At 36.3% G+C, this 60,948-nt stretch overlaps 4 protein-coding genes and 1 non-coding gene across 8 annotated transcripts; 4 read left to right on the top strand and 1 right to left on the bottom strand.

Annotated features, from left to right (window-relative positions):
* The first annotated feature begins 20,066 nt into the window (after nucleotides 1–20,066).
* Nucleotides 20,067–26,463, top strand: LOC113739415 (uncharacterized). Its single transcript, XR_003460239.2, has 7 exons — nucleotides 20,067–20,297; nucleotides 20,379–20,486; nucleotides 20,601–20,707; nucleotides 20,807–20,884; nucleotides 20,982–21,571; nucleotides 21,665–25,504; nucleotides 25,673–26,463. It is a non-coding gene; the product is annotated as an uncharacterized protein (transcript).
* Nucleotides 26,464–32,841: 6,378 nt separating this feature from the next.
* LOC113739411 (uncharacterized) lies at nucleotides 32,842–41,067 on the top strand. Of its 4 annotated transcripts, XR_011813119.1 has the most exons (4): nucleotides 32,844–35,681; nucleotides 35,850–35,927; nucleotides 40,491–40,671; nucleotides 40,756–41,067. XR_011813119.1 is itself a non-coding variant. In XM_072046140.1 (3 exons), the coding sequence occupies exons 1-3, from the start codon at nucleotides 32,996–32,998 to the stop codon at nucleotides 40,324–40,326; spliced, it is 3,354 nt and encodes a 1,117-aa protein (XP_071902241.1). In that variant the 5' UTR covers nucleotides 32,842–32,995; the 3' UTR covers nucleotides 40,327–40,470. The 4 variants fall into 4 exon arrangements, 3 of the variants coding, with proteins under 3 accessions (XP_071902241.1, XP_071902242.1, XP_027122423.1); XM_072046140.1 differs by lacking the exons at nucleotides 40,491–40,671; nucleotides 40,756–41,067 and adding an exon at nucleotides 39,737–40,470 and having other exon boundaries at nucleotides 32,842–35,681; XM_072046141.1 differs by having other exon boundaries at nucleotides 40,491–41,067.
* A 1,543-nt stretch (nucleotides 41,068–42,610) lies between these two features.
* On the top strand, nucleotides 42,611–46,399 carry LOC113739474 (receptor kinase-like protein Xa21). Its single transcript, XM_027266694.2, has 2 exons — nucleotides 42,611–45,439; nucleotides 45,608–46,399. The coding sequence occupies exons 1-2, from the start codon at nucleotides 42,754–42,756 to the stop codon at nucleotides 46,057–46,059; spliced, it is 3,138 nt and encodes a 1,045-aa protein (XP_027122495.1). The 5' UTR covers nucleotides 42,611–42,753; the 3' UTR covers nucleotides 46,060–46,399.
* A 1,442-nt stretch (nucleotides 46,400–47,841) lies between these two features.
* Nucleotides 47,842–48,486, bottom strand: LOC140004710 (uncharacterized). Its single transcript, XM_072044851.1, has one exon. The coding sequence runs from the start codon at nucleotides 48,484–48,486 to the stop codon at nucleotides 47,842–47,844; it is 645 nt and encodes a 214-aa protein (XP_071900952.1).
* A 3,633-nt stretch (nucleotides 48,487–52,119) lies between these two features.
* Nucleotides 52,120–53,831, top strand: LOC140005314 (uncharacterized). Its single transcript, XM_072046142.1, has 3 exons — nucleotides 52,120–53,118; nucleotides 53,196–53,312; nucleotides 53,411–53,831. The coding sequence occupies exons 1-3, from the start codon at nucleotides 52,516–52,518 to the stop codon at nucleotides 53,546–53,548; spliced, it is 858 nt and encodes a 285-aa protein (XP_071902243.1). The 5' UTR covers nucleotides 52,120–52,515; the 3' UTR covers nucleotides 53,549–53,831.
* The last annotated feature ends 7,117 nt before the right edge of the window (nucleotides 53,832–60,948 follow it).

Here is a 60,948-nt window from a genome sequence, read left to right on the forward strand (position 1 = left end):
TCATGAACTTCGATCCAATAACCGTAGCTTGAAATTTGATCAAAACGGTTTTAGGTGCCAAATCTGCCATTTCCGTTGCCGGCCGTCTACGTTTTCGTTTGCCGTTTCCACACTTGCATGTGCCAATTTTGCCGTTTTGCTTGTTTTAGGCATGTTAGTAGCTGTTTGTGATATGATGTGATGCAATCTTCGATTTCAAACAGTGGTGAGTTAGGCGGAGTTGGTGGAGCCTACTACTAGCTAATCTTCGCGACGCGATTTTCGTACTTTTGCTATCTTGGTTCTTTGAGTAAGTATTCGGACCGTTTTGTATATAACTTGCTTATGTATTTAAGGTGAATGAAAAGGAATACTTAGGCGAGGGTGTATTTCATCGCACTCGACCTAAACCCTAATTTACATGCATATTTATATATGACATGTCTAAATAAATTATTTTGGGTTTGAACCCCTTGAGCTTGTAGCTCGGGGTGACGTTTGTGAGTTGGGGTCGATCTTCTAACTTAGATGGACTATTCGAGCCAGCCGGGGCTTGGTCGAAACCAGTCCAACCTGGTTTGATGTCACCAAGTTTGTAGGTTCACGTTATGAACCAAGTTTGTGAACCGAACTTGTGAACCAAGCTCAATTTCGTTCGCTCGAACAAGTTTGTGAGGTGACTGGCCAGTGAGAGTGATAAGGTGTTAGGTGGGTGTACAAGTGGAGTTCTATGGACCTTATTTGTGATCGACGGAGTGTCGGCAGGAGGTCACGCATGGCAAATGACTTGGCTTTGAAGCCCACCTGTATCCTTCCTTTGTATTGTTACTTTTGCACTTGACTTGGCATTTTTGTGAAATAGTTGTTTATTTAAATGTGAAATTTACGCTTTTATCCCGTTTACTTCTAAGTATATAGTTTACCCCGTTTCCTTTATTTTCCTTAGCAGGGGACGACGCGGGGAACTCCTTGGCATATTCACTAGTATAGCTAGGTTTGCTTGTAATAGTTGGACAATTAAGATGGTTATTTTTTTGTTTTGGTGATTTATGTAAGGACCCTCCTTGGGGTCTATTTTCTACTGGTTATTATCATAATGTAATATAGTGGTTTGACTAGCTTCTTTTGAAGATGTAATTAGAACTCTTTTGGGATTATACATACTGTATATAGTACTCTTTTGGTTTATCTAGTTTTTATTGCTTTAAATTTTTGAGTCTTGGCGCGAGTTAGGCAGGCGACCCGCCGATACCCTTGGATTCGCCCTTGGGAGAAGTGAGGTCGTCACACAAGTTAAGTCCACCTTAACATGAGTTAACCAACTAACAAGTTGTTGGAAATAACCAGACTAACGATACTAATAACTAAATAACAATTATAACCTAAATAAACCGGCTAAAACCAAGGAAAGGACGGATCTGTAGAGTTTCAATGGATCAATCACTCTTTTATCTTGAACTATCTTTAGAACTTGACACCATTGACTCCATGTTCATATCAACTGAACACTGATTTCAAGTTCCAGATCATGATTGTATTCCATTACAAATTTCGTCATAACATACTTGCTTCTACCTTCGTCACATTTCACCCTGAAGTATGCTTTGTAGCCACACCTGGTCTCGCCTTTGTGTTGTCTCATCGAAATTTATGCTATTTCTTCCAAATGTATAATTATATTTTCTGATGCTAAATCCCATTGCCTTTGCATAACCATTGTAGAATTATTCTGTGTCGTCTAAACTCCCAAATAACATGCTTATGATTTGAGTCCTTAACTCTAAATCTCCATCATTGTACTTCCCACTGTTACAACTGGTTTGCTTAGTACATTCCTCTTCATGATCATCGTTGTCACACCCTTTATATCTATCAAGTTCTTCTTTATCCTATATGTAGTCATCATTAAGGTCAATGTCAATACCCTTCGCTTACTCCTCCACTCTTCACCTGTCATAGATCCACGCTTGTTCAACAGATTTAAAAACCTTATTAAAACCTTTACATTTCTTGATATTTTTTCCTTGTTCATCCATTGTTTTATCAATGGTTAGTTCTCACCACCATTTTTCTTAGATTCTTACATTCATACTTTGCTTATATCTTATCATTTATCATTGTTTACCTATAGATTTACAAATCGAAACGGATTTTCTATCCCGCTCCCTATGCCACTTTTTATTTAACTTTTTTGTTGTATTACTATTTCTCCTTTATAAATATTATATTTTAATTCTTTTTGCTTTCTTAAAATTCAACAACTATTAATTGAGTAATGCACAAAATTTTATAAACTCAAAAAATCAAAATACACGTAAAATGAGATTTTTATGAATTTTCTGCTATTTTTAATTTTCCATTATATATTATTTTTTTGAAACTATTGTATTTATTTTTTACTCAATTAATAGCTATTGGATTTTAAAAAAACAAAAAAGAATTTTAAAAACGATGTTTATGAAAAAAATAGTAATATAATAAAAAGTGAGTTAGAAAGTGGCATAGGGAGTAGGACAAAAGATCTGTTGCATTTAAAAATCTCATTAAAATCCTCACGCTCCTATTTTTTTTTTTTTTTTCATTTTTCATCCATTATTTTATCATTTTTTAGTTCTTATCATTTTACTTACATTATTACATTCCTACATTATTTTAATCTTACCATTTATCCTTGTTGACCCATGAATTTAAAAAACTCACTAAAATTCTAACATTCCTACATTTGTAAACCCCTCTCCACCCTTCGGCATGTGTTGTACTACAATGAACAGGTATTCAATGGCTTTTTTGCTTACAAATTTTTACCAAAAAACAAAAAACACATTTCATTATTGAAAAATAAACACTCACTTCTTTCTCTTATAACTGCATCTCAAGTTCTCTAATGTATTTCCTTCCTTTAGTTGTTCTTTTCTCATTCAAATGCAATTGGCTTAACTTATGTGCATATGCCTATTTTAGGATTTCTTCCTTCTAACATGTTTTGCCTTTCACTACATATATTCCTTCAATGATGATAATAGAGATTTCAGTACTAGGTTTCCCATCTTACACATTCATCAGCATGCCATGTGACGCTCCCACTTCTTCCAAGGGCGAACCCAAGAATATCCGTGAGACGCCTGCCCAACTCTCGCTAGGACTCAAGACAATTCAATTCAAATATAACGGCATGCCAAATAATATAAGTCTAAAATGAAGAAAAGTCACTTCCTTAATTTAACGGTACATGCCAAATCTTACATCATGTTCTCAAAAGATACATCAAGTCCCAAAATATAACCATTAAAAGTCGACTAAACATTTACAAACAAGATTCCAATCAGAAGTATAATCTAGTCGGCTTTTTCAAAATCTTTCAATCCACCTGTTAAAGAAAACAAACTAATGGGATGTGCTAATACTCAGTGAGGCCAAGAAACACACATGCAAGCACGTAATCCAAATAGCAATCACAATTTAGCAAGTAAAACAGTAATATTCAAGTAATTAACAATTCGAGTGAGAAAAAAAAACAGAAACAATTCAAAAATATGAGAGCTCTCAAGAGTTAATTTCCACTTGCTTTACCAACTTCGATCGATTATCTCCCTCCGATGACACTCCGTCAATTGGGTCGATATTTAGTCCGTAGAAATTTCACTTACTCATTCTCCGTCCACCATACATACCCCCATCAGGGTCGAACTGCTATAAAAGCACTACTATACGAGTAGGCCAAGCATGATCTCTCCAATAGATCAAGTTTTTAGTTTTTTTTTTCTCAGGACTCACCAAACTTCCAGACCAAGCCCTTGCTGGCTCGAGTTGCAAGGTTAGCCGATGAGTTTGGGCGTCCCCAGTTTAGTTGTGTATCGAGTAGATTCACTCCAATGATATGTATACAGTTCAATTAAAGGACGAGGAGATTCACTCCAACGACATATGCAGCCATAGCATATAATTTAGTTCATTTCAGTTCAGGTAACTCAATTCAATTCAGACAATTAAATTTCGATTCAATTAAATGAGAACGAGTGCGATAAAGTACACACTCGATTCAGCAGTTATAAATTTTCAGTCCATAAGGAGCAATTCACATGATTGCTACAAAACATGCACTTGACACTCACCTAATCAAAATAAGAAAGTGGTGTACAATCATGTGTTTAAGCATCCGCTGTGAGATTCTCTTGAAGGTCCTCTTGAGTGCCGGGCAAAAATAATTGGCTATTACGTGTTACCACTTAAAAACCCCTAGCTATTGGAGAAGATTGTACCCTTGTACAATACTTAAGAAAATATCGTGAAAGAACCCTAATTATTCGTAAATCGAGACTCTAAAGTGGGGTTTAATATTACAAGGAAAAACTGTTTTCCTTCAAAAAATCAAGTCTAAAACGGTCATTCAATATCGAAGGGTAGTGAAGAGTTTCTAAAACTCAATTCACTTCAAGTTCCAAAAATTCCAATTTTTAGGAGCAATTTTTGAAAAATCATATCTTACACTTTGTAGGTCCAAAATTGGAAAACTTGGTACCGTTGGAAACTAGTTTCAAAGTACTAAAAGTTCCTAGAAGACACTTTTCAAAGATTTTAAATGGAAAATATTCAAATTTCAGCTTAAATTGGTTGACTTGTATCTCCAAGACAGTTTCAGTCTTGGTTTTTAGCAAATTTTGGAAATTCGGTAAAATTCACAAAAAGTGAACTAGCCTCTGAAATTTGTAACTCAATTAGAATTCCAACCAAGGTTTAAAACACAATAAACGGAACTGAAATCGGAGTTTTGAGCATTGAGATATAGTAGCTCAAAGTTGGTCGCATTTTATAAACCGTTCGGTCATTTTCCAGATTTAAAAGGCTATCTTTGAAGTATAATTTGGCCATCGAAATGACATTGAAAATACACCAAATTCGGTACACTAAATCTTCCATATATGAACTATATCTTTACCAAATTTAACACAAAAACTCATGTGGAAAGATAGTTAACAAAACAACTGAAATTTACGAAATTTTCAAAACAAATCTGCCTTCTCACGTTTCCTTCACTTTTAAAAGCTTTGTTCCACACAATCAACCTCAATTAATTAAAATATTGAAACCAATGTTCCATAAACATCCAATATGCAATTTAGAAGTAATTGACATCAAGGTTTTCGAAATATAACTTTTCAAATTAGATTTGACCATTCGGCCAAGAGAAAAGAAAAAGTTTTCCAGATTCGAAAAGAAACTTTGGGACATCATTTGTATATCAAAATGGTTTTAGATTGACACCAAAATTGGTACAATTTAACTTCCATATGAGGACTATTTCTCTACCAAATTTCATTTGAAAATTCACATGGGAAGGTAGTGAACCAAACTACCAAATTCAAGAAATTCCAAGACCAATCTGTCTTTTGCTTTCTTCTTTCTTTTCAAACATTTTGCCCAATGAAAACGATTCAAATCTGGCTCATTTATGAAACAAAAGTTTGAGAAACATCTAATATACATTTGGTAGATGATTAACACCAAAATTTTCAAAACAACAAGTCCCAAGTCAAGCTAGGCCATTCGGCTAGCCAAAATTAAGGTTTTCCAGATTTGGTATAGTTTGGGAATTAGGCTATATCTCACTCAATTCAACTTGGAATTGGACATGATTGGTAGCGTTGGAAATTACATTCAAAAGGCTACATTTCATCAGAAGGAGTCATTTTGAAATTCAGTTTGTAAATAAGAGAAAATGGAGCCAGAAGTTGCAGCTTCTACAATTTTCTTGGTTGCACTGGCAAAATAGAGCAGTCGACTTTGATTAGACACTACAGATGACTCACTTCGAATTAAAAGGTGCATGATACACCATTAGAAAACTATGGATGTCTAGTTTCAAATTCCGCAAACAACACTTGATTTCGACATTTGAATAAAGAGTTATGATCATTTAAAGATTACTACCAGAGGGCCCCTGTTATACGATTTTCTAGTTTTGTTCTTGCCAAAAACTCAACTTTTTCTCAACCAAATCAAGTAATTTATGGTGAAAACTTTCTACACATCCTATATAACATATTTACATCAGATTCAAGGTCATTTGATCACAAAAAATTTGAATCAAAGGCTCGACAAAAACAGGGCAGAATTGGTCAGCTACCAACCGAAATTTTCCTCAACTTTCCTTTCAATTTTCCAACTAATCTCACCTTGTTTACCATTTAATTAACACAAACCATAATTATAATCACCATATCAGTCTAATACATCCATTGTGGGATTTCATAAAACCCACTCTAACCATTTACAACCAAATAACAACACCCACAATAAAGCTACAAGCTTCATGGACAATATCAAACCCACTAAAGTTAGAGATGAAAGTTTGGATGGTTGGGATGATTACCTCTTTGCTTTGGAAAAAATCAGAAATTTTGCACTTCTAAAAGCTCCAAGAAACCGTGAGAAAGATGCTTCCTTCCTAGTCCAAGTGAATCTCCAAGTGAAGTGAAAGTTATGTGGTAAATTTGGAGTGAAGTGGTGCAATAATGGAGTGAAATGGAAAGAGCTCTTGCTCTTCTTCTTCCCTAAGGAATTTCGGCCAGACTTGAGTGAGGAGAGAGAGAGAGAGAGAAAAATCTGATGAATGAAGCTTCTCTTGGAAGCTTTGGTGTTTTTTGGTTAAAAGTTGAGCAAAAGTCAACTTTGAATAGTGTTTCCCGTGCTCGCGTTTCGTGTCCGTTTTCTCTCGGGTTTGTTTCATGTGTGCACTAAATCTCTAATGTACTTCCTTTAATATTATAATTATTTATTCTTAGTAGTCTAGAATAAATTTCTTAAATCTCCAATTAACCATTCCGGCTCGATATACGCGAACTTCCAATTCGCGCACGATAAGGTGAAACTTAAAAGAAATTCTTGTAACGATAATATAAGTAACTAATAGTAGGATAATTAATCTTAAAATAGTTATTTTAGAAGTAAAAACATGAGTTCTAGTATTAATTCCTCAAGTCTCCAATTTGTCGCGTGGTATGACTTTCGAGAAATTATCAACGTACGCGTAATAAAAACTTTATTTAACTTAATCACATCTAATCTCTCAATTAACTTCACGTCTCTAACCTTCATATACTTTGAGTTCATTAATTTCGCATGCACTTTACCCTACTCATTTACATATATACTGGCCCTTATTCGTCACTACTTCTATCATATATGGACAACCTTTATCCTTTTCTACATGATTTGTTCATCTATAAAAAATTGTTTTATCTATCTTACACAATTTCTTGATCGGCATATTATGTTCACATTTATTGCCATTTGTATCATTTTACATACTTTTTATATTTTCCCTCATCTTTTTAATCGATCTTACTTATTTGTCATACTATTATTACAGTCCAAATACATACTCTACCAATTTTACCGATTATGTTGGACATTTCTATTTGGATTCACACTTGTATTTTAAATTCTTTCAATAGAAGTGATTTGTGCATCCTATCCTCCTTAAGTTTGGTACTTCTTTTTCTATGAACTCCAATCCCAATACCTGTTTTAAATTATTAGGTGTGATCAACCTAATTTTCTTTTATTTATTCAATCACTTATTTCCAATATTCTATTAAGTGCTTATCCCACAAATCCAGAAACCACTCCAAATCAGTGGTATTCACATGTAAACTGGCTACTTCAAATCATGTGGACCATATTCTATTCCTTCATATTTATTTGGATCTACACGTGTCGAGCACTGAACCACTTTTTAGCACACTTTTTTAGTAATAATGCAGCTATGCTAATTCTCATTAACGTACTACAGAACTTTATATATATATATATATAGTTCTTCTAGAGTGTGTTAATTTGAAAAATAAATAGATATGTGTTAGAAATTTAGAATGTAAATATTCATGTGGAAAGTGGTGCAGAGGAAGACACGTGACGGCGTGAAAATTGATGACCATTAAAACTAGGTCAAACAATGGTTTGATGGTAAGTTGTGCAAGGAAAACAGCCAGTAAAAGTGGTATTGTAGACGTGAGACCCAGAAAATAGTGCCAAAAAATTGTTTAGCATTTAAAAAGGGCGACAAAGCAATGAAAAATGACAATTGAAAAAATGTGTGCACAATATGCAAGTATTGGTTGGATTAACCTTATAGATGTTGAAGATAATAATGGTTGCACAGTAATTATAGATATATTAGAAGCTTGTATTTAATATGTACTCCCAAATGCCAATGGCTTTTCAAAACAAAGTAGGAAGCAACAAAACATCTGAAAATAGTCTGCGTTTGAAATATCTTTATATCAAATATATTCAAATGCGCACATAGAATAACATTTGGTACATATTTATGCACAAATGAGAGATGATCAATTCATATTAAAGAGAGAGTTTGTAACAATAAACAAACAATGGAAGGGTTATAAACTCAACTTTGATAAAACATAACATTCTATTACATATTTTTAATAAATCTAATTAACTATTTTTTGTGATTAATTTTGGTAAATGCAATTATAGTGAACTATATTGACCTCACAATTACATTCAATCACAATATAAAATCGAACACTTTAAAATCATGATCTTATTATAGGTTGAGACTTTTGCATTATTTCCTAAACATGAGAAGGATAAAGTATTTATGTTTGCTTATGTTACTTGATGGAATTTATTCTTTATCTATTTTTGGTAACAACAAATTACATTCTTTTTATTTATAATAAATTTTAAACAATCTATTAATTACCTACCGTATTTATAGTAAACTTCAAACAATCTATTAATTAGTCACATTTTAAAATATGAAACTCTGCTATATATATATATGTATCACTTTAGCCCTTTTTTTTTACTTCCTTTATTGTAGAAGATTGATTTGTCGAGCCAAATTCTCAAGGATAATGTGATTAGCCTTATTTTGTAGTTATTCATCCAATTATATCTTTATCACTTTCCTTTTGGGTAAATTTAAGGAAATTATATCTTTATAATTTGAGAAACATCCATCGTAACTAGTCTACAAATTGAATATAATGTACATAATTGTGAGAAACTTAGTTAGGAAGGTGTGATAATTCATATCACACCTATAATTGCCATGGAATGTAATTGTGAGAAACTTAATTTGAATAGAATAAATTGCTACGGAGCTGTTATTATAGCGTGTAATTTGAATTAAAGCGACAAATTAGATTTGTAAATAAACTAATGTTAAGGATAGCAAAAGGGAATTTAGGGGATTAAATTATTATCTCTCTTATGAAATTAGTATTTTAGTATCACTTGGGCTGACATGTTACAAAATCATATGAATTAGGGGAGGTATATGATATTTTTAAAACTTCAGGGGAGACCAATGATACTGACAAAAACCTTGGGGAAGGTTTCTGAAATTATCCCCTTTTTTTAACGTCTAAATAAACAAGGGTCTATGTTAAAGTTCTTTAATCATTTTTAACAGCCAAGTTTAAAATTTATGAGAAAGTAACATATGATAAGTATAAAAATGTCTTTATCCCACCATTATGGTGATTCAACCAAGTAAAAACTCATTAGTGAATATATAACACTTTTAAATGTATTATTTAAGTTAATCCTTCCCATGTGTAAGAACTAATGTGAAAGTCTCAACTCATGATAAGAACTCAATTTGACATTATGATTGAATGTACTTTGAGATTGGTGTCATTTTACTGTACTTACATTTACCAAGATTAGCCACCGCAATTTAGTTAATTATCTTTGTTAAAAATAGGTAATAGAATGTTACATTGTATCAAAGACGTGTTTATCTCCACCTCTATCCATGGCATCCTCTTATTTTCAATATCTAAATTGATAAGAGGGATCCATTTTAGAATTCCATGTTAAAATTTCTTAATACATATTCATACAATTTCTTGTAGTTATGCCAATTGTTTAACCAATTTACATATTTATTCACACTAAAGATCACACTTTACTATATATATATATATATATATATATATATATATATATATCACACCTTCCTAACTATGGATCACACGATTAATGTACATTCCATTCAATTTGGAGAGAAGTTATGATGGATGTTTCTCACTTTACAAACTTAAGAAAATTATGTCTTTATAGTTTGACCCCAAAACATTACTTTTGTGTTTTCAATTAGTCCCTTAGTAGTTATTTACTTAGGTTTTAGATTAATTACTATTCAAAATTTGTAATTTTCTTTTCCTTTTTCTTTTCTATTTTTCCTTAATTACTTTGTATTTTGTTGCGTGTGATCGACTGGGTTATGAGGGTGTTGTTCCATGGCTTTTCCAATGGAAGCCTTTGAATTAGTTATTTTATTTCACCCTTTGTTTGTTATGCACATTTTTTATTTGTTTTGGTATTTTGTGTTAATTAATTACATGTTATGTGTTTAGCAATAGATTAACTCATTTTGACCTTAAAATTAAAAGAATAAAATTAAACTCGTAACCAGTTTTCAAGGGAGTAGGGGTGTTTGAGGGTAAAACCTCGAACTTCCTTCCTCACAAATGTAGCTCCCAAATTCAATTCTCTGATTTTGAAAAACCTGAAGTTGTCTTAGTTAAACAGTTTTCATTTATGTTTTAAAGATCAAAAATTACCTTTTCAGGAGATTGGACTTGGTATACCTGAAATCAATATTGAGTAGCAACTCCAAGTTTTTTAAATACCCTTTTTCTAGACTTTAGTGGGCCCAAATCTATCGCCTTTTACAAGTCCTATTGTAGGTCCTTTTTCTTTTTATTTCCTTGTTTTAATTTTAAAAAAATTCAAAAATTATTTTAAACAAATTCTTAAAGCTTATCTTTTTATTTTAAAAAATGAGGTGTGACACCCTCAACTTTTAAAAATATCACATACCTCCCCTATCAATCAATTAGGTCCTATTATTGACATCAATAGTGGTGAAATGACTCTTGTGCCCTACCTTTGATTGAGATATATGTATATTTTGGATTAATTACAAATTACACCAATATAACTAGGGGTGATTGTCCATATTTTAACAATTAATTAATATATTAGTTTTGCTTTGTTCAAAATAAATTACTAATTTCTTGGAAAAGCATTAATTATTAATAAAAGATAAAGTTACAGAAGCCAATTTTAGTAATGTATGATAATAATTAGGAATCACTAATAAAAAAAGAAAATTTATAAAAATTTTATACTTTTCTTATACTAATTTGCAATAATTATATATTTTTCTTGAAAAAAAGAACATATATTTAAGCATGAAGAAAAATGTTAAAAAGGAAAAAAAGAGATAGAGATAATAATAAATAAAACTAAAGGTGCAACATTGTTACCAAATATTTAACTTCTATCATTATTGACATTTAACAAGTAGTATGAGGTTGTTACATAAGATTTTCAAATACTTTTTCATATATGTATTAATTATGGTGATTAAAATTTTTGTAAGGAATAAAAAATGCATTTGAGCTTGGAAGAAGTAATTAAGGAAAAATAGAAAAAGAAAAAGGAAAAGGAAATTACAAAACTTGAATGCTAATTAATCTAAGGGAAAATGGTCAATTTCGTCCCTAAACTTTTTTCTTGAACCGATTTAATCCCTAACTTTTATTTTTGACCAATTTAATACCTGAACTTATTTTCGGATCCAATTAAGTTCCTCTGCGGCGGCGCCACCACCAAAAACCAATTGGATTTCTAATTTAACAGTTAAATAAGAGTATTTTGGGAACTTTGAATTATCCCTCTCTCCACTACCAACGTCCATCACCAGCCACCCACCTCCTTCTTCTCCCACCCTTCTTCTTCCACCTCTCTTTCCCTATCCTCTTTTCCCACCCTTTGAGTTTATATTATAATTGAGAAAGTTGAAGAGGAAACCTGCAAATGCTTTCTGGCTCAAGTAAAAATAGCATAAATATGCAAATTTTATCACATCTGCTACCATTATGGTTGATGGAGAAAAGAAGTCCCAGCCATTTGCGCAATCGTTGCTGGAGCATTTGTTAGCTACAATTGGTGCACTATCATAATCATCAGTCCGCCCTTTTGCTGATGTTCACCCTCTGCTTTCATATTAATAGTTTAACAACTTTTGAAAATCATCTTAGTTTTTCTACAAATTTGCTGAAGATGTTTCGAATTTGTCAAATGCATTTCAAAGCAAATTGCTTGTGCTATTGTAAGACTCGATGGAACTGGTAGCTAGTAGAAAGGAGCTATCTGTCAGTTGTTAGAATGCATTTTGAATTTGTTGAATGCCTTTTCAATTGTTGGAATGGATGATGAGAGGTGAATATTCTTGAGTAACTCTTATACGAGAACATATAAAAAAGTGAGATTTGGTCACAGATTTGATTAGATTTCACTGGAGAGGGAAACGAGGTGTGGGGAAAGAGAGAGGGGAGAGAGGGGTGGGAGAGGAATGCTGGTGAAGGGGTTGTGGGGAGGTTGCAGAAGGGGTAGTGAAGGGTAAGGATGTAGAGGAAACAGGAATGGTGGGTTAATGGAAAAGGGAGTGACTGAGAAAACTAGTCGACAGAGAGAGGAGAGGAAGGGAGGAGAGGCGGTGGTGGTGGTGGCGGCGGCAGCAGTGGCAAGGAGAAGTGAGGTACGGGAAATGGTTAAGAAGTTAATTAAAAATTTTAAAAACACCTTTAAAAAGTTTCAAATTTTAAAAATACCTAAAATATATATTAATTACAATTCATACCTGAAGTTCCCGAAATACCCTTATTTAACTATTAAATTAGAAATCCAATTGGTTTTTGGTGGTGGCGCCGCCGCAGAGGAACTTAATTGGATCCGAAAATAAGTTCAGGTATTAAATTGGTCAAAAATAAAAGTTAGGGATTAAATCGACTCAAAAAAAAGTTTAGAGACGAAATTGACCATTTTCCCTTAATCTAAAGTTAAGTAAATAATTGCTAAGGGCCTAATTGAAAACACAAAAGTAAAGTTTCAGGGTCAAATTACAAAGTCCTAAAATATGAAGAATTAATTACAAGGAAAAGGGAAAGTTGAGGGACTAAATTGAAAACAACGCAAAATAATTATCTTCTCCGAACTGACCGCCGCACTCCATTGCTGTTACAATGCTTATTCTTCAATGGAAATTTCACCAGAAACTAGAAATCATCATCTCCGGCGAGCACTGGACTCGCCGGGGCTTTGCCCTCACTCAAAACACACACTAAAATTCACATAAAATAAGAAAAACAGCAATAACAAAATGAAAAACCCAAAGCCAAAAATCTGTCAAATCTCTCACTTCACCTCACCGGTGAGTTCACGGACTCTAGCCAGCGTTGGACTGGCTGGAGTAACAGTATAACAAAATGAAAAACCCAAATCCAAAAAATCTGTCAAATCTCTCTCACTTCACGGGCTCCGGCCAGCGTCGGACTGGCTGGAGTTCTTCCCCACGTGCAAAGATTCAACAAAAGTTCATTACATTCAGCTTTAAACTTCATTTCGGGCATTTTATCAAACATCTAAGAGGCAGTTGGAAATCTTGGATTTCTTTCTTTCCCAAATTTGTATATAACAAGACCCAAAAATTTTCTCAAAATTTCGCCAATAAGAAAGGTCAGAAAAAGAACAGAAGATTTGGGGAAGTGATCGTTATGCACAGAGAGGTTGTCATATCGTAAAATGGGAACACCTGGAACACGTGCATTAACGGATATATTTCTGATGGCGGAATTGGTTCTTTTGGGGATTTTCTTGATGCTTTTCTGAGAAGTTTCGGTTATAAATCTTTGAATATATTTCATTTATGACATTCCGGACAAGATGTTTAGGAAGTTGGATAGAGCAATTCGGCTTCCTCAGATGAAAGGATCAAGAACTATATTTACCAATATTAGTAAATTTTGATGGGGAAGCTCACCAGCAAGTTTATGCTCACCATCAATTTCATTTAGAGAGTTGATAGAACTACATATGAAACAGGATTAGTAAATTTTGTCATATTATTCCTATTAGGTAGAGCCAAACATTTGAAAGTAATTTCAGAAGTTTTTCCATCTCAGGCATTTTTGTCACATTTACTTGTGAAATCCCCTTATATTTTGTTCGTTGATAGGAGATTAGATATTTCTCTTTGCTTATGCTTTCCAGAGCATGAAGTCTCTTCTTCGTTGTCACCATGCTTGTTTGGCTTAAGCTATCTTAAGTTTTACCAACTCATGGGTTACTGTATCTTAGGGGGTGTAAGTTTGAGCTTAAATGTCTTTAGACCAGGAACAAATAAAAGAAACAGATGCCTGCTTATATCAGCTTCTCGGCCGCTAAATAAATGATCCTGAAGTACTGATTCATGTTGCCATATTATCAATGCCAATTTTTACTCACTGTGATGAAGTTCCCTGAGCAGCACTTCCAGAGCCATTTAATCAGTCAGAAAGATTTCTGGACTAACTTACCTAGAATCTCAGGCTCATCCATTGATGATGACATACCAGCATCTGCTTTATCAGTGGAGCAGCAAGAACCACGTTTCTTTCCGTTGCTCAAAAAGCACGTCTTAAAGAAGGCTACTGGCCCTGAAACTGGTCAAATTAAGCAAAAAGAGATAGTTGCACCCAGCAGTGCTTTAGTTCTTGCAGTTTCTGAACCAGTCGAGAATGCTGCTGATAAAACTCCAACGAAATTATTTTCAAAGCCAAGAAGTAATTCAGAATCCTCATTTAATAGGGCTTCTTTAGCTGGATGGCCACGCTCTCCTCCCAGAGAAACTGCTGCTACTCAGGGGAGTCCTTCACCTTCAGGACCTACCTCTACTTCAGAAAAATTTATGAGTGGCACACCTGTTCTTCAACCATATAAGAGATGTTATATGAGTGCGGATGATGCTTTAGTTCAGTCACCAGACATATACATTCGGCGTCCATCCTGTAGCCGTCCACCGAAATTTGACAATCCAGTGTTGAGTGGAATTTTTGAGGATGACATCCAGGAGGCTGGATGTTCAGTAGTTAATAGTGATGTTTTGAATGTTCTTGCATCTGCTGGTGGAATTTTTTGATGCAATATAATGTGATTTTTGTTTCCAGCTGATACCTTTTCATATCCCATTCTTACTTTCCTCAAATTAGACTTGGAATTCCTAGTCTCTTTCATTTGACTGAAGATCTGAGCTACTTCAGCACTTGCGTAATGCAATCTTATACACTAGAAATATTATTGCAGACAGGGCAGAAATAGAGAAGCACTGTTGGAGCAAGTTTCAGCTATTTCACCAGCAGAATGCCAGAAACAGATGCTTGGTAACTTGCCGAAGGTCTTTGACTTGATTTATGAAGAAGCACGGAACTTCCGCTAGGAGAGCTGACCTGATCAGCTCGGGTCGCTGATGGCAGAGCTGACTCCAAGCCTGCAAAACAGAAAGGATGAGCTAACTGAGGGGGCCCGAGGGTGGTCCCCGAGGGCACTCCGACGGTCAAGTTAGTTTTCCGGTGAGTAGAGTTCACGGGAGGTCGTAACAACCGGGAGTAATTTGCCTATAGTGAGCGTACCTTGGGCAATGGGTGTGTAGCACTATTTATACCTGGGTCAGAGTCCGACCTCCGTACGTTCCGAGACCTTCCTGATATAATCTCAATCCCGCGCCGAGCGGGATTCCGACCTCTGCGGGACGGTCTCCTGATCCCCCTGGAGCCCTAGCGGGGGTGCGGCTCAGGGCGGTCGCCAGGAGCCTGGGGCCGGAACCCAGCTCGGCTATACCTGGGCTGCCACGTGTCTAGGCCCAGTACGGGGCCTCTGCACTAGCCCCCTAGATTAGGTAAGGCTTCCAGGCAGACCTAATCTATACTCTGTCACGTGGGAGACCAGCGTCGCGCACTGCTCTGCCCCGGTCACCTCTGGTACAGTACTGTCACTGAGAAAATCGCGCCGATCTCCTGGGTCGAGCGTCAAACTCCCAAGTTTCGACAAACTTGATCAATGCGTGCCGACCTCATGGGACCGAGCATCAAATTAACACTGACATGGTTTAAGCCCCCGACTTTTAAAGATTTGAGCCCTGCCGACCTCCTGGGTCAAACAAACTCATTCATGTTAAGGCACAACGTGCCGACCTCTTGGGGCCGAACATCGCACTTTTCGACTTCAAAATTTCAAGCCGTGTCGGTCTCTTGTGGCCGAGCATCATACTTTGAAGGCAGTCACGCCGACCTCCCGGGTCGAGCGTCGAACTCTGATTTTATAGGATATGCCAACCTTTTGGGGTCGAGCATCACATTTCCAAGGCAGTTATGCCGACCTCCTGGGTCGAGCGTTGAACTCCATGAATTTAGCAGACGTGCCGACCTCTTGGGGTCGAGCATCACATTTTCCAAGCAGTCATGCCGACCTCTTGGGTCGAGCATTACATTCTCAGGGCAATCGTGCCGACCTCCTGGGCCGAGCCAGCGTGCTCCCTGGTTTTGACAAGCTGCCTCAAAGTAAGTCACGGCGTGCCGACCTCTTGGGGTCGAGAATCACACCTTCAAGACGGTCATGCCGATCTCTTGGGTTGAGCGTCAAGCCCCCCGTCTTTAACAGGCGTGCCGACCTCTTGGGGTCGAGCATCGCACTCTCAAATTTCGCAATTTCAAGCCGTTTGCGGACCTCATGGGGGGTTTTTCCGTCCTCTCCGCTCTCCGAGCCCCCCGCGCCCCGGGCCGCCTCGGTCTCCGCTCGCCAGGATCCCTCGCCGGCTCTCGGGCCGGTGCTCTCAATGGTTCGCTTGGATCGTGTTCTTGCCATCAACACAACAATAATTACCTTGCGTTTCCCACAGACGGCGCCAACTGAAGAAGCACGGAACTTTCCCTAGGAGAGCTGACCTGATCAGCTCGGGTCGCTGATGGCAGAGCTGACTCCAAGCCTGCAAAACAGAAAGGATGAGCTAACTGAGGGGGCCCGAGGGTGGTCCCCGAGGGCACTCCGACGGTCAAGTTAGTTTTCCGGTGAGTAGAGTTCACGGGAGGTCGTAACAACCGGGAGTAATTTGCCTATAGTGAGTGTACCTTGGGCAATGGGTGTGTAGCACTATTTATACCTGGGTTAGAGTCCGACCTCCGTACGTTCCGAGACCTTCCTGATATAATCTCAATCCCGCGCCGAGCGGGATTCCGACCTCTGCGGGACGGTCTCCTGATCCCCCTGGAGCCCTAGCGGGGGTGCGGCCCAGGGCGGTCGCCAGGAGCCTGGGGCCGGAACCCAGCTCGGCTATACCTGGGCTGCCACGTGTCTAGGCCCAGTACGGGGCCTCTGCAATTTACTTTTACTTTCATTCAATCACGAGACGAGAACTCATGCAAAAGATTGTTTCTGAGCGATTGGATGTTGTTGATGTAAGCAAGCCTCGTCACTCATCTCTCAAAATCAATCTACTATATGCTGGAACTTGCATTCAATTCCTCTTTATATTTGATGCAGGAGAAGTTGAAGCCCAACTAAGACTCTTGCAAGAGCTAGTTCCAGAATGGATTTGTGAAAAACCATCTAGTTTTCGGTAACCTTGAAGGGCAGGAATGGGATTTTATATTATTGCATAATATTTTGCTCCATGGATTGGATCTTTTGTCTTAATCCTTGACCTGTTATTATCTTTTTCCCATGTTCTGGCGATCTATTTCCCTGACTGTCAATATTAAAGTTCTAGGTGCAATGTTGCTGTAGTTTTCTGCTACATGAAAATTGTGAATTCTATGTAACTTTCTTTTAGTCATTAGTTGCATGTTTTGAAAAGTAACCAAAATTCTCACATGGCGCTCCTAGATCAAAAGTAATGTAACAGAAAATCAGATTAGCTAAGCAATAAGATGAAGTTTATGGATCCTTTCAGGTGATGATTGTTCAAAGGAAGCTGATGTTCAACGTAGAAAAATGCACTAGATAGTGCAATACTGTAGCTGATTTTTTTCCATAAGAACAACATCATATTGTAAGTCACAAAAGTGCCCAGAAAAGCCTATCCGAAAAGGCCCAACATTTCAAATTGTTCTTCTGAGGTTCACGGTATTGGGCTTAGTTTTATGAGCAGGATCTAGGTATTACGACAAAAGCACATAGGCCTTGTTTTGGACAAAAACCGAAATGAATGCATTCTTGCCTTCTTTCTTTCTTTTTTTTTGGGAAAGGTTCTTGGATACATAACCTTCTTATATTGAAATTAAAACTAAATTCTAGTAGCAGCCAAATGGCTTCACCAGCTTCATGATCATCGATCAAATTATGAAGAGGTTTCGTATGGCAGGGATGTGCAGGTGATGGGCAATAAGAGTAAGAATAGTAGTATTGTAACGTTACAGTTTGTTCTAACCCTGGTCACATCAAGTAGCCCAATGTTTAATTTTTGATGATTATGTTTGAAAGACAAGTCAAATTGCTCGATACTTATTAAAACTTCGCTAAATTTAATGTGCCAATTAATTAAATCAAAGAAGAAGAGAGTATGTTCGATAAAGTTCCAAACTCAATCTGACATTAGGTGAATAGTATAAAATTTAAAATTGATATATATTAAAAAAATCAAACCAGTGCAGTTCAACTTGAGTTTGGTTTGGTTTGACAAAAATTCGTTTTATTTTAATATCATAAATGAACAAGTCAAAATTGAATACAATTTCAAACTCTTTATAATAAACAAATAAATCTAAACACGGCAATGCCTGATTTGATTAAACTCATTTACGCCTCCATTAAATAGCAGGCAGGTTTTTCAACTTTTGATAGTGAAAAAAGTGGCTACTGATTCACGGTCTTTCACTGTCAAGTTCTTAATTAATCCAGATGCCACATCAAAACAGCTCACCCGATGAGATATTTTGCTTCTGATTCCAGTTTTCTTGCTTTATTAATTCTTCTGTCCTTTTCTCCCATCAATGAATTCTTTGGGCCATACCAAATCTGACTGCGATGGCATAATATATATAATAATGCCAGCAACATATGCTTCACGGGAACACCCCCTCACATAATAATTTGTCAATTTTGAACTATTATATATCCTTACATGTACATAAGAAGCACTTTGTGTTTCTAGGGCGGTGGAGCTATTTTCAAGTGCAACTTTGCTTCCATGTGTTGTACTTTTGAGTGCTCAAATTCTTGGTAAAGCTCAAATTCTTGCTTCCATGTGTAGGTATACAAAAATATATATACATGTAAGATAAAAAATTCAATTACATGTTCTCCTAATCCTTTATTATTTTATTTTCTTCATATTTTTTAATCCTCAAATTTGAGTAAGTGCGCAGGTTCCTTGTCATCATCTCAAAAGATACGTGTCATTTAACATTCAACTCTGGCTTACAATTGATGGCCAGCTTTTATTAATTGTCGGCCGTTATTAACCTTTGTTATTTACCAAATTCTTTCGGGAGATATCTCTTTTGTGCACCACTCCATGCCACCGCTTGGCTGTATTTGTAATTCCGCGTTTCTTTCATTGACTTCTAAGATGCAAACAGTCTTACTGCGGACTCCACTTCTCAGTTGTATGTAATCCTTCTTCTCAGTTGTTGTGAATCCAGAAACTCATACACAAGGTATTTTTGTATTATCTGATATTCGATGAAAATCTGTTCCCTGCTCTGTTATCATCTTATGCTTACTGCCTTAACATCTTTTATTCAGGTTTCCAACAGATTTGCTGCCTTACCCATCGATGGAGATATTATTTTGCTATGTTTATTAACATGCCTGTTAGTTGATAGTTTGTCTCTATCGTCTTTCCTGTTGTTGCTATCAGTGTTCTTTGCTTATTACGCTTAGGAAGCTTCTGTTTTATCTACTGTGTAATTATATTAAAAAAAAATCTCCTGGGTTATAATACGGACAACATGAGTTCCTCTAAGTAACATCCACCTGACAATGCTCTGAATGTTCGGGAGAAAAAAAATGAGAGGAATTGAAAAAAAAAAAAAAGAGAGAACAATTTGCTGCTCTTTCGGTAGAACAAAAAGAGGCTCATCGAAGGAAAAATAGAGATGCGCATCACAAAAGAAAGTTAACGAAACTCTTGTCCAAGCCTCTTGGTGAACAATCTCAGCAGATTTCTGAACTATCAGATTCTTCAGGCTCTGTTATACTGGCTACTTCTAACAATTGTGCTGCTGGTACGTATCCATTGCACAATTTTTGCTTTCTCATTTATTCATAACCTTTCTAAGTATACCCCTGCAGCTGTTAAATATACTGTTGTTTTATGTTTCTGTTATTAGTCATGACCGAGGCTTGAACACTTCTTTACTTTGTAGCTTTTGGCAGTAAAAAATTTCAGCAGTGCAGTAAACTGTTGCCACAGACGAAAATGTTAATGTCACAATTAACGGAACAGGGTCCACTTGTGACATGTATGTTTTGCAGCCTTCATTCATCCTTTTTTTTTTATCCTGTTGTATGCACCCTGACTTTCTATCTACCGTGTATTGCAGCTGAAAAAGTTCATGCAAATACACTTGCTCAGACAGTTGATGCATGTGTCAACAGAGCTACCTCTTCTAACCCTCGGCTATCTGCATGCAACCATCAGTGTGACAATGGTAAAGTTAAATGAAGTATTACTATTCGTCATTATTTTATTACAGATTTCTTTTCTATGCTTTCCAACGGTTATCTGACTGTTTGTCTTACAATCTCTTGATGCCGGCTCCCAGTTATTTGGCTTCAAATGTGCTCCGTCTCTCCTGCTTTCCATATACATCAAATCATCTTCGACATTCGCACATTTCATCGCTTGACTATGCCACCATACGTGATTATGGTAGATGCCTAATGCCTATACTTACTACTATGAGGAACTGCCACAATTGTTTGTTTGTTTTTGATTGGTGTCCTCAACTCTGTGTTTCTGTGTACTTAGTAGAGAATGAGGTTCCTATACCTGACGCTGTATGAAGATTGAAGAATGGTGTCTCCTACTTTTCCACTTCTGAACGAGGTCTTTGTTCATGTTACTTTTATACAAGTATTACTATCATTAACATAACTGTTGCTTCAGAATACCATTGTATTGTTCTAAATTTCTTCAACCGCAGGTAGTTGGTCAGGCACCATCCACAAGCATGCCTGCTCACATTATACTACTGCATAAACTGCAGGTCTACTACTACTTCAACTAACTTTGTATTAAATATTTCCACGTTTTATTCATCATAGAAATCTATTTTCCAACATGTGACTCCCTACCACATTCTTCATACGTATCCATTTATTGTTTATCTTAAATCAACAGCTGACTCATTTGTCTGTATGAGTTGCTACAACTTTTTTCCAGAAAGTATTGAACAAGTTCCAGGTATTTGATATTGCAGTATCGTCATACATGGTGTTTCTTGTTAAATTACATTAAATTTGTGTACTGTAACTGACACAAGGGGTACCTCTTTATGGAACTGTCATCACTTGTTACACGATATCAGGCTACTCAACAGTTCCTAGGATCTACTGCTAACAAAAATGGAGGAATAACTCATCCTCTGTTACCAACTTTTATTATTGTAATAGCCACTATACCATCAATGTATTTCTCAACGTTCACAATGTCTTCTTAACAAATGTACAGCCAAAAGAAAATCAATGCTGCGAAAAGCTTAGACCGTTCATAAGACAACTAAGAGACCAAAAGGTATTGTGAACATAGTTCACTGTACACCCACAGTTTTGTTCTAAACTTCTATTATTCTGTTCAATAATTACAATTACATTGAATGTATTGTAGGGAGAAAAAATCCAGATGGAATTGGAGCATTGAAGTTCATTAACGATGAACCAGACATATTGCCTTCAAAACCACATTGCAGTTACTATGAAGCAAAAAAGTTCCATTCTGAAACACCAAATTTCTGTTGTTCTGACGGCGAAGTAGTTCTCCAGCAAAAAAAACTTCCAGATATTCTGATAGAATTATATACTGGTCGTTCCGATGAAGCTGCCTCTTTCAGAACATATGTCAGGGCGTACAACAATATGTTTGGCTTCACATTTTTTGGAGTGCATTACGATAAATCCCTCTGCAAAAGAACTAATGGCATTTATACATTCAAAGTCCAAGGACAGACTTATCACTTCATCAAAGATCTCATTCCATCTGGTGGTTCTGGCCTTTATTTGTAGCTGTATTTCCATGACACAGACCATTAAACTCCACAAACCAGCTCATACTTATGCTCCACGTTTCATTTTCAAACAAATATGAACTATACGCATGTGAATAGCAGAAAAAATTCTCTGCTGCTAAAGAATATCACGTAGACTTACTACGCACACGTGAACCAAACAATAAATTACGAATTAAAGGATGATAAACTCAAACCAAAAAAAACAAGCTACAACTTTTATTTACCTATTAATGAAAACAACTACTGTTACTTAATAAAGACAACAAAAAAATACTAACGAAATTAAATACAACAACTGCAACCAGAAAAAAAAAGAAGCAAAAAAATAAATACAATTGCAAAAAAAAAAAAAAAAACTAAATGTAACCCCAAAAACAAAAAACAATAAATACACCAAAAAATTTAACACAATAATTAAATAAATAATATCACTACATAAGTATATCAGTGTACATTCCAAACACTGGTAAAAAAGTTTAAAGTCATAGATTTTAAATACTAAGACTAACCAGTATTAAATTGCACTAACCTGGCGCCCGCGCATCGCGTGGGCAAACACACCTAGTATATATATATATAACACAGTTATCAAGTCTCAACTAAACAAGTAGTCATCCTAGTTGTTAGTTTCCTAGTTGTCAGTTACAAATTGTCATACTCGTTATATTCCGTGTCTTTTGATGGTAGTTAGTTACCTATGAAAAACTAGCGAATATAGTTCCTTTTTCCTTAGATCTTTCAGTAGATACAGAAATGGTATACATCAGCCCAAATTTCAGATGGTTGCCAGCACGTGTCTTGTTCCTTGTAGCTCTTGTTCTGTGCATGAATATTCCTGCAACGGCTTCAGGGAACGCCACTGACCAACAAGTTTTACTGGACATAAAGAGCAGGATTTCTCAGGATCCATTCCAGATTATGACTGGTTGGAATGATTCTGTGCACTACTGCCTGTGGGAAGGTGTTACATGCAATTCATCCAATGATAGAGTCGTGATCATCAATTTGTCAGCAAAGAATGTGGTTGGTTCTGTACCCCAATCCATAGGCAACCTTACTTATTTAACTGCTCTAAACCTGCGAAACAATACTTTCCGAGGTAAGATACCTCAGGAAATTGGTCGCTTACTCCGGTTGCAGCAGCTCAATCTGACTTGGAATGCATTCAGTGGAGATATTCCGGTGAATTTAACTTACTGCACAGAGCTTAGAGTGCTTGATTTGGTATATAATGAGCTTGTTGGGAAGATTCCTGATCAGCTTAGTTCACTGTCAAAGCTGGTCTTATTTGGTCTTGGCGGCAACAACTTCACTGGTTCTTTGCCTGCGCGGATTGGAAACTTTTCATCTCTGCAGAAAATCACACTTGCCCTTAACAGTTTTCAAGGACGTATACCTCCCGAGCTTGGCCGCCTCTCAAGATTACGGGTTTTTCAAGTTTATGGAAATGAATTATCTGGTACGATTCCTTCTTCAATCTATAACATATCATCCATTTACTACTTTTCTGTTACTCAGAACCAATTGCATGGGGAACTCCCACCAAATGTTGGCCTTACCCTTTCTAATCTTGAGATTTTTGCCGGTGGGGTGAATAATTTTACTGGACAAATCCCTGTTTCATTATCAAACGCTTCCAAGCTTGGCCTGGTAGATTTTGCTCAAAATGGCCTCACTGGAACAGTCCCTGCGGTTTTAGGAAAATTGCCAAATTTGTTTAGGATCAATTTTGATGATAATACACTTGGAAGTAGGCAGAGTGGGGATTTGGATTTCATTTCTTCCTTAACCAACTGTACAGTTCTGGAAGTTTTGGGATTGCACGGAAATTCTTTTGGTGGAGATTTGCCGAGCTTGATAGCCAACCTCTCAGTAAACCTCAGCATTCTCACCCTCGGTTCCAATTTCTTCCACGGAAAGCTTCCTGCAGGAATTGGAAATCTTGTCAATTTGAACGTTCTAGGGCTGGAAGAAAATTTCCTAAGTGACAGCATTCCTGATATCCTTGGAAATTTTAAATCTATACAGGGGCTAGAATTAAATGACAACGAATTCTCTGGGTGGATTCCATCTTCTATCAGTAACTTGACATCCTTAACCAGACTTTACCTGCAAAACAACAGACTAGAAGGAACGATACCTCCAGAGATTGGTAAGTGTAGAAGTTTGCAGGTTCTGAATCTCACTGGGAATAATCTTACTGGCGCCATACCGGCAGAGATTACTAGTCTATCTTCTTTGTCTATCTCTTTGGCCATTTCACGAAATTCCCTCAGTGGCTCGCTGCCTCTTGAAGTGGGCAAGTTGTTTAATCTGAATGAGTTGGATTTATCAGAGAACAAATTATCAGGTGAAATTCCTAGCACCCTCAGCAGTTGTCTTAGTTTGGAGCGCCTTGTGTTGAGCGGTAATTTGCTTCGTGGAACAATTCCTGAGTCTTTGAAAACATTAAGAGGTATTGTGGAGATGGATTTTTCACACAATAACTTGTCAGGAGAAATTCCAGAGTTCCTTTGTAAGCTCTCTTCCCTCAAAAAACTTGACCTCTCTTTCAATAATTTTGTTGGCAAAGTGCCTACTGAAGCGAGTTTTTTCAAATGCAAGTGCATTTTCATTAATTGGAAATGAGAAGTTATGTGGTGGTGATCCAGGCTTGAATCTTCCTAAATGCCCAGAATTGGTACGTAGAACAACCACGTTCCGCGAACTAAAAGTATTAATCCCTGCTATTGTTTGTATTGTTTTCCTGGTATTCCTATTTTGCGGTCTTGCTGCTTATTTTGCTCTAAGGAGCTCAAGTGAAAGACCTTCAACATCAACTCCCTCAACTGTAGAAGATTGGGAACTTGGAATTTCATTTGAAAAAGTATTTAGCTCAACAAACGGATTCTCTGCAGACAACTTAATTGGGTCAGGTAGTTTTGGTTCTGTATACGAAGGAGTTCTAGATGAAGATGGTCCAATTGTGGCAGTGAAAATACTGAACCTCCAACAGAAAGGGGCTTCAAAGAGCTTCATGGATGAATTGAGAGCTTTGAGAAGCATAAGGCACCGTAATCTACTCAAGATCCTTGCTGCCTGCTCCAGCATTGATCCTCAGGGTAAGGATTTCAAATGCTTGGTCTTTGAGTTCATGAGCAATGGAAACCTGGACCAGTGGCTGCATCCAAGATGTGATGATCAATGTCAACCAAGAAGTTTGGACATTGTCCAAAGACTGAATATAGCTGTGGATATTGCTTCGGCTCTGGATTATCTCCACAATTATTGCCAAAACCCAATAGTTCACTGCGACCTAAAGCCAAGCAATATACTCCTTGATGAAAATATGACAGCCCATGTTGGAGACTTTGGATTGGCAACGTTCCTTCTTGAAGATTCAACACTGTCACAGACAATATCAGCTGGCCTTAAGGGCTCTATTGGTTACATTCCTCCCGGTATATTCTCCATTAATAGTCTTGAAAACCTTTTGCTCTAACTTAGGAAATATACCAGGAGAATTTTTTTGGGAAGTCTTAACTTTGTTATGCTTTTCATTTTAATAGGTTTTACATACTGTAATTCTTGGTACATTATGCTAAGTTGACTCTCCAATTTCATTGCAGAGTATGTTTCTGGCTGCCCGGTGTCCACATCTGGCGATGTATACAGTTATGGGATTTTACTGCTGGAATTGTTTACAGGTAAAAGTCCAACTGATGACATCTTTAAGGATGGTTTAACTATCCATGAGCTTGTTGCTAGGGCTTTAGCTGGGCATATCATGATGGAGATAGTAGATCCATATCTGTTATTGGCAGAAGAAAAACACTGCAAAGATGAGTATGAATCTAGTGAAATGAAGGAGGAAACAATTCTCAACAATAATCTGTCACAAAATTCCAGTAGGAATCTGGATGAATGTTTGATTTCAGTACTGAGAATTGGACTTTCGTGTTCCAACCCATTTCCCTTGAATAGGATGCCGATGACCATAGTTGTGAACAAAATGCAGGAAATCAGAGACCTATACTTTGGCATTAAGAACAGAAGGAATGAAATGGATATAAGATATTAATCGCTCATTTTGTCGTTTCATTCTTGCAATATGGTAGGAAGTTTACCATTCTGCTGCCTTTGTTTTGTACTTTTATGGTGAGAAACAAGGGTAGCTTATACTGCCAAATCTGCATTGCTGTTCTGAGATGTTGGATCCCATCTCTTGATATATGGAAGTGTTTACATGTGACAAAGCAGTATATATGATCAGAGAAACTGAGATAGATGTCTTTGGTTCTGTATATAAGCAGGCTGAGGTTACATCATCATTTGTCCATCTGGTCCTGTACTTGAACAGAAGTTTTGTGGTGAATTTGAGTTTCAACTAGGATAAAATTTGTGTTACAACATTGAAAAAGATGAGGTAATCATATTGCATTCATGAAGCAGCAAAAAATTGGTTATTTTGTGCAACAAGAAGTGCTGAATTCAATTACTAGAAAAACTTAACTAGGCAAGATAATTATGAAATTCCTATTTCGACTTTCGATCCCCTCTCTTTTCTCCTTTCCTATTCTCCTTGAAAGATTTAGAATGTATTTTGAATCCAACAAAGACAATAAAAAAAAAAAGGTATATGAATAAACTTTGGTTCGGTTAAGAATATCATTCTAGCTAGTTAACATAAAATCTCAAGATAGCTTGAGCCAAAAAAAGGTTCAAAATTACCTCTGCCAATTGTTCTACGTCACTTTCTTCCTTCCGTCCACTAGGTCAAATTTATGGGTCCAAAATCTCATCGATCCTTCTAGGCATTGCTATTTTGTCAAAACTATGAAGAGCCACGATCATCAATAAAGTAACATGCAACTTTTTGGCCTCTTCCTGATAGACTTTTCCAACAAAGTCATACAATGCTACAAAGTCTCCCTAAGAAGAGACTTTGCCTGCCAATAATAGGAAAAAAAAAATGCCCCACATTGAACTTAAAGAAACTCCCACGGCACAATGAAGTTGTCTTAGTTAAACGGTTTTCATTTATGTTTTAAAGATAAAAAATTACCTATTTAGGGGATTGGACTTGGTACACCTAAAATTAATATTGAGTGGCAACTCCAAGTTTTTTAAATACCCTTTTTCTAGACTTTAGTGGGCCCAAATTTATCGCCTTTCGCAAGTCCTATTGTAGGTCCTTTTTCTTTTTATTTCCTTGTTTTAATTTTAAAAAAATTCAAAAGTTATTTTAAACAAATTCTTAAAGCTTATCTTTTTATTTTAAAAAATGAGGTGTGACACCCTTAACTTTAAAAAATATCACATACCTCCCCTATCAATCAATTAGGTCCTATTATCGACATCAATAGTGGTGAAATGACTCTTATGCCCTACCTTTGATTGAGATATATGTATATTTTGGATTAATTACAAATTACACCAATATAACTAGGGGTGATTGTCCATATTTTAACAATTAATTAATATATTAGTTTTGCTTTGTTCAAAATAAATTACTAATTTCTTGGAAAAGCATTAATTATTAATAAAAGATAAAGTTACAGAAGCCAATTCTAGTAATGTATGATAATAACTAGGAATCACTAATAAACAAAGAAAATTTATAAAAATTTTATACTTTTCTTATACTAATTTGCAATAATTATATATTCTTCTTGAAAAAAAAGAACATATATTTAAGCATGAAGAAAAATGTTAAAAAGGAAAAAAAGATAGAGGTAATAATAAATAAAACTAAAGGTGCAACATTGTTACCAAATATTTAACTTCTATCATTATTGACATTTAACAAGTAGTATGAGGTTGTTACATAAGATTTTCAAATACTTTTTCATATATGTATTAATTTTGGTGATTAAAATTTTTGTAAGGAATAAAAAATGCATTTGAGCTTGGAAGAATTAATTAAGGAAAAATAGAAAAAGAAAAAGGAAAAGGAAATTACAAAACTTGAATGCTAATTAATCTAAAGCTAAGTAAATAATTGCTAAGGGCCTAATTGAAAACACAAAAGTAAAGTTTCAGGGTCAAATTACAAAGTCCTAAAATATGAAGAATTAATTACAAGGAAAAGGGAAAGTTGAGGGACTAAATTGAAAACAACGGAAAATAATTATCTTCTCCGAACTGACCGCCGCACTCCATTGCTGTTACAATTCTTCAATGGAAATTTCACCAGAAACTAGAAATCATCATCTCCGGCGAGCACTGGACTCGCCGGGGCTTTGCCTTCACTCAAAACACACACTAAAATTCACATAAAATAAGAAAAACAGCAATAACAAAATGAAAAACCCAAAGCCAAAAATCTGTCAAATCTCTCACTTCACCTCACCGGTGAGTTCACGGACTCTAGCCGGCGTTGGACTGGCTGGAGTAACAGTATAACAAAATGAAAAACCCAAATCCAAAAAATCTGTCAAATCTCTCTCAATTCACGGGCTCCGGCCAGCGTCGGACTGGCTGGAGTTCTTCCCCACGTGCAAAGATTCAACAAAAGTTCATTACATTCAGCTTTAAACTTCATTTCGGGCATTTTATCAAACATCTAAGAGGCATTTGGAAATCTTGGATTTCTTTCTTTCCCAAATTTGTATATAACAAGACCCAAAAATTTTCTCAAAATTTTGCCAACAAGAAAGGTCAGAAAAAGAACAGAAGATTTGGGGAAGTTATCGTTATGCACAGAGAGGTTGTCATATCGTAAAATGGGAACACCTGGAACACGTGCATTAACGGATATATTTCTGATGGCGGAATTGATTCTTTTGGGGATTTTCTTGATGCTTTTCTGAGAAGTTTCGGTTATAAATCTTTGAATATATTTCATTTATGACATTTCGGACAAGATGTTTAGGAAGTTGGATAGAGCAATTCGGCTTCCTCAGATGAAAGGATCAAGAACTATGGGTCTGTTTGGATTGTGAATTATTAGAGATATTTTTACTATAGTACTTTTTGTGATGTGATGTATGTGAGATAAAAAGGTAATTGAAAAGGTAAAAAGGTGTATTGGAAATTGTAATGATGATGTAAGCAAATAAATTTTGAGAAATAAAACCCAATCCAAACAAAGCCCAATATTAGTCATATTATAGAGAGTTGATAGAACTACATATGAAACAGGATCAGTAAATTGTGTCATATTATTCCTATTAGGTAGAGCCAAACATTTGAAAGTAATTTCAGAAGTTTTTCCATCTCAGGCATTTTTGTAAGTCACAAAAGTACCCAGAAAAGCCTATCAGAAAAGGCCCAACATTTCAAATTGTTCTGCTGAGGTTAACGGTATTGGGCTTAGTTTTATTAGCAGCATCTAGGTATTACAACAAAAGCACATAGGCCTTGTTTTGGACAAAAACCTAAATGAATGCATTCTTGGATACATTCTTGCTTTTATTTTTTTGGGAAAGGTTCTTGGATACATAACCTCCTTATATTGAAATTAAAACTAAATTCTAGTAGCTGCGAAATGGGAAAAAAATATGAAGAGGTTTCACATGGCAGGGATGTGCAGGTGATGGGCAATAAGAGTAAGAATAGTAGTATTGTAACATTACAGTTTGTTCTAACCCTGGTCACATCAAGTAGCCCAATTTTTAATTTTTGATGATTATATTTGAAAGACAAGTCGAATTGCTCGATACTTATTAAGACTTCGTTAAATTTAATGTGTGAACTAATTAAACCAAAGAAGAAGAGAGTGTGTTCGATAAATTTCCAACCTCAATCTGACATTAGGTCGAATAGTATAAAATTTAAAATTGATATATATTAAAAAGTCAAACCAGTGCAGTTTAACTTGAGTTTGGTTTGGTTTGATAAAAATTCGTTTTATTTTGATATCATAAATGAACAAGTCAAAATTGAATACAATTTCAAACTCTTTATAATAAACAAATAAATCTAAACACTGCATTGTCCGATTTGATTAAACTCATTTAGCCTCTATTAAATAGCAGGCAGGTTTTTCAACTTTTGATATTGAAAAAAGTGGCTACTGATTCACTGTCTTTCACTGCATTTTTGTAAGTCACAAAAGTACCCAGAAAAGCCTATCAGAAAAGGCCCAACATTTCAAATTGTTCTGCTGAGGTTAACGGTATTGGGCTTAGTTTTATTAGCAGCATCTAGGTATTACAACAAAAGCACATAGGCCTTGTTTTGGACAAAAACCTAAATGAATGCATTCTTGGATACATTCTTGCTTTTATTTTTTTGGGAAAGGTTCTTGGATACATAACCTCCTTATATTGAAATTAAAACTAAATTCTAGTAGCTGCGAAATGGGAAAAAAATATGAAGAGGTTTCACATGGCAGGGATGTGCAGGTGATGGGCAATAAGAGTAAGAATAGTAGTATTGTAACATTACAGTTTGTTCTAACCCTGGTCACATCAAGTAGCCCAATTTTTAATTTTTGATGATTATATTTGAAAGACAAGTCGAATTGCTCGATACTTATTAAGACTTCGTTAAATTTAATGTGTGAACTAATTAAACCAAAGAAGAAGAGAGTGTGTTCGATAAATTTCCAACCTCAATCTGACATTAGGTCGAATAGTATAAAATTTAAAATTGATATATATTAAAAAGTCAAACCAGTGCAGTTTAACTTGAGTTTGGTTTGGTTTGATAAAAATTCGTTTTATTTTGATATCATAAATGAACAAGTCAAAATTGAATACAATTTCAAACTCTTTATAATAAACAAATAAATCTAAACACTGCATTGTCCGATTTGATTAAACTCATTTAGCCTCTATTAAATAGCAGGCAGGTTTTTCAACTTTTGATATTGAAAAAAGTGGCTACTGATTCACTGTCTTTCACTGCATTTTTGTAAGTCACAAAAGTACCCAGAAAAGCCTATCAGAAAAGGCCCAACATTTCAAATTGTTCTGCTGAGGTTAACGGTATTGGGCTTAGTTTTATTAGCAGCATCTAGGTATTACAACAAAAGCACATAGGCCTTGTTTTGGACAAAAACCTAAATGAATGCATTCTTGGATACATTCTTGCTTTTATTTTTTTGGGAAAGGTTCTTGGATACATAACCTCCTTATATTGAAATTAAAACTAAATTCTAGTAGCTGCGAAATGGGAAAAAAATATGAAGAGGTTTCACATGGCAGGGATGTGCAGGTGATGGGCAATAAGAGTAAGAATAGTAGTATTGTAACATTACAGTTTGTTCTAACCCTGGTCACATCAAGTAGCCCAATTTTTAATTTTTGATGATTATATTTGAAAGACAAGTCGAATTGCTCGATACTTATTAAGACTTCGTTAAATTTAATGTGTGAACTAATTAAACCAAAGAAGAAGAGAGTGTGTTCGATAAATTTCCAACCTCAATCTGACATTAGGTCGAATAGTATAAAATTTAAAATTGATATATATTAAAAAGTCAAACCAGTGCAGTTTAACTTGAGTTTGGTTTGGTTTGATAAAAATTCGTTTTATTTTGATATCATAAATGAACAAGTCAAAATTGAATACAATTTCAAACTCTTTATAATAAACAAATAAATCTAAACACTGCATTGTCCGATTTGATTAAACTCATTTAGCCTCTATTAAATAGCAGGCAGGTTTTTCAACTTTTGATATTGAAAAAAGTGGCTACTGATTCACTGTCTTTCACTGCATTTTTGTAAGTCACAAAAGTACCCAGAAAAGCCTATCAGAAAAGGCCCAACATTTCAAATTGTTCTGCTGAGGTTAACGGTATTGGGCTTAGTTTTATTAGCAGCATCTAGGTATTACAACAAAAGCACATAGGCCTTGTTTTGGACAAAAACCTAAATGAATGCATTCTTGGATACATTCTTGCTTTTATTTTTTTGGGAAAGGTTCTTGGATACATAACCTCCTTATATTGAAATTAAAACTAAATTCTAGTAGCTGCGAAATGGGAAAAAAATATGAAGAGGTTTCACATGGCAGGGATGTGCAGGTGATGGGCAATAAGAGTAAGAATAGTAGTATTGTAACATTACAGTTTGTTCTAACCCTGGTCACATCAAGTAGCCCAATTTTTAATTTTTGATGATTATATTTGAAAGACAAGTCGAATTGCTCGATACTTATTAAGACTTCGTTAAATTTAATGTGTGAACTAATTAAACCAAAGAAGAAGAGAGTGTGTTCGATAAATTTCCAACCTCAATCTGACATTAGGTCGAATAGTATAAAATTTAAAATTGATATATATTAAAAAGTCAAACCAGTGCAGTTTAACTTGAGTTTGGTTTGGTTTGATAAAAATTCGTTTTATTTTGATATCATAAATGAACAAGTCAAAATTGAATACAATTTCAAACTCTTTATAATAAACAAATAAATCTAAACACTGCATTGTCCGATTTGATTAAACTCATTTAGCCTCTATTAAATAGCAGGCAGGTTTTTCAACTTTTGATATTGAAAAAAGTGGCTACTGATTCACTGTCTTTCACTGTCAAGTTCTTAATTAATCCGGATGCCACACCAAAACAGCTCACCCGATGAGATATTTTGCTTCTGATTCCAGTTTTCTTGCTTTATTAATTCTTCTGTCCTTTTCTCCCATCAATGAATTCTTTGGACCATACCAAATCTGACTGTGATGGCATAATATATAATAATGCTAGCAACATATGCTTCATGGGAACATCCCCTCATATAATAATTTGTCAATTTTGAACTATTATATAAATATATATATATATATATATATATATATATATATATATATATATATATAACACAGTTATCAAGTCTCAACTAAACAAGTAGTCATCCTAGTTGTTAGTTTCCTAGTTGTCAGTTACAAATTGTCATACTCGTTATATTCCGTGTGAACAAAAATAATCTTTTGATGGTAGTTAGTTACCTATGAAAAACTAGCGAATATAGTTCCTTTTTCCTTAGATCTTTCAGTAGATACAGAAATGGTATACATCAGCCCAAATTTCAGATGTTTGCCTGCACATGTCTTGTTCCTTGTAGCTCTTGTTCTGTGCATGAATATTCCTGCAATGGCTTCAGGGAACGCCGCTGACCAACAAGTTTTACTGGACATAAAGAGCAGGATTTCTCAGGATCCATTCCAGATTATGACTGGTTGGAATGATTCTGTGCACTACTGCCTGTGGGAAGGTGTTACATGCAATTCATCCAATGATAGAGTCATGATCATCAATTTGTCAGCAAAGAATTTGGTTGGTTCTGTACCCCAATCCATAGGCAACCTGACTTGTTTAACTGCTCTAAACCTGCGAAACAATACTTTCCAAGGTAAGATACCTCAGGAAATTGGTCGCTTACTCCGGTTGCAGCAGCTCAATCTGACTTGGAATGCATTCAGTGGAGATATTCCGGTGAATTTAACTTACTGCACAGAGCTTAGAGTGCTTGATTTGGTATATAATGAGCTTGTTGGGAAGATTCCTGATCAGCTTAGTTCACTGTCAAAGCTGGTCTTATTTGGTCTTGGCGGCAACAACTTCACTGGTTCTTTGCCTGCTTGGATTGGAAACTTTTCATCTCTGCAGATAATCACACTTGCTCTTAACAGTTTTCAAGGACGTATACCTCCCGAGCTTGGCCGCCTCTCAAGATTACGGGTTTTTCAAGTTTATGGAAATGAATTATCTGGTACGATTCCTTCTTCAATCTATAACATATCATCCATTTACTACTTTTCTGTTACTCAGAACCAATTGCATGGGGAACTCCCACCAAATGTTGGCCTTACCCTTTCTAATCTTGAGATTTTTGCCGGTGGGGTGAATAATTTTACTGGACAAATCCCTGTTTCGTTATCAAACGCTTCCAAGCTTGGCCTGGTAGATTTTGCTCAAAATGGCCTCACTGGAACAGTCCCTGCGGTTTTAGGAAAATTGCCAAATTTGTTTAGGATCAATTTTGATGATAATACACTTGGAAGCAGGCAGAGTGGGGATTTGGATTTCATTTCTTCCTTAACCAACTGTACAGTTCTGGAAGTTTTGGGATTGCACGGAAATTCTTTTGGTGGAGATTTGCCGAGCTCGATAGCCAACCTCTCAGTAAACCTCAGCATTCTCACCCTCGGTTCCAATTTCTTCCACGGAAAGCTTCCTGCAGGAATTGGAAATCTTGTCAATTTGAACGTTCTAGGGCTGGAAGAAAATTTCCTAAGTGACAGCATTCCTGATATCCTTGGAAATTTTAAATCTATACAGGGGCTAGAATTAAATGACAACGAATTCTCTGGGTGGATTCCATCTTCTATCAGTAACTTGACATCCTTAACCAGACTTTACCTGCAAAACAACAGACTAGAAGGAACGATACCTCCAGAGCTAGGTAAGTGTAGAAGTTTGCAGGTTCTGAATCTCACTGGGAATAATCTTACTGGCGCCATACCGGCAGAGATTACTAGTCTATCTTCTTTGTCTATCTCTTTGGCCATTTCACGAAATTCTCTCAGTGGCTCGCTGCCTCTTGAAGTGGGCAAGTTGTTTAATCTGAATGAGTTGGATTTATCAGAGAACAAATTATCAGGTGAAATTCCTAGCACCCTCAGCAGTTGTCTTAGTTTGGAGCGCCTTGTGTTGAGCGGTAATTTGCTTCATGGAACAATTCCTGAGTCTTTGAAAACATTAAGAGGTATTGTGGAGATGGATTTTTCACACAACAACTTGTCAGGAGAAATTCCAGAGTTCCTTAGTAAGCTGCCTTTCCTCAAAAAACTTGACCTCTCTTTCAATAATTTTGTCGGCAAAGTGCCTACTGAAGGAGTTTTTTCAAATGCAAGTGCATTTTCATTAATTGGAAATGAGAAGTTATGTGGTGGTGATCCAGGCTTGAATCTTCCTGAATGCCCAGAATTGGCACGTAGAACAGCCACGTTCCGTGAACTAAAAGTATTAATCCCTGTTATTGTTTCTATTGTTTTCCTGGTATTCCTATTTTGCGGTCTTGCTGCTCATTTTGTTCTAAGGAGATCAAGTGAAAGACCTTCAACATCAACTCCGTCAACTGTAGAAGATTGGGAACGTGGAATTTCATTTGAAAAAGTATTTAGCTCAACAAACGGATTCTCTGCAGACAACTTAATTGGTTCAGGTAGTTTTGGTTCTGTATACGAAGGAGTTCTAGATGAAGATGGTCCAATTGTGGCAGTGAAAATACTGAACCTCCAACAGAAAGGGGCTTCAAAGAGCTTCATGGATGAATTGAGAGCTTTGAGAAGCATAAGGCACCGTAATCTACTCAAGATCCTTGCTGCCTGCTCCAGCATTGATCCTCAGGGTAAGGATTTCAAATGCTTGGTCTTTGAGTTCATGAGCAATGGAAACCTGGACCAGTGGCTGCATCCAAGATGTGATGATCAATGTCAACCAAGAAGTTTGGACATTGTCCAAAGACTGAATATAGCTGTGGATATTGCTTCGGCTCTGGATTATCTCCACAATTATTGCCAAAACCCAATAGTTCACTGCGACCTAAAGCCAAGCAATATACTCCTTGATGAAAATATGACAGCCCATGTTGGAGACTTTGGATTGGCAACGTTCCTTCTTGAAGATTCAACACTGTCACAGACAATATCAGCTGGCCTTAAGGGCTCTATTGGTTACATTCCTCCCGGTATATTCTCCATTAATAGTCTTGAAAACCTTTTGCTCTAACTTAGGAAATATACCAGGAGAATTTTTTTGGGAAGTCTTAACTTTGTTATGCTTTTCATTTTAATAGGTTTTACATACTGTAATTCTTGGTACATTATGCTAAGTTGACTCTCCAATTTCATTGCAGAGTATGCTTCTGGCTGCCCGGTGTCCACATCTGGCGATGTATACAGTTATGGGATTTTACTGCTGGAATTGTTTACAGGTAAAAGTCCAACTGATGACATCTTTAAGGATGGTTTAACTATCCATGAGCTTGTTGCTAGGGCTTTAGCTGGGCATATCATGATGGAGATAGTAGATCCATATCTGTTATTGGCAGAAGAAAAACACTGCAAAGATGAGTATGAATCTAGTGAAATGAAGGAGGAAACAATTCTCAACAATAATCTGTCACAAAATTCCAGTAGGAATCTGGATGAATGTTTGATTTCAGTACTGAGAATTGGACTTTCGTGTTCCAACCCATTTCCCTTGAATAGGATGCCGATGACCATAGTTGTGAACAAAATGCAGGAAATCAGAGACCTATACTTTGGCATTAAGAACAGAAGGAATGAAATGGATATAAGATATTAATCGCTCATTTTGTCGTTTCATTCTTGCAATATGGTAGGAAGTTTACCATTCTGCTGCCTTTGTTTTGTACTTTTATGGTGAGAAACAAGGGTAGCTTATACTGCCAAATCTGCATTGCTGTTCTGAGATGTTGGATCCCATCTCTTGATATATGGAAGTGTTTACATGTGACAAAGCAGTATATATGATCAGAGAAACTGAGATAGATGTCTTTGGTTCTGTATATAAGCAGGCTGAGGTTACATCATCATTTGTCCATCTGGTCCTGTACTTGAACAGAAGTTTTGTGGTGAATTTGAGTTTCAACTAGGATAAAATTTGTGTTACAACATTGAAAAAGATGAGGTAATCATATTGCATTCATGAAGCAGCAAAAAATTGGTTATTTTGTGCAACAAGAAGTGCTGAATTCAATTACTAGAAAAACTTAACTAGGCAAGATAATTATGAAATTCCTATTTCGACTTTCGATCCCCTCTCTTTTCTCCTTTCCTATTCTCCTTGAAAGATTTAGAATGTATTTTGAATCCAACAAAGACAATAAAAAAAAAAAGGTATATGAATAAACTTTGGTTCGGTTAAGAATATCATTCTAGCTAGTTAACATAAAATCTCAAGATAGCTTGAGCCAAAAAAAGGTTCAAAATTACCTCTGCCAATTGTTCTACGTCACTTTCTTCCTTCCGTCCACTAGGTCAAATTTATGGGTCCAAAATCTCATCGATCCTTCTAGGCATTGCTATTTTGTCAAAACTATGAAGAGCCACGATCATCAATAAAGTAACATGCAACTTTTTGGCCTCTTCCTGATAGACTTTTCCAACAAAGTCATACAATGCTACAAAGTCTCCCTAAGAAGAGACTTTGCCTGCCAATAATAGGAAAAAAAAAATGCCCCACATTGAACTTAAAGAAACTCCCACGGCACAATGAAGTTGTCTTAGTTAAACGGTTTTCATTTATGTTTTAAAGATAAAAAATTACCTATTTAGGGGATTGGACTTGGTACACCTAAAATTAATATTGAGTGGCAACTCCAAGTTTTTTAAATACCCTTTTTCTAGACTTTAGTGGGCCCAAATTTATCGCCTTTCGCAAGTCCTATTGTAGGTCCTTTTTCTTTTTATTTCCTTGTTTTAATTTTAAAAAAATTCAAAAGTTATTTTAAACAAATTCTTAAAGCTTATCTTTTTATTTTAAAAAATGAGGTGTGACACCCTTAACTTTAAAAAATATCACATACCTCCCCTATCAATCAATTAGGTCCTATTATCGACATCAATAGTGGTGAAATGACTCTTATGCCCTACCTTTGATTGAGATATATGTATATTTTGGATTAATTACAAATTACACCAATATAACTAGGGGTGATTGTCCATATTTTAACAATTAATTAATATATTAGTTTTGCTTTGTTCAAAATAAATTACTAATTTCTTGGAAAAGCATTAATTATTAATAAAAGATAAAGTTACAGAAGCCAATTCTAGTAATGTATGATAATAACTAGGAATCACTAATAAACAAAGAAAATTTATAAAAATTTTATACTTTTCTTATACTAATTTGCAATAATTATATATTCTTCTTGAAAAAAAAGAACATATATTTAAGCATGAAGAAAAATGTTAAAAAGGAAAAAAAGATAGAGATAATAATAAATAAAACTAAAGGTGCAACATTGTTACCAAATATTTAACTTCTATCATTATTGACATTTAACAAGTAGTACGAGGTTGTTACATAAGATTTTCAAATACTTTTTCATATATGCATTAATTATGGTGATTAAAATTTTTGTAAGGAATAAAAAATGCATTTGAGCTTGGAAGAAGTAATTAAGGAAAAATAGAAAAAGAAAAAGGAAAAGGAAATTACAAAACTTGAATGCTAATTAATCTAAAGCTAAGTAAATAATTGCTAAGGGCCTAATTGAAAACACAAAAGTAAAGTTTCAGGGTCAAATTACAAAGTCCTAAAATATGAAGAATTAATTACAAGGAAAAGGGAAAGTTGAGGGACTAAATTGAAAACAACGGAAAATAATTATCTTCTCCGAACTGACCGCCGCACTCCATTGCTTTTACAATGCTTATTCTTCAATGGAAATTTCACCAGAAACTAGAAATCATCATCTCCGGCGAGCACTGGACTCGCCGGGGCTTTGCCCTCACTCAAAACACACACTAAAATTCACATAAAATAAGAAAAACAGCAATAACAAAATGAAAAACCCAAAGCCAAAAATCTGTCAAATCTCTCACTTCACCTCACCGGTGAGTTCACGGACTCTAGCCAGCGTTGGACTGGCTGGAGTAACAGTATAACAAAATGAAAAACCCAAATCCAAAAAATCTGTCAAATCTCTCTCACTTCACGGGCTCCGGCCAGCGTCGGACTGGCTGGAGTTCTTCCCCACGTGCAAAGATTCAACAAAAGTTCATTACATTCAGCTTTAAACTTCATTTCGGGCATTTTATCAAACATCTAAGAGGCAGTTGGAAATCTTGGATTTCTTTCTTTCCCAAATTTGTATATAACAAGACCCAAAAATTTTCTCAAAATTTCGCCAATAAGAAAGGTCAGAAAAAGAACAGAAGATTTGGGGAAGTGATCGTTATGCACAGAGAGGTTGTCATATCGTAAAATGGGAACACCTGGAACACGTGCATTAACGGATATATTTCTGATGGCGGAATTGGTTCTTTTGGGGATTTTCTTGATGCTTTTCTGAGAAGTTTCGGTTATAAATCTTTGAATATATTTCATTTATGACATTCCGGACAAGATGTTTAGGAAGTTGGATAGAGCAATTCGGCTTCCTCAGATGAAAGGATCAAGAACTATATTTACCAATATTAGTAAATTTTGATGGGGAAGCTCACCAGCAAGTTTATGCTCACCATCAATTTCATTTAGAGAGTTGATAGAACTACATATGAAACAGGATTAGTAAATTTTGTCATATTATTCCTATTAGGTAGAGCCAAACATTTGAAAGTAATTTCAGAAGTTTTTCCATCTCAGGCATTTTTGTCACATTTACTTGTGAAATCCCCTTATATTTTGTTCGTTGATAGGAGATTAGATATTTCTCTTTGCTTATGCTTTCCAGAGCATGAAGTCTCTTCTTCGTTGTCACCATGCTTGTTTGGCTTAAGCTATCTTAAGTTTTACCAACTCATGGGTTACTGTATCTTAGGGGGTGTAAGTTTGAGCTTAAATGTCTTTAGACCAGGAACAAATAAAAGAAACAGATGCCTGCTTATATCAGCTTCTCGGCCGCTAAATAAATGATCCTGAAGTACTGATTCATGTTGCCATATTATCAATGCCAATTTTTACTCACTGTGATGAAGTTCCCTGAGCAGCACTTCCAGAGCCATTTAATCAGTCAGAAAGATTTCTGGACTAACTTACCTAGAATCTCAGGCTCATCCATTGATGATGACATACCAGCATCTGCTTTATCAGTGGAGCAGCAAGAACCACGTTTCTTTCCGTTGCTCAAAAAGCACGTCTTAAAGAAGGCTACTGGCCCTGAAACTGGTCAAATTAAGCAAAAAGAGATAGTTGCACCCAGCAGTGCTTTAGTTCTTGCAGTTTCTGAACCAGTCGAGAATGCTGCTGATAAAACTCCAACGAAATTATTTTCAAAGCCAAGAAGTAATTCAGAATCCTCATTTAATAGGGCTTCTTTAGCTGGATGGCCACGCTCTCCTCCCAGAGAAACTGCTGCTACTCAGGGGAGTCCTTCACCTTCAGGACCTACCTCTACTTCAGAAAAATTTATGAGTGGCACACCTGTTCTTCAACCATATAAGAGATGTTATATGAGTGCGGATGATGCTTTAGTTCAGTCACCAGACATATACATTCGGCGTCCATCCTGTAGCCGTCCACCGAAATTTGACAATCCAGTGTTGAGTGGAATTTTTGAGGATGACATCCAGGAGGCTGGATGTTCAGTAGTTAATAGTGATGTTTTGAATGTTCTTGCATCTGCTGGTGGAATTTTTTGATGCAATATAATGTGATTTTTGTTTCCAGCTGATACCTTTTCATATCCCATTCTTACTTTCCTCAAATTAGACTTGGAATTCCTAGTCTCTTTCATTTGACTGAAGATCTGAGCTACTTCAGCACTTGCGTAATGCAATCTTATACACTAGAAATATTATTGCAGACAGGGCAGAAATAGAGAAGCACTGTTGGAGCAAGTTTCAGCTATCTCACCAGCAGAATGCCAGAAACAGATGCTTGGTAACTTGCCGAAGGTCTTTGACTTGATTTACTTTAACTTTCATTCAATCACGAGACGAGAACTCATGCAAAAGATTGTTTCTGAGCGATTGGATGTTGTTGATGTAAGCAAGCCTCGTCACTCATCTCTCAAAATCAATCTACTATATGCTGGAACTTGCATTCAATTCTCTTTATATATGATGCAGGAGAAGTTGAAGCCCAACTAAGACTCTTGCAAGAGCTAGTTCCAGAATGGATTTGTGAAAAACCATCTAGTTTTCGGTAACCTTGAAGGGCAGGAATGGGATTTTTATATTATTGCATAATATTTTGCTCCATGGATTGGATCTTTTGTCTTAATCCTTGACCTGTTATTATCTTTTTCCCATGTTCTGGCGATCTATTTCCCTGACTATCAATATTAAAGTTCTAGGTGCAATGTTGCTGTAGTTTTCTGCTACATGGAAATTGTGAATTCTATATAACTTTCTTTTAGTCATTAGTTTCATGTTTGAAAAGTAGCCAAAATTCTCACTTGGCGCTCCTAGATCAAAACTAATTTAACAGAAAATCAGATTAGCTAAGCAATAAGATGAAGTTTATGGATCCTTTCAGGTGATGATTGTTCAAAGGAAGCTGATGTTCAACGTAGAAAAATGCACTAGATAATGCAATACTGTAGCTGATATTTTCCCATAAGAATATCATATTGTGAGTCACAAAAGTGACCAGAAAAGCCGATCCGAAAAGGCCCAACATTTCAAATTGTTCTGCTGAGGTTGAGCTTATTGGGCTTAATTTTATTAGCAGGATATAGGTATTACAACGAAAGCACATAGGCCTTGTTTTGGACAAAAACCTAAATGAATGCATTCTTGGATACATTCTTGCTTTCTTTCCTTCTTGTTTTGGGAAAGGTTCTTGTATACATAACCTCCTTATATTGAAATTAAAGCTAAATTCTAGTAGCTGCGAAATGGCTGCACTAGCTTCATGATCATCGATCAAATTATGAAGAGGTTTCATATGGTAGGGATGTGCAAGTGATGGGCAATAAGAATAAGAATACTATTGTAACATTATAGTTTGTTCTAACCCTGGTCACATCAAGTAGCACAATTTTTAATTTTTGATTATGTTTGAAAGACAAGTCGAATTGCCTGATACTTATTAAAACTTCGTTAAATTTAATGTGCCAATTAATTAAATCAAAGAAGAAGAGAGTATGTTCGATAAAGTTCCAAACTCAATCTGACATTAGGTGAATAGTATAAAATTTAAAATTGATATATATTAAAAAAATCAAACCACTGCAGTTCAACTTGAGTTTGGTTTGGTTTGACAAAAATTCGTTTTATTTTGATATCATAAATAAACAAGTCAAAATTGAATACAATTTCAAACTCTTTATAATAAACAAATAAATCTAAACACGGCACTGTCTGATTTGATTTGACTCATTTACGCCTCCATTAAATAGCAGGCAGGTTTTTCAACTTTTGATATTGAAAAAAGTGGCTACTGATTCACGGTCTTTCACTGTCAAGTTCTTAATTAATCCAGATGCCACATCAAAACAGCTCACCCGATGAGATATTTTGCTTCTGATTCCAATTTTCTTGCTTTATTGCCTTGTTTGGATTGCTTGTTTTCGCCGGAAAATATTGTCGTTTTCCGTGATCACATTTCCCTATCACCTTTTTCCCTCACATATATCAAATCGCTACAGTAATTTTTTCATGAAAAATGACGGAAAATGCAATCCAAACAGTAATTCTTCTGTACTTTTCTCCCATCAATGAATTATTTGGACCATACCAAATCTGACTGTGATGTCATAATATATAATAATGTTAGCAATATTTGCAGGTAATCCAGCTTCATGGGAACATCCCCTCATATAATAATTTGTCAACTATATATATATATATATAGTTGTGCATTAAAATAAACAGCTACCTAAAGCCAAGTTGAGCATCAGGAGACTGGGCCAGTCTCTTTCTTGCTCTACAGAAAAACACAGTTATCAAGTCTCAACTAAACAAGTAGTCATCCTAGTTTTTAGTTTCCTAGTTGTCAGTTACAAATGGTCATACTCGTTATGTTCTGTGTGAAAAAAAATAATCTTTTGATGGTAGTTAGTTACCTATGAAAAACTAGCGAATATAGTTCCTTTTTCCTTAGATCTTTCAGTAGATACAGAAATGGTATACATCAGCCCAAATTTCAGATGTTTGCCAGCACATGTCTTGTTCCTTGTAGCTCTTGTTCTGTGCATGTATATTCCTGCAATGGCTTCAGGGAACGCCACTGACCAACAAGTTTTACTGGACATAAAGAGCAGGATTTCTCAGGATCCATTCCAGATTATGGCTGGTTGGAATGATTCTGTGCACTACTGCCTGTGGGAAGGTGTTACATGCAATTCATCCAATGATAGAGTCATGATCATCAATTTGTCAGCAAAGAATTTGGTTGGTTCTGTACCCCAATCCATAGGCAACCTTACTTATTTAACTGCTCTAAACCTGCCAAACAATACTTTCCAAGGTAAGATACCTCAGGAAATTGGTCGCTTACTCCGGTTGCAGCAGCTCAATCTGACTTGGAATGCATTCAGTGGAGATATTCCGGTGAATTTAACTTACTGCACAGAGCTTAGAGTGCTTGATTTGGACCATAATGAGCTTGTTGGGAAGATTCCTGAGCAGCTTAGTTCACTGTCAAAGCTGGTGTTATTTGGTCTTGGGGGCAACAACTTCACTGGTTCTTTGCCTGCTTGGATTGGAAACTTTTCATCTCTGCAGAAAATCACACTTGCTTTTAACAGTTTTCAAGGACGTATACCTCCCGAGCTTGGCCGCCTCTCAAGATTAGGGTTTTTTCGAGTTTCTGGAAATGAATTATCTGGTACGATTCCTTCTTCAATCTATAACATATCATCCATTTACTACTTTGTTGTTACTCAGAACCAATTGCATGGGGAACTCCAACCAAATGTTGGCCTTACCCTTTCTAATCTTGAGATATTTGCCGGTGGGGTGAATAATTTTACTGGACAAATCCCTGTTTCGTTATCAAACGCTTCCAAGCTTGGCCTGGTAGATTTTGCTCAAAATGGCCTCACTGGAACAGTCCCTGCGGTTTTAGGAAAATTGACAAATTTGTTTAGGATCAATTTTGATGATAACAAGCTTGGAAGCAGGCAGAGTGGGGATTTGGATTTCATTTCTTCCTTAACCAATTGTACAGTTCTGGACGTTTTGGGATTGGCAGGAAATTCTTTTGGTGGAGAGTTGCCGAGTTCAATAGCCAACCTCTCAGTTAACCTCAGCATTCTCACCCTCGGTTCCAATTTATTCCACGGAAAGCTTCCTTTAGGAATTGGAAATCTTGTCAATTTGAACGTTCTAGGGCTGGAAGAAAATTTCCTAAGTGACAGCCTTCCTGATATCCTTGGAAATTTTAAATCTATACAGGGGCTAGAATTAAATGACAACGAATTCTCTGGGTGGATTCCATCTTCTATCAGTAACTTGACATCCTTAAACAGACTTTACCTGCAAAACAACAGACTAGAAGGAACGATACCTCCAGAGCTAGGTAAGTGTAGAAGTTTGCTGGTTCTGAATCTCACTGGGAATAATCTTATTGGCGCCATACCAGCAGAGATCACTAGTCTATCTTCTTTGTCTATCTCTTTGGCCATTTCACGAAATTCTCTCAGTGGCTCGCTGCCTCTTGAAGTGGGCAAGTTGGTTAATCTGAATGAGTTGGATTTATCAAAGAACAAATTATCAGGTGAAATTCCTAGCACCCTCAGCAGTTGTCTTAGTTTGGAGCGCCTTGTGTTGAGCGGTAATTTGCTTCATGGAACAATTCCTGAGTCTTTGAAAACATTAAGAGGTATTGTGGAGATGGATTTTTCACACAACAACTTGTCAGGAGAAATTCCAGAGTTCCTTAGTAAGCTGCCTTTCCTCAAAAAACTTGACCTCTCTTTCAATAATTTTGTCGGCAAAGTGCCTACTGAAGGAGTTTTTTCAAATGCAAGTGAATTTTCATTAATTGGAAATGAAAAGTTATGTGGTGGTGATCCAGGCTTGAATCTTCCTGAATGCCCAGAATTGGCACGTAGAACAGCCACGTTCCGTGAACTAAAAGTATTAATCCCTGTTATTGTTTCTATTGTTTTCCTGGTATTCCTATTTTGCGGTCTTGCTGCTCATTTTGCTCTAAGGAGATCAAGTGAAAGACCTTCAACATCAACTCCGTCAACTGTAGAAGATTGGGAACGTGGAATTTCATTTGAAAAAGTATTTAGCTCAACAAACGGATTCTCTGCAGACAACTTAATTGGTTCAGGTAGTTTTGGTTCTGTATACAAAGGAGTTCTAGATGAAGATGGTCCAATTGTGGCAGTGAAAATACTGAACCTCCAACAGAAAGGGGCTTCAAAGAGCTTCATGGATGAATTGAGAGCTTTGAGAAGCATAAGGCACCGTAATCTACTCAAGATCCTTGCTGCCTGCTCCAGCATTGATCCTCAGGGTAAGGATTTCAAATGCTTGGTCTTTGAGTTCATGAGCAAAGGAAACCTGGACTTGTGGCTGCATCAAAGATGTGATGATCAATGTCAACCAAGAAGTTTGGACATTGTCCAAAGACTGAATATAGCTGTGGATATTGCTTCGGCTCTGGATTATCTCCACAATTATTGCCAAAACCCAATAGTTCACTGCGACCTAAAGCCAAGCAATATACTCCTTGATGAAAATATGACAGCCCATGTTGGAGACTTTGGATTGGCAACGTTCCTTCTTGAAGATTCAACACTGTCACAGACAATATCAGCTGGCCTTAAGGGCTCTATTGGTTACATTCCTCCCGGTATATTCTCCATTAATAGTCTTGAAAACCTTTTGCTCTAACTTAGGAAATATACCAGGCAAATTTTTTTTGGAATTCTTAACTTTGTTATGCTTTTCATTTTAATAGGTTTTACATACTGTAATTCTTGGTACATTACGCTAAGTTGACTCTCCAATTTCATTGCAGAGTATGCTTCTGGCTGTCCGGTGTCCACATCTGGCGATGTATACAGTTATGGGATTTTACTGCTAGAATTGTTTACAGGTAAAAGTCCAACTGATGACATCTTTAAGGATGGTTTAACTATCCATGAGCTTGTTGCTAGGGCTTTAGCTGGGCATATCATGATGGAGATAGTAGATCCATATCTGTTATTGGCAGAAGAAAAACACTGCAAAGATGAGTATGAATCTAGTGAAATGAAGGAGGAAACAATTCTCAACAATAATCTGTCACAAAATTCCAGTAGGAATCTGGATGAATGTTTGATTTCAGTACTGAGAATTGGACTTTCGTGTTCCAACCCATTTCCCTTGAATAGGATGCCGATGACCATAGTTGTGAACAAAATGCAGGAAATCAGAGACCTATACTTTGGCATTAAGAACAGAAGGAATGAAATGGATATAAGATATTAATCGCTCATTTTGTCGTTTCATTCTTGCAATATGGTAGGAAGTTTACCATTCTGCTGCCTTTGTTTTATACTTTTATGGTGAGAAACAAGAGTAGCTTATACTGCCAAATCTGCATTGCTGTTCTGAGATGTTGGATCCCATCTCTTGATATATGGAAGTGTTTACATGTGACAAAGCAGTATATATGATCAGAGAAACTGAGATAGATGTCTTTGGTTCTGTATATAAGCAGGCTGAGGTTATATCATCATTTGTCCATCCGGTCCTGTACTTGAACTGAATTTTTGTGGTGAATTTCAAGTTTCAACTAGAATAAAATTGGTGTTACAACATTGAAAAAGATGAGGTAATCATATTGCATTCATGTAGCAGCAAAAAATTGATTATCTTGTGCAACAACAAGTGCTGAATTCAATCACTAGGAAAAATTAATTAGGCAAGATAATCATGAAATTCCTATTTCGACTTTTGATCCCCTCTCTTTTCTCCTTCCCTATTCTCCTTGAATCCAACATAAAATCAATTTTGGTTCCAACAAAATTTGGTTCATTTAAGAATGTATTTTGAATCCAACAAAGACAATAAAAAAAAAAGGTATATGGATAAACTTTGGTTCATTTAAGAATATCATTCTAGCTAGTTAACATAAAATCTCAAGATAGCTTGAGCAAAAAAAGGTTCAAAATTACCTCTACCAATAGTTCCATATCACTTTCTTCCTTCCGTCCACTAGGTCAAATTTATGGGTCCAAATGTCATCGATCCTTCTAGGCATTGCTATTTTGTCTAAAGTATGAAGAGTCACGATCATCAATAAATTAACATGCAACTTTTTTGCCTCTTCCTGATAAACTTTTCCAGCAAAGCCATCCAATGCTACGAAGCATAGTTATAAAACCTGGTCCAGTCTGATGGTTGAACCGATCGGCTTGATGACCTGGGCATTAGATTGGGTCGGACCTCTAGTTGGATCGGACAAACAATTAACCCGGTCAAATTTGGACAAGCCCGGTTGACCCGGTGGTTCAACTAAAAACCCACCTGATTTTTCAATTGATCTAGTTTACCATTTTTTTTTAATTGTGGGTCTTTGTTTTTGAAACAAAATGTATATATGCGTTTGATAAGATTTGTACATTATACCTTCATTTAAATATGTATAGACTTCCCCGCTTGCTTAGTTTTTATTTGATAACTAAATATTTTTTTACAAACTTGTTTTTTTTATTATACAATTAATCCTTTTAACTTTTAAATTTACAATATTTGGTTAGTTAGAAAATTATTTTGTTTTTAAATGAAAATAAAATAATGCTATATTTTTTAAACAAGCGATATAAATTTTGTTTTTATACTTGACTATATTATTTATTATTTAAAAGTATGATAAAATGAAATTGAATCTTCAATTAATATCTATATATTTATTATATATCTTTCTAAGTACAATAATTAGTATCTAAAAACACTTTATTATATATTTTATATATATTAACATTACTATTTTATATTTATAAATATTAAATTAATACTCACCGGTTCAACCAGTGAACTAGTGACCCAGTCCCTTTGCTGGATTCCTTTTTTTTCCAACAAACGATAACATCTTTTATATATATAAACACTTGATCGTACAAGGATTAAGTACAAAAAAGGGATACTACCCTCATTTCCCTCTTTACTAAATCTATCAGCCATATTGGGAAGTCTTGTTCCCATTCGATATTATGCACCACTTTAACTGCAAAATGAGCTAGTGCATGGCTGATTTCATTTTCTGTTCTAAGAATAAACACAAAGAAAACCTATTCTAAGATCCTGCACATCTTCTTGGATAGTTGCAATGCTATAATCATATTCACTGCATCTGTTAATTTGCTCAACTACTGATTTGCAGTCTGTATGGACTATAATTTTTGTCCATCCTGCTTGTTTAGCCATCAATAGTGCATTCCTAACTGCGAGAGCTTCTTCTTTACTTGCGATTCCCTTCCACTGATTTACAATTCCTTTGGCTCTCATGATCGTTCCTTTCCAATTCCTTGCTATGATCCCTTGTCCAGTCCTGATCCTTTTTGCTGATATGGCCGCATCCGTATACAAACTTACCACATCTTCCCTTAGCTGTTCTCTTCTTGCTTGGTGTCCCCTATTGTTCTGGCCTGTTCTGCTCTCCTGTTCTATCTCCCTTGCTTGCTCGAACTCCAACCACTCCTTTTGTGCTTTCTGTACTGTTTTGTGAGGTTCCTGTTTTGCACTATCAAAAATTCTTTTGTTCCTGGCTTTCCAGATTTGCCAGAAAATGTTGATGGTGAGATTTACTCTATCCTGTCCTTGCTCCATCGAGAGTGAATGAGTAGCTTTCTCCCACCAGAGCCATAGGTTATGCTGTTTATCTTGGAGCCCATCCCACCTCACTGGAGCCATTTTCCATACTTCTGATGCATTTTCACAACAAAAAAAAAAAAAAGAGCAAGTGCTCAATAGTTTCCACAGCTTCCCCACAGCAATCACATCTTCGCTCTCCTTTCCCCAGCCTTTTGAACATAATCTCGTTTATTGGTAGGCCCAATTTTAATAACGATGCTACAAAGTCTCCCTAAGAAAAGACCTTGCCTCCCAATAATAGGGAAAAAAAAGGCTCCACATTGAACTTAAAGAAACGTCCACAGCCCACTGATAACTAGGGTGAGCAAATTTGATAAGAACCGAATTCATACCCGATTTCAAATTTAATTTGGTAATTTGAAATCGGGTATTTGGTAATTTGGTACAAAAGTGGTATTTACCAAATTCACCGAATATTAATATGATATGAAATAGGTAATGGGATTATCAATTTGGTAATAACCGATTTCAAATTCAAATTCGATAAAACAAAATAGGGCACTATATTACCGCATTCGAATACCAAATTAATTTATAAATTTATATATTATATAGACAAATGCTATATACTATTAATAGATTACATAGGTAAAGGCTATTAATAATACATAGTATATAGTATTATCATGTACTTATAATACTAAAATATATAGTGATTTAAATTATATTGTTTTAGTATTTGTTATATGATTATAATAATACAAATATACAATAATGCATAACTATAATACTTACCCTTTTATACATAACTAGAATTAGCTAATAAGTATAAGTATAGTACTAAATATTAAACATAATTAGTAATTAAAATTTAGACATTGGTTCATCATTTATATTTGGATTATTAAATATTGGGTAAAAAACAAAAAAGTCCCCTGTGGTTAAGCAATCATACATAAAAGCCCCCTGGGGTTTCATATCATACCAGTCGATACCCCATGGTTTGAATTAACCTGAAAATTGGACGGAAATCGGCAAAACAGACGGAGCTGAGTGAATAGACGAAAATACCCTTTTGATATAAGCGAAAATTGCAGAAGTAATTTTGCACTTTCATTCTGTCGAAACCAACGAAGAGAGAGAGAAAGAAATAGGAAACCCTAGAGAGAGATAGAGCAGCCCCTTTTGTAGCCAATTTTCAGCAAAAATTTCGATTGTTACCCTTGTTATTTCAATCAAATATCAAGATCGACGGAGAATACGAGGAAGTGAAGATTTGCGGTAAAAAATCTAACAAAAATGGGTTAGTATATCATCTCTCATGTATTTCGATTCGGGTTTTGGGGTATGTTGTACAAGAAAAATTGTTATTTACTGATTTCAGATTAAATTGGGAGGCCATTATTTAACAAAGATAGCTTTTTTGATGTATTTACGAATGTTGTTAATGAAGATAAAGGTTTTTGAGGTATGCCCAGCAAACCTAGCTGCATAGATAGATAGTTTAAGCGTCCCTTTCAAATGGGTAAAGTTTTGATAATTTTTGAAAGCTGAAAAAGAGACAGCTTTATAGAAGAGGTCCCTCCAAAAACGCGTTTAGCAGCTTTGGTTCCAATGCCTCAGTTGTTTGGGATGATAAGGCTACGTGTTTCAGGTCCTAATCTGGTTATCCCTTGTTTTTGGTCAGACTCAATTGTTGATTGAGTCTGACAGTCCGTCTTTTTGGCTTGAAGTTATACTATCAAAGTGCAGTATTACTTCTATTGATCAATTACTACTGTTAAATGCCATGATTAGTCAAGCATGCCAGTTTCTGTAATCTGTCATTATGTTAATATGGCTTATATCGAGACATGTTGTGGTCCAATGTGGTCCCCAATTGTTTGTTCTGATTGTATTATGTTAGCTTTTTGTGTACTTGTGAAAGACTCAGAGAACTTTATTGCTTGTCATGGTATCACAGAGGAGAAATCCGACAAAGTTGAGATACACATGTATTTTGGTGGGAGATTTAGAGAAAAACCAAGGCTCCACTACACAGGAACCCACATGGCTATTTTCAAAGACAGAATTGAAGATAAGTTGTCGATAGTGAGCCTGTGCAGAATGTTTAAAAAAGTAGATGAAGGAGCAAATAAAGTAACGTTTTGGTTTTGTGTCCCAGATGTTGATTTAGAAGGGGGTCTACACCCAATTAGGGACAATAATGATATTAATTTAATGAAGCAGTGCTACTGGAACTTGCCAATGGAAAGGCGAATTTATGCTTGTAGTGGGGATGAGCCATTTGAAAAGGAGCCAGAAGATGGTGGGGTCAGTAATGGAATAAAGAATGAGGGCCCTGATACAACATGTGGACATGAAAATAGTGGGGTCACTAACACTACGGGGACAGGTGCATGTGAAGATGATGAAGAGCCAGAATGGTTAAAAGATGGGTTGGAAACAATAGAAGATGAAGACATCTTTAGCCCCAAGAAAGATACTGCTGGACCCAGCAACTATAACAAAAAAGATGGGGCAGGGGCAAATGGAGACATAAAAAAATTGCCAGTGCATATATTCTCATTTGGTGGAAAGACAGATGAAAAAAGTTCTCCTAAAAGGGGTTCTGTGAGAAAGAAAAGGGCAAGCAAAACTTCACAATCTAGAGGGCCAGATGTGATTCGGCAAATTGACCCCCCTGTTTCATCTCAAAGGCCATCAGATGCTGAAGATGTAAGCATTGAAAAAGGACCTGTATCATCTCAAGGGCCATCAGAAGATGAAGCTGCAAACATCAAAAAATCTTCTGCAACATTTAGAGAATCAGATTTGAGACAAGATGATGAAAGGGTAGGGAATACTGAGGTGACTGAAGAGGATTGGCAAGAACCTGTGGTTCCAGATCAAGATTTGCTGGACAGATTTAGATCTGGTAGTGGAGAAGAAGATTACTGCCTTGACTTCAATCCTGAAGTTGAGTTTGGGAAGCCACACTTTGAGTTGAAAGTGGGGCAGAAGTTTACTAATTTTAGAGTGTTTAGATCTGTGTTGTGTGAATGGCTAGTAAGAGAGGGTTATGAAGTTACTTGGGTGAAAAACTACTCCAAAAAAATTATTGCCATCTGTGCAAAAGGTTGTAGTTGGAGGATTCGGGCAACACCAATTCAAAATGAATCGACCTTCCAAATAAAGTCACTGAAGGGTGAGCATGTGTGTGCTCGAGAATATCAAAATAAGCATGCAACAGCCTCATATCTGAGCAACAAATATCAAGAGAAGATCAGGAATAATCCAAAAGTTGATTTGATGGGGTTGAAGAATGACATCAGAAGAGATTTAATGATTAATGTGTCAATTGCTAAGGTTGGTAGAGCTAAACGTAACGCAAAGGATATGATGCTAGGCACAGACATGGAGCAGTATCAAAAACTTTGGAGTTATGCAGCCACAGTCCGAGACACAAATGCTGGAAGTACTGTAAAAATGCAGATTGACAAGCCTCCTGATGGTTCAAGTGGTACATTTCAAAGGTTGTATTATTGCTTATATGCCTGTAAGAAGGGTTTTCTTGATGGTTGTAGACCAATAATTGGTCTAGATGGCTGTTTCCTTAAGACAGCATTTGGTGGACAATTATTATCAGCACTTGGCAGAGATGGCAACGACAACATGGTGCCAATAGCATTTGCAGTGGTAGAGGTAGAGCGATATGACTCCTGAAAATGGTTTTTGGAGTTGCTAATGGCTGATTTGGGCATGGGAAGAGATAACATTCCTTGGACCTTTATCTCAGATAGACAGAAAGGGCTTGTGCATGCTGTGAATGAACTGTTTCCAAATTCAGAGCATAGATTTTGCTTGAGGCACATGTACCAGAATTTTAACCAAAAGTTCAAAGGAAAGGAAATGAAAGACATGTTTTGGGCTGCTGCAAGTGCTGGCAATGAAAGGGAATGGAAAATGGCAATGATTGAACTAGAAAAGACAAACAAAGAAGCTGCTGAATGGTTGAGCAGAATTCCACCAGCCCTTTGGAGTTGATCACATTTTACAGGTTATAGTAAATGTGACATTCTGGTAAACAACCTAAATGAGTCATTCAATAACTATATATTAGAAGCAAGAGAGTTACCTATCATTGGGATGCTTGAATGGATAAGGAGGAGATTGATGCAGAGAATTCAAACAAAGAGATCTGGAATGCAAAAGTTTCAAGGAGAGATCTGTCCTAATATAGCAGAAAAGATCGACAAGAATCAGAAGTTGAGTAGGACATTTGTTGCGACCTGGGACAGTGGTCACAAGTATGAGGTCGACTGTGGTGTGAGAAAATGTGTGGTAGTAGACTTGCGTGAGTGGACATGTACCTGTGGATATTTTCAATTAACAGGTTATCCTTGTGCCCATGCATGTGCGGCGATAGGAGTGTGTAGATTACCTATTAAAAATTATGTGTATGCTTGCTACACTAGAGCAGAATATCTGAAAACATATGCATATACTATCACACCTGTTCCAAGTGATATTTACTGGATAACAACTGAAGAAGAGTCCATAAACCCCCCTGCGGTTAAGAGAATGCCTGGTAGACCAAAGAAACTACGCCGGAAAGCACAAGATGAGCCTAAGAAGGGTCAAGTATCAACTAGAAAGGGGCTTGTGGTACATTGCAAGAGATGTTTTCAGCCAAGGCGTAACTCACGGACGTGCAAGAATCCCATTCACCCTAACTCCAAATTTTATAAGGTAATTTTCCTTGTACACTTAAATGTCATTTGTATAGCATCTGTATGTATTAATAATGTTAAATATCATTCTTATAGGCACCTGAAGCAAGCGCAGCTGAACCAATTGCTGAGTCTTCCACTCAACCACAGTCAACTAGTAAAGGAGCTCCTACTGCACAAAGTACCACAATGACTAGCAAACAGGCTAGGAAGGTGTACACTCAACCAAGCTTTTACTGATTTAATGAGTTTCATAAAAACAAACAGAGTTCTGATATACATCTAAGTTCTCTTTATATATGTAATTGCAGCCTGTGCATGGTACGAATATGAGTGGGGGTAACAGTGCTGATGCCACCACTGCAACAGCAACCACAGCCACAGCTCCAACTATTACTGATGTCTTGCACAAGTTAAGGCCAAAGAGATCAAAAGCTATCCAGCCTTAATTACCTGCCTAATAGTTGTCTAGCTGTAGTTAGACCTTCATTTTGGAAAATAACTGTATGTAGTTGCAATGATATCTGCAACTATCTGTAATGTACAATGATTGGTTGTCGATGAAAATGTAATGTCTACTGATCTGCATACAGTTAGCTTATGTATTTACTATTTTTGTGGTGACTGGATGAAGTTCTTGGGTACCAGATTTTGGTTGTGTGAAATGGCAACCAGATTTTGTAGTTACTGAATGATTCTGGAAACAGTGATGGAATCTACGTTCTGCATACACTTGGCTTATGTATTTACAATTTTTGTGGTGACTGAATGAAGTTCTTGGGTACCAGATTTTGGTTCCCTGAAATAGCAACCAAATTTTGTAGTTACTGAATAATCTGGAAACAGATTTTGTGGTTACACTCTTTGTTCTGGAAATAGTTCTGAATCTATGTTCTTGGCAAGTTGAGATGAATGTTATGTAGAATGGCAACTGCCAACTAGATTCAATTTTGTCTTCTTTTGTTTGGCTTCTATATCACTTGCTGTCCAATCTTCTTTTGTTTGTCTTATGTATCGGTTGTTGTCCAATTTTGAGCAGGTATATTTCTTTCCCGTAGTGGAAAAATCAGAACAAATCTGACCATTATTTGATTGGGGTAGACACCAAACAAAACTCCACAACTAGTTAAGCTAAGACTACCTGCTGAAATGTAGCTAGTTGAGTTAAGACTACTAATGTGCAAACAAAACTCCAGCTAGTTTATACAAAATGTCGATTACCAATTTTGTTCAATTTCACTGCAACAAAACTCCATACATCACCAGCAGCCTACCAACTAGCAATTTGATAGATGAAGAACTACATCATCCACAACAGCCTACCATTATCTTATCTGGTAGACATCAACAACAGTAAAATAGAAAACATAGATACCATAACACAACCTCCAACTAGCAATTTCAAATTCTTCATTTCATTGTCCAAATTTTCCAGTTTCGAGAGCACGCCACCCAAATATACATTTTCTTCAACAGGTTGGCTCACTACGGGAACATGTGCATCTCGATTTGGCTCGTCTCTGTAAATTGGGTTACACCATGAAAAGAACCCACATTCATCTTTTTCACACACAAAATATAACAATCCTTTCGATGGCTTTTCCGACTCAACAATCTTTAGCTTTGCCTTCCTTCGACAATTACATACCTTGTACTGGTATCGAAGACCTCTGCCTCCATTTCCCCCGCTTGTTGGTCGAGAGCTTGAGGAAGACATCTTGGGGTACTTTCTCCACTTTTCCTTCAGAATTTGCAGACCCAATATATACAAATACAGTTCACATTTTTACCTTAAGGCTTTGTTCCCTCAATTCCTTTGCTAGCCTGCAAGCTCTGCTTGGTTGAACTGCCTGGAGAGATTTCGAATGCTGCCTTCAATTTTCAATGGTGGCCGAACATGAAGACTCGGAAGTTGTGGAAGCTGACCTCTTATTATTAAAGAGTGAAGGGTAAAGTAGGCATATCAGATGAAAGTTTGTGGTGGAAATCTGTTTTTCGCATCTGCACGCGCCTTTGCAGTTCGTTTAAGACACACGCCGAATATTTGACGATTTCCGTCCAATTTTCAGGTTAATTCAAACCACGGGGTATCGACTGGTATGATATGAAACCCCAGGGGGCTTTTATGTATGATTGCTTAACCACAGGGGGCTTTTTTGTTGTTTACCCTTAAATATTTGAATGTATAGTGTTTAACTTGCAAGTATTAGTATACTCTAAATTTACATTACGTATACAATATGTTTTACATTACATATACAATATGTGAATTTATATTCTCTAATCACCAATCTTGTTTAGACGTAGACAATTAACCAATATGATTAAACAGTCTAAGCGAATGTATATGAATTACATGTCAACATATTAGCGTATTAGCATTTACAGTTGAAAACAATCAAGTTATTTATAAATTAAGCATTTAAGTTATATCAAAAATAAGAATAAATGTAAGTGTAATGCAATATATCATTAGTAAATTATAAGTAACTAAGTGTATACAACTACACAAGTGAATCCCATTTAATTATGTGGAAATTACAATCCAATTTAGTTATAACTGGTTTCATGACCTTTTTTGAATTCAATTCAGTAACCGAATGAATTCGGTTATTCCCAATTCAAAATTAAAAGCAATTTAGAGTTTTACAAGTGAAATAACCAAAAAAATCGAATTCAAATAACTGAATAAAAGAATTTTTACCTAATGCACACCCCCTACTGATAACTACATGATTTCAAAATTTCTCTAGACAATAGTCAAGGTGCTTTAGTCATTCCAAGGCCTATAGTATTCCGATGAAGCTATTGGGAAAATCATTCAAAACATTCTCACATTTTGCAAAATGACTTTTTTTGTTCCTCACTTGTAAAAGTATAATTTTACGTTTCTTACAAATTCACATTGATCAAATTTGATCCCTACTTAGATTTCTGACTAGTTTTTTACCAGAATCCGACACATGCCTTGCACATGATCATATTTTAGGGGTAAAATTATCAAATCAAATTCCATATAATCCGATCTATAGTTCCTCACATTTCACAAAGTAAAATTTTCTGTCTCTCACATTTCTCAAAATGATTTTTTTTTCATTTCTCATTGATCATGTGTATGAATAGCTTTAAAAAAAAAAAAGAAATCCATGTATATTTCTATTTATTTTTACCTAAACAGTACAAATAACATATAATATATCTTTATTTGATTTCATCTACAACAAAATTAGCTTATTCAAGTGAAATCAAATAGAAAGATACTACATGATATTTGTACTATTCAAGTGAAATTGAATAGATATATACATGAGTTTAAAAAAAAAAGAAAAATAATTCATACACATGATCAATGAGGGATGAAAATTTTCATTTTGTGAAATGTGAGGGACGAAAAAATTCATTTTGTGAAATATGAGAGACTATAGATTAGATTATGTGAAATTTGATTAACAATTTTGCCTCTCAAAAATGATCACGTGCAAGGCTCATGGTGGATTCCAACCAAAAACTAGGTTAAAATTTAGATAGAAACTAAATTTGACCAATATGAATTTATAAAGATTAAATTACACTTTTAAAAGTAAGGAATGAAAAAAGTTATTTTATAAAATATGAGAGACGTTTCGAACGATTTTTCCTTTTGAAATGGCAATGTAGGCCATCCTTACTTTTACATGTTAACCCAACCAATTCTCGAGTTCTCAATGTCCAAGTTTAATTCAACTAACTCGCGTTAGGGAATTTGCCGGCAAACAACACATAAAGATGCAATTTTGGTTGCAGATTAGGGGTTCAAATCATGGCTGCAGATCAGGAATTTGGCTCTTGTTCAGTAAATTCTCTCTCCATTTTTCACAATGCATATTTGGATCCATGACATGTGTCTTAATTTACTAGAATGGAACCTGATCATCCTAAATTTGACTAATCTTAACCCTTGTTAATAAATAAGGACACATGTCATGCATCCAAATGTGTACTGCAAGAAATGAAAAGAGAATTTATTGAAGACAAGCCAAATACGTAGGTCAGGGGTTCAAATCCTTGCACTTGCATTTAAATCTTAAAGATGTCTAGCTAAGCCCTTGCTCCTATACTTAAATCCAAAAAATGTCTAGTAGTGCATGCCTTTTGTGAGAACCCGTATTGCCCTAATATTTTTCCTAGGGTTTATTTCCCCTTAATTGCATAAATTTTGCATTTTCTGGTTTAGAAATATTTTCTTAGTGGATTTTATGAGCAATTATAGTTTTTAGATGATTTTTCTAGTATTGGAGAATTTTTAGAAAATTAAGAATATATATTGGACGTGGGACCCACTAGTGCGAAAAGTTCGGAAAAATTCGGCCAATTAGGTTAAATTCCGGATACTGTGTGAAATTTATCGGGTGTTAAGAGATAAGTAGAATGTGAGATTTGATTGATGTGAGAGAAGAAAGAAAGATAAGAATGCATTTATGGAGGTGACAAGTGTCACCTCCTCATTGGATGAACTTTAAGAAATACTATTCACTTTCTTGACTTTTTTGACCAAAGGTTAAATATCTTCAAAATTCATTAAAATTTCCTCATTTTTCTCTCCACCATAGCCGGCCCTCTCAAGCTCCAAGGAAGACAAAACTCTTCAACATTCAAGCTTCTAACAAGTCCAAATCCACCAAATCAAGTGTTTAACTTAGTTTTTGCTCCATAAAATCTTACCTTTTAGTGATAGTGAGTGCTTTAGTGAAGCTTGTTTGAAGGTTTAAGGTGTCCAACATCCTTCTCTCTCTTGTTTCTTGGTAAGTGAAGCTTGAACACCCTCTTACACCTTATGAAGCTTAAGTTATGCTTATTAGTGATTAAAGTGCTGAAATTTTTGGTTTTTATCTTGGTTTGAAGTGATTTGGTGAAGTTTTCCATTTTATGATGAATTTTCTGGTTTAATATGAATGGGATGTTGTGGCTATCTTGGATGATTGGCAATGGACTATAATGACTCTTATAGGTGTGAATTGTTGCTAAATGCAACCAATTTTGGATTTGGTGTGAAAATTGAAAAGTTAGGGTTCATAAATCCCTAATTCTGTCCGGTTTTAGATCATTGGGTTAGAGGCCGAATTTGACTTTGCTCAAAACATGAAAGTTGTAGGTATTGATGTGTTTGAGGTGCCTGTAAAATTTCAGAGCATTTGGATTAGTGTAAAGTGAGTTATGACGAAATTACTGTAGCTGTTCTGCTTTGGACAGAATGCGAAAACTGCGTTTGTATTTGGCCATTTTGACTGGAATTGGTTTGGATTTTGAAGTTGTTGTCTTCTGATGAAATGTAGCTGAATGTCTTAGCTATCATATGCCTTTGGAATTTCGGCATTTGGACTTGTATGCACTGAGATATACCGATTACAGTTTTCTGCGTTTTGCAAACCTGTTTTGGGAATTCTGGTATAGTATTTTGCATTTTGGACCTAGTTGTGTTAGGAACTGGATTGAGTGGTCTCCTACAATGTTGTATCCCTGTTTCTTAGCTTCGAAACAGTGGGTATTACACCCCCATCCGATAATTGTAGTGAGAGTTGTGCCATTACCGCATTATGAGGTCAAATCCGATTTTCTTATTAAGGCCTAAGTTAAAGCCCTTTCTTAATTTCTGGTTTGCTATCATGCTTGTATATGTTTATGAAAACCCTATTGGGGTTGTGTTTAGCATTGTTTTGCGGCTCGGTATCGAGTCTCATAGTACTTGCTTACGTGTTCTAGGGCGTGACGGTGGTTCACGACTTTCCCCTGACGGAAGTGCATGACATAGCACTTAATTGCTTTGTGAGTATACTACTCACTTACTTGTTATAATGTGGCTTTGTGATATGTGTATTTGATGCCTTGAAGGCTTAATTGGTTATTGGAAATGATTGAGGTGAGGGTGTACTTGACCGCCCTCACCCCTTGTGATTTTATTCATGGCTATTCACCGTTTTGCTGAAATACTGCATTTGATATATGAGATACTGAATTCCATGCATGGAAACTGAATTGGTGTTGTTTGGACGATTGTCCGACTGCTTTACTGAATTACTGAGCTCAACCCCGTTCGGTGGTCAATTGAATCGAGCCGGCGAGGGCTTGGTCGTGAAGATTGAATTGCCACGGGGACTGTACTGGGGAACCTTGTGGTAATGAGACCCTTGGTTCCGGTATACTCGAGTATTACCAAAATGACTGAATGGAGTGCGGGCCCGGTTGGGGGATGTTGGGTGGAAGGAATGGAAGTAAAGAGTTGTCTACGGTTGGTTATTCTTTAACATTGACGGAGGGTCAATGAGGTTGGAACAAGACTACAATCGAGGAAACGGGCTCCTGAGAGTCCTCCGTATCCTTTTACTGGTGTGATTTACTCTTAATTGTATACTTGAACTGAAAGGTTACACTTATGTGATTTTAGATGCTTACGTGATAGTTGCTCACTGAGCTTTAGCTCATTCCGTTCCATTTGTTTTCCTTACAGGCAAATGAACACTTTTGGAAAAGGTTGTGATAATTGAATGACAAGTTGAGCTCATGTACATGTCTTTTGTATAGCCCTCTAATGAAACCCTAATGTGTCATGGGTTCGTTTTCCTTTGATTGGCGAATCGATCTTGTACATTCATGATGAATGGTATTTGGCATGCCAATGTGGTTGTAAAAGTTGAATTTCAATGTATATATATGTTTGGTTGATGATTGGATGGATTTCGGATTTAGACGCATTTCAAACGGAGAAGGAAAAAATTTGGCGGGAATGAACAGAACCGAATCCGGCCAGGAATCCGGCCAGAAACTGGCCGGATTGCCGGCCGGATTGGGAAGGATTTTGGAAAAATTTTGGATTGCTCTCGGCCTTGTATCCGGCCGAGAATCCGGCCCGATTCCGGCCCGATTCTGACGTGTCCGTTACTGTTCATCTTCGGCTTTGATTTTTTTTTTGTTTTTTTTTATTTTGCGATTTTGACTTGTTTGCGTGCTTCGGTATGTTCCGGAACGTAATAGATCGACGTAAACTGATCCGTAGTCCTGGCGAGAGCTGGGCAGGCAGTCCGCTAACCTCTTTGGTTCGCCTTAGGGGAAAGTGGGGCTGTTACAAGTGGTATCAGAGCCACGTCGCGTGGTCTCTGCGCGGAGTGAGACTGGGCCAAGTGGTGTTGTGGTCCTAATTTCATGAATATGTCTAAGTGCTCGTTTGAGCGTAAGTTATGAACCGGGCATGTGATAAGTGTACGAATCATTATCATGGGACTCGAGGAAGTTAGGTATGTATGTCGGGTAGGAATCTTTAATAAGGATAGTTTACTCTTGGGACCGGCCGGCTCGAGATGTGAATTATCTTAGACGAGATTCTTGCGCCTGGATACGAAAGATATGAAGGCCTAAGTTAGAAAGGATTTGGTGAACTAGAAAGGCGATTCTATGGAACTTCGTGTGGTTTGTTCGGGTGTAGTTAAGCGTGATCGACCTTGATTAAGATATAAATACTTGGACGAAACCCTAGAAGGGGAAAAGATTTTCGTGAGTTCTTTTGCACTTGTGACATAGTTGTTCATAGTATTTTTGAGGACCCTATTGTTTCATGCAATGACTTCATGTGTACTTGACTGACCGTTCCGTATAATTGCTTAACCTGGTTATGTGATCTATGTATACGTGTTATGTGTTTAAATGCTCTTCGCAGTAAATGTTTGAGTTGCTTATTCTTGTTTCATTGTTCCTGTTTGGTGCTACGGATAGGAGGGTTAGGTGCCCTTTAACAGTATATTTATTTGGTGACCTAGATTGACTTAGATTGATGGAAGGCACTCGGAGTGGTCGAGGCCGTGGACGCAGAACTAGACAA

This window comes from Coffea arabica, chromosome 4c, assembly GCF_036785885.1.
Source record: "Coffea arabica cultivar ET-39 chromosome 4c, Coffea Arabica ET-39 HiFi, whole genome shotgun sequence".
NCBI classification, from domain to species: domain Eukaryota; kingdom Viridiplantae; phylum Streptophyta; class Magnoliopsida; order Gentianales; family Rubiaceae; genus Coffea; species Coffea arabica.

What these genes read in the sequence shown, in the direction of transcription:
- LOC140004710 (XM_072044851.1), bottom strand. Translation starts at nt 48,486, where the DNA reads ATGGCTCCAGTGAGGTGGGATGGGCTCCAAGATAAACAGCATAACCTA.
- LOC140005314 (XM_072046142.1), top strand. Translation starts at nt 52,516, where the DNA reads ATGCTTGAATGGATAAGGAGGAGATTGATGCAGAGAATTCAAACAAAG. An exon ending in CTAACTCCAAATTTTATAAG is followed by an intron (nt 53,119 to 53,195) that starts GTAATTTTCCTT and finishes TCATTCTTATAG; the next exon opens with GCACCTGAAGCAAGCGCAGC. An exon ending in CTAGCAAACAGGCTAGGAAG is followed by an intron (nt 53,313 to 53,410) that starts GTGTACACTCAA and finishes ATGTAATTGCAG; the next exon opens with CCTGTGCATGGTACGAATAT.
- LOC113739411 (XM_072046140.1), top strand. Translation starts at nt 32,996, where the DNA reads ATGGTATACATCAGCCCAAATTTCAGATGTTTGCCTGCACATGTCTTG. An exon ending in TATTGGTTACATTCCTCCCG is followed by an intron (nt 35,682 to 35,849) that starts GTATATTCTCCA and finishes ATTTCATTGCAG; the next exon opens with AGTATGCTTCTGGCTGCCCG. An exon ending in ACTGCTGGAATTGTTTACAG is followed by an intron (nt 35,928 to 39,736) that starts GTAAAAGTCCAA and finishes CTAGAATCTCAG; the next exon opens with GCTCATCCATTGATGATGAC.
- LOC113739474 (XM_027266694.2), top strand. Translation starts at nt 42,754, where the DNA reads ATGGTATACATCAGCCCAAATTTCAGATGTTTGCCAGCACATGTCTTG. An exon ending in TATTGGTTACATTCCTCCCG is followed by an intron (nt 45,440 to 45,607) that starts GTATATTCTCCA and finishes ATTTCATTGCAG; the next exon opens with AGTATGCTTCTGGCTGTCCG.